We start from the raw sequence: 72,089 nt of genomic DNA, 5'->3' as shown, positions 1-72,089 counted from the left end.
GTTCATTCTTTGGATTTATACATCTGAGTCTGCTTTTTTGTTTATTCGTGTTTTTAGATCCCCCATATGAGTCATATGTATTTGCCTTTCCTAGTCTGACTTATTTCATTAGCCTAATACCCTCTAGGTCCATCTGCGGGGCGCCTGGGAGGCTCAGTCGGTCAAGCGTCTGACTTCAGCTGCGGTCAGGATCTCACGGTTCATGAGTTCGAGCCCTGCTGTCAGCACAGACTCTGCCTCGGATCCACTGTTCCCCTCTCTCTTTACTCCTCCGCCGCCTGAACATCTCTCTCTTTCAAAAATAAACATTTTAAATAAACCCCCTCTAGGTCCATCTATATTGTCATAAATGGCCCAATCCCATCCTTTTTAATGGTGCTTAATATTCCACTGTGTGTGTGTGCGTGCGTGCGTGTGTGTGTGTGTGTGTGTGTGTGTGTCATGTATCACATCTTCCTTATCCATCCTCGTATCCGTGGACACTTAGGTTGCTTCTGTATCCTGGCTACTGTCAATAACGCTGCAGTGAACATAGCAGTGCATTTTTATCTTTTCAAATCAGTGTTTTCATTTTCTTTGGGTAAATATGCAAGACACCATCCACCAAATACAAAGGCAGCCTACTGAGTGGGACAAGATATCTGCGAATGACATATCCAATAAGGGGTTAATATCCAAAATACATAAAGAATTTTCATAACTCAACGTGCCCCAAACAAATCGCCCAACTAAAAAATAGACAGAGGACCTGAATAGACGTTGGTTCAGAAAAGACACACAGATGGCCAATAGACGAATGGCCAATAGACAAATGCAAACATGCTCAATATGACTATCAGAAAATTCAAATCGAAACCACAATGAGGGATCACCTCACGTTGGTCAGAATGTCTACAATCAAAAAGATAAGAAATAATAAGTGTCGGAGAAGATGTGCAGAAAAAGAAACATTCCTACACTGATGGGAATGGTAAATTGGTACAGTCATCCTGGGAAAAGAGTATGGAGGTTCCTCAAAAAATTAAAAATAGTAATATCATATGATCCGTATTTAAAATTTATTTGGTCCCTGGGGCTCCTCGGTGGCTCTGTTGGTTGAGCATCCAGATCTGGTCGTGATCTCACAGTCATGGGATCGAGCCCATGCTGAAGTGTGGAGCCTGCTTGGGATTCTCTCTCTCCCTCCCTCTGCCCCTCCACCACTTGTGCTCTCTCTTAAAATAAATGAACATTAGAAATAATATTTGGTCCCTTAAAAAATGCTTTGAACATCTTACACAGAACTGTCTTATCAACAAATTCTGTGCTATTTACAAAATGTCATCCAAGAAGAAACCGTGTTTTCTGTAGCTCAAATGAACTACCTCAAAAAAGAATATGCACACACATATTTTTTTAAAAACCACTTGAATAATTGTTTCAAAGACTACATCTAAAAAAAAAAAAAAAAGAAGAACCAGGAAAGACTCTGTCTAAATGAGGCCCAGAAGGACGGCGGGCGGGTTTCTCAAATTGGAAAGCAGCATTTTAAAAAGTCGTTACTGGGACACCTGGGTGGCTCAGTTGGTTGAGCGTCCGACTCTTGATTTCGGCTTAGGTCATGATCCCAGGGGTGTGGGATTGAGCCCTGCATCAGGCTCCGTGCTGAGTGTGGAGCCTATTTGGGATTCTCTCCCCCCACCCCTTCTCTCTCTCTGCCTATCTCCCCCACACGTGAGCGCTTTCTCTCTTTCTCAAATAAGATTTTAAAAAATTAAGTAACTGATTTACTGATACTAAACCAACCTGATATTCCCACTTGGTCATACTGGGTCGCCTTTTTTATATGTTACTGAATTTGGTTTCCTAATTTGTTTAAAGACTATTCCTGCATATACATGAGGGACACTGATCTACAGTTTTCTCGTGATGCCTTAGTCTGGCTTTCACAGAGTAATACAGGCCTCGCAGAACAAGTTGGAAAGTTTTCCTCCTCCTCTGTTTTCTGAAAGAGTTTGTAAAAGGTTGGCATTACTCCACTTGAAAGGTCTGCTACGATTTCCCAGTAGAGTCAACAGGGAACAAGCTTTTTGTTGTGTGAAGACATTTAATCATTATACGCCTATTCCGACTGTCTATCTGTCGCTGAGTCAGTTTTGGTGATCGGCATCTTTCCAGGAACTGTTTCATTTGAGTTGTCGAATTCTGGCATAAGCGGTGAGGGGCGCCTGGGGGGCTCTGTCGGTCAAGTGTCCACCTTCGGCTCAGGCCAAGATCTCACAGTTTACGGGTTTGAGCCCCAGGTTGGGCTCTGTGCTAACGGTACAGGGCCTGCTCGGGACTCTCTTTCCCTCTCTCTCTCTCTCTCTCTCTCTGCCCCTCCCCGATTCGCACTTTCTCTCTCTCTCTCAAGATAAACAACTTTTATACATAAATAAACTAATTAATTAATTCTGGCATAAGGTTGTTCACCCCCCCATCCACAGCAGATGGGTCTGTCCTCCAGAAGGGAAGGAGCATACCTAACACTTATGTCATTTTCAGGTGTCATTTTCAGGTCTGCTCGAGTTCTAGGTTGCGCCCGGGTGTTTCCTGAGGGTTGACCAGCAGAAGCTGTGAAGATTTCTCCACCCTAGGGACAGGTTTGCCTCAATCTTGATTGAGATCTCAGGCTGGTGCATCCAGCTACTGACCCAGCCTTCCCCACTCCCCAACCCCCGAAACGCCAAAGGGTTGGGGGGAAGGGAGTTGCCCGCCACGCCAAACTGAGTAAACCCTTTAACTCAGCGCCTCTGCACCGACCAGGCACGGGCCAGGGGTAGTGCGAGCAGCCCCAGGCCATAACATGAAAAGCGCCCACACGTTCTTGCCTGAAGGTCACGGTTTTCAAGTCATAAATGCTTCCCGCATTGTCATATGCCTTTCACGGATGTCCAGAGACCAAAATGGCTGTTTTTGTCCAGCTGTGCATTTATAATTGTTTCGGGGAAAAGCACTGGCCACGTTCTTCACTCAGCCACAGCTACAAGTCTAACTTTGCATTCAAACTCATCATTTTTACTACGGAGCAGCAATCATCAGTGTGGTTCCAAGACTTCCGGGCTCCCAGAGCCTGTTCAGAGGCTCCCGGGTAAAAACGATTTTCACAACAATACTAAAATGTCACGTGCTGGGGCGCCTGGGTGGCTCGGTCCGTTGAGCGTCTGACTTTGGCTCAGGTCATGGTCCCGTGGTTTGTGAGTTCAAGCCCCACGTCGGGTTCACTGCTGTCAGTACAGAGCCTGCTTTGGATCCTCTGTCCCTGCCTCTCTCTGCCCCTTCCCCACTCGTTCTCTCTCTCTCTCAAAAATAAACAAACATAAAAAAAAAACCCCTTTAAAATGTCATTTGCCTATCTCTCCTTTTCTAAGCAGCATACATTGTATTTTCAGGAGCTACAGGACACTCTCATAATTCGTGGACTGCATCTTTAGTTTTCTAACATTTTCTAAGTTGTTCTCAGGTCGCAGGTTTAGGACGGAAACGTGTTTTCGGAGGTTGACTCATGTTCTCAAGACTCGCACGTGCTATTCTCTGGTGTCTTCGGTTACAGGCATGATAGTCTTTGTAACTTCCATTGACATCCAACAAATAGTTCTCTTGAAATCGCAGGTGGTCTTTGCACCCCATGGACACGTAGGAGGCATTACACTGAGAGGCAGACACTTCCAGTTAGAAAATAAACAAGTCACGGGGATGAAAAGCACAGTGCGGGGAACACGGTCAACACCAGTGTCATAACTTTGTAGGGCGGGAGATGGCGGCCACACTTGTCACGGTGAGCATCGCATGGGGCACAGACGCGTCCAATCTCAGTCGGGACACCGGTAACTAATGCAGCACCGTGTATCAACTCCACCTCGAGTAAAAAGTATCCACCAGCTACAACTACTATCATTTACCATTGAAGGTTTTCATTATTTTGTCCTCAAGTAAAATAGATTTATAGTGTATTTTCTTACGTTTAACGAACGATCATGGGCTTGAAAGAGGGAATCTCAGGAAACTCATTTTCTCCACCCACAGCCACGCTAGTTGTGTTTTGCGACACTTAACAAAGATGAAACCGACCTCTCAGAAGACTCTCTGACCCATGGAAGGGAGGGATCTACACCAAAGACACGGGGTGATACTGTAAATCCGAAACAAAAAATATGATAAAATATCACTCTCTTGGCTTCAATAATTCGCCTCATCCTGTCTTCTGCCACAGAACATTTGCAAACGGTATTGGGCTACCAGTTAAGTTGCAAGGTTCTTCTGAGGCCAATCATTCGGTGTACAGAAAGAAAAAGGAACTGAATATATTAAACACAGACAAGACTCGCTTTTACAAGCCCCCGAGTGGTCTGTTACAGCTTTTCAAACTAGAAATGCCCAAACCACCGGCTTCGGGGCGAGTTTACTATTCGGCACTGACTGGAGAAACGCACAGAGCCGCTGAGAAAGTAATCAAGGCCGTGGGGTGGGCACGGCCAAATGCCTGCCGCAAGAGAGGTCAGTACGCAATTCACAATCCTGTCACTTTTCCACGGATACAGTAGCTCATTGGAGACCTAACTGCACACACACAGAATTAACAACTACAAATCTGAAGGAATCTATCGACGTGTCTGCAGTCTATTTGTCTGAAGTCAGCTCGTAATAATCATCAAGAGCTTTTATGTGATTCTTGGACAACAAACACGAGAGGTGCTGAAATATCAAAGCGCTGGACAACTTTTTCAAGGATCCTAGTTCACCCCGGAGCAACGGGGCTGACACCTGTTTTGGTAAAACTGCCGGAGGCTGGCACAAATCAAGGTAACGATGTCAAACTGCACCAGCGGTCATTGTATTTTTCGACGCCACACACCTGCGCAAAAACTGTAAATGTTTTATGTAGGTTATTACGCAGCAAGCACGGGAGGTAATGACCTATTCTAAGTGGCGAGTAACTTTTTGATCTCTCACACGCCCATAGGAACAGCAACGCCAGTTTCGCTTGAGGACGACCTTGATGTAGGAGGCCAGTACCGCTCCCCTTGCCCACTGACCATCAACGGAAGGCAAGAGTCACCAACAGGATCCGAGTGGGTCACGTTGGGAGCAGCCTCTCCTCCCCGCCCCTTTGGGTGGCACAGACCGTCCAGTCCCTGACACACCTGTTATCACAGGTGCGTGGAGTCATCTGGCACCAGAAGCAGATTCACCTGCACTGCAGCCTGGAAGTGTTGCAGACAGACTGCTTGCTCTGGGCCCCCGTCACAGCCCAGCCTTTTGTGTTATCCAGTGTAGAGGCCAGAAAAGGTTCTCAGGTGTGGAATATGCTTCCAGAACCTAATTAGGCTACCAGCAGTAGGCTAACTGCTTCGTACTAACAGGTTTCAGATGCAGTTATTCACTGTGCGGGCAATGGCCCGGGACCACGGAACACCTACAAATTTTGCTGACTTGAGGAGGACTTCTTAATCATGGTAGGGTTCACCTCCGGTGGCAGGTTGGTAACCATTTCACAAATGACTCCCTGGAGAAACTATGCTCTGATTGGTAGCATTTCCCAATCTCTGGAGTGTAAATACCCTAATGATGTACTAAAACCGGCCTGCATAGGCTTATAAGGGCCAACTATAAAACTTTTAGGAATCTTGCAAGCTGGTTAATATAGCCATTATTTAAAGTTTAATTGTATTATTATATCTTATAAGACGAGTAAATACAATCCAATGGAAGGAAATATATGACAAGATTGCCTAAGGGGAGAAAGAGGATTCTGGGAAGACAGTAGAGTAGGAAGCACCAGGAATCGGTCTCCTCCTCCAGACGACAATGTCACTGGCAGAAACTGTTCCATACGACTATTTTAGACTCGAGTGTATTAAAGGCTTGACATTTTCAGGGACTACTAGGAGGTAAATTACAGTTCAGCTTGGTCAACTTCAGCTCTTAGCACAGGAGCAGCTACCCATCGCCACCCCCATGGCAGGGAGCTGGGCACAGTATTCCTGGAGTTGCTTCTACACAGCCTACGGCAGTCGGCGTGAACAAAAAGGGCCCTGTCCTCCAAATATCCAGGATCTCTGCTCTGATCACTGATCTCGCAAGTGCTACTTCAGATCTCGGAAGTACAAACAAAGAGGCGAGCAGTCATTATCACTGCACTGCCCCGATTATTGCAAAGGTCTCTCCTCTGGCTAAAGAGACTTTCTGGGAACTTAAGGAACTGGTCTTCTTTTTATCCACCCTTCATTTTCTCATTTCCTCCTCTGGGAGCCAGGAATTAAAGACATTAAAGGCATTCAAAAGCAACTGCATAGACCATGCATACCTAGGGAAAGAAGCAGGCGAGAAAAGACCTGAGAACCCTGTAAGCTCACATCGTCGGCTGATCCTCAGGACAGAAATAGCCTATAAGAGGCAAAAGCAAAACAAATTAAAAAAAACCCTGGAGAAGAGGTGAACTGATTTCCAGAGCCATCTATTACGTTCAAGTATCTAATTTTAAATGACAACAATAACAACATCATAAGGCACGCAAAGAAATAATAGAGGATAGTTTATTCAAAAAAATCAATCAATCAACACAGTCCCAACAGAGACCTAACGGCAGATCTATAAACAAAGACTTTAAGAGACTGTCGTCACCATGCTCAAGCTGAACAGAACTTAAGGGACCTGTAGGACACTATCAACTGGATCAAGGTACACGTTGTGGGAGTTTCGGAAGAGGAGAATATTTAAAGAAACAATACCCGAAAACTACCCAAACTTGATGAAAGACATGAATGTAAACATCCAAGAAACTTAACAAATTCCAAGTGAGGTGTGCTCAGGGACCCACACAATGTGTGCCATAATCAAATGTTCAAAAGACAAAGAGAGAATCTTGAAAGCAGAACACAAGTGATTCATCACATACAAGGGATCCTCAGTAAGATAGTGAGCAGATTTCTCCTCAGGAAAATTAGAGGCTTGAAGGCAGTGGGCCAACAAATTGGAAGTGCAGAAAGGAAACAAAAATTGTCCACTGGCATCATTTTACCAACAGTTTGCAACTCCAGTGTTTGTTTTTTACATCGTTTAAGAGACGAATGTATTTTTTTTTAATTATTACTCTACTGGTGTTACTGTAACTTTGGTTTGTAACTCCACATTTTGTTTCCCATATAACTTAAGAAATGAATGCATTTAAAATAATTATTAGTTTGGGGAGTGTGGGTGGCTCAGTCGGTTGGGTGTCTGACTTAGGCTCAGGTCACGATCTCGCGGTTCGTGAGTTCGAGCCCTGCGTCGGGCTCTGTGCTGATGGCTCGGAGCCTGGAGCCTGCTTCGGATTCTGTGTCTCCCTCTTTCCCTGGCCCTTCCCCTCTTGAGCTCTGTCTCTCTCTCTCTCTCTCTCTCTCTCTCAAAAATAAATAAACATTAAAAAAATTTTTTTAATAATAAAATAATTATTAGTTTATGTTTTGAAGCACATGATGTATAAAGATCTAATTCTGTGACATAAATAACTGAGAGGGCTTGGAATAGACCTTAAAGGAGCAGAGTTTTTGTATGTTACTGAAGTTAAGGTGGTATAAATTCAAGTGTTATCACTCTAGGATATTAAATGTAATCAGCGTGGTAACAACCACAAAGAAATAGCTATAGAACACACACACACACACACACACACACACACACACACACACACACTAAGGAATTTAAATGTGTCACAACAATCAAATTTAGCTAAACACAAAATAGGACAAAGATGAGGGACAGAAAAAAAAAACAGTATAAGACTTGTGAAAAAGAAATAGGAAAACACAAGTAAGTTCCTCTTTATCAGGAGTCATTTTAAATGTAAACAGTTTAAACTCTCTAATCACAATACAGAGATTGGCAGAATAGATTAAAAACATTATACAACTATATGCCATCTAAAAGAGCCTCACTTTAGATCCAAAGACACAGATAGGTTGAAAGTGAAAGGTCAGAAAAAGATATTCCATACACATAATAGCCAAGAAAGAGCAAAGATGGGTATGACTATCAGACAAAATAGAATTTTAAATCAAAAATGCTGACAAGAGACAAATTACACATTAATTTTAATAGAGCAACAAGATATCATAATTACAAACTTTTAAGCACCTAATAAAAGATCATCAAAATACAGGAAGCAGAAATTAACAGAACTGAAAAGAGACATAGGCAGTTCTACAGTAATAGTTGGAAACCTCAATACCCTACTCTCCAGGATGGATAAGCCAATCAGACAGAAGAGAAGCTAAAAAAAAAAAAAAAAAAAAATAGAGGAATTGAACAACATAATAACCCAACTATGTCTGAACGACATATACAGAATACTACCCAACAACAACAGAATACACATTCTTTTCAAGGGCACATGGGACATTTCACAGGACCACATTAGACCGCAAATAAAGTCTCAAGATACTTTAAAAGACAGATTCAAAGCATCTTCTCCAACTACAATTGAGATGAAGTTCTGTCAGTAACAAAAGGAATACTGGACAATTCACAAATTTGTAGCAAGTAAACAAGACACTCTTAAAAAAAAACAACGTGAAGAAGAAAACACAATGGAAATTAGAAAATACTAAAAAATGAATGAAAACAACACAACATACCAAGACTTCTGGGACACAGAGAAACCACTGTTTACATTAATATTTATATTATTATAACTGTCAATGCTTGTGCTAAAAACATTAATAAGAAAGCTCTCAAAGCAACTACTTAACTTTACAACTATAGTAACTAGAAAAAGAAGAACTAAGTCCAGAATCAGCCGGAGGAAAAATATTATAAAGGTTATAGCAGAGGTAAATGAAAAAGAACAGAAAAACCATACAGAAAAATCCGCAAAATCAAAAATTGTTTCTTTGAAAGGATCAATAAAATTGACAAGTCCTAGATAGAGGGACTAAAGAAAAAAGAAAGAAGATTCCAGTTACTAAAATCACGTGGGGACACGACTAACAATTCTACAGAAATAAAAAGGATGGAAAGAGAAGTACCAGAAACAATTATATACCAAGACATTGGATAACCTCGATGAAGTGCATAAATTCTTAGAAACACAAACCTACCAAGAATAAACCATGAAGAAAAAGAAAATGTGAGGAGACTGGTGACTAATAGGAGACTGAATCAATAATCAAAAACCTGGGACGCCTGGGTGGCGCAGTCGGTTAAGCGTCTGACTCTTGATTTTAGCTCAGGTCATGATCTCGTGCTTCGTAAGTTCAAGCCCCACCTCGGGCTCTGCACGGCCACTGTGGAGCCTGCTTGGGATTCTCTCTCTCTCCCTCTATCTGTGCCTCTCCCCTGTGCATGCTCTCTGTCTCTCCCTCTCTCCAAGTAAATAAATGAACTTAAAAAAATAATCAAAAATCTCCCAACCAAGGAAAGCCCTGAACAGGATAGCTTCATTGGTGAATGCTATCCAACATGTAAGGAAGGGCTAATGCTAATCTTTTATAAACTTCTCAACAAATAAAAAATAAAAACAAAAAACAAAACAACAAAGAGGAAAGAACACTTCCTAACTCACTGCTTGAGGCCAGCATTACCTTGATAGCTCAACATACAAATTCTGGTCAATACCACAGGCCACACTGACAGAAAGAAGGAAAACAAAACTACACGATCTCTGAATTGATTCAGAAACTGCGTTTGACAAAATTTAACACCTTTTTATGACAAAAACACTCGACAAAGTAGGAACAGAAAGAAACCACTCCAACAAAATAAAAGCCCAAGTATAAAAAGCTCCTAGCAAATATGTCCAGTGGTGACAGAGGAAAACGTTTCTCTCCAATCAAAAACAAAACACGGATGCCCACTTTCGACACTTCTGTTCAACACAGAACAGGCACTGAAGTTCTACCAGAGTAATTAGAAAGGAAAAAATATAAATAAATAAAAGGCATCTATACCGGAAAGTAGTAAAATTATCTGTGTTCACAGAGGATATGTTTTCATATGGTAAAAAAACAACCTAAAAATTCCACACAACAAAACTGTGTTGGATTTAATAAATGAATGCAGCAAAGTAGCAGGATACGAAGTCGACACACAGAAAGCACTTGGATTTCTGTACACTAACAGTGAACGATCCAAAAAGGAAACCAAGAAAACAATGTCATTTACAAGACCATTAAAAAGAATCAAATATTTAGGAATCAACTTAAACAAGGCGGTGAAAGACTTGCACGATGAAAGCTACACAACATTGATGAAATAAAGTAAAGAAGACTTGAATAAGTGCAAACACAACCCACATTCGTAGAGGGCAAGATGTAGATTATTACGACGTCAGTACTACCCGAAGTGATCAACAGACTCTGTGCAATCCACATCAAAATCCCAAATACGACTTTTGGAAAAATAGAAAAACCTTTCCTGGAATTCATATGGAATCTCAAGGGACCCCCAGAAGCAAAACAATCTTCAAAAGGAAGAACAAAGCTGGAGGACTCACACTTTCTGATTTTAAAACTTACTGGAAAACTATACTATGGTAATCAAAATCACTGAGGGACTGGCACCAAGGCAGACATACAGATCAACAGAATAAAAAGCCCAGACATAAACTTGCTCATATACTAGTCAAATGATTTTGACAAGAGTGTTGAAACCACTCAATTGTGAAACAGTCTTTTCGACCAACGGGCGTTGGGAAAACTGGATACTCACATGCAAAGAGAGCGAAGAGCCTTACGTAACACCACATTGAAAGATTAGCTCAGAATAGATCAAATACCTAAACACAAGAGTTAAAACTACAAAACGCTTAAAAGAAAACAAAATGCAGAAGCTTCATGACATTAGATTTGGCCCTGATCTCTTGGCTACAATGGTACAGATAACCAAAGAAAAAATAGCAGATCTGAACTTCATGAAAACTTGAACAAACTGTTGGGGCGCCTGGGTGGCGCAGTCGGTTAAGCGGCCGACTTCAGCCAGGTCACGATCTCGCGGTCCGTGAGTTCGAGCCCCGCATCAGGCTCTGGGCGGATGGCTCAGAGCCTGGAGCCTGTTTCCGATTCTGTGTCTCCCTCTCTCTCTGCCCCTCCCCCGTTCATGCTCTGTCTCTCTCTGTCCCCCCCAAAAAAATAAATAAACGTTAAAAAAAATTTTTTTTAAAAACTTGAACAAACTGTGTATCAAAAGACACTATCGACAGAGTAGAAAGGCAGCCCACGGAACTGGAGAAAATATTTGTGAGTCACGTATCCCATAAGGGATGGCGATCCAGAATATACAGATAACTCCTAAAACTCAACAACAACAAAAACAACCTGATTAAAAAATGGGCAAAGGACTTGAGTGAACATTTCCCCAAAGAAGACAAGTAAGCCAATAAGTGCATGGAAAGATGCCCGGTGTCACGAATCATTAGGAAAACTGAGATCAAAACTTGAAGATACCACGTCACACCCATTATGCTGGCTACTGTCGAAACAATAGAAAACAGCAAGTGTTGGCAAGGGTGTGGAGAAAACTTCCAGCACTTTCAGCAGGCGGCGGGAGACGGCCCTCGGTGCCACTGCCGTGAAGGCGGTAGGGCGGCTCCACAATCAAACACAGAGTGACTGTGGTGCCCTACGCTCAGCTGGCTTTTGGGGAACAAAAACTCCCGAGCTATGAGTAAGACAAGCACATCGTATTTTACATGCCCAGCTGTATCAGAAAATATGACGTTAGTGCATCATCGAATTAAAGACATTAAATGAATGTATATATTATGAACAAGTCACTGCATACAGCACTTACAGGGAGCAGGCAGAATTCTCTCTTTAGACCATAACTTCTTAAAAGATTTTAGTCTTTCATTGAAAGTCAGCAATAGGAGAGCTGGGAGATTGACACTGAAATAGGTCTCCAATTTTTTTTAAATTTTTTTTTTAGTGTTTATTTATTTTTGAGAGACAGGGAGAGACAGCGTGAGCAGGGGAGGGGCAGAGAGAGAGGGAGACACAGAATAAAGCAGGCTCCAGGCTCCCAGCTGTCAGCACAGAGCCCGATGCGGGGCTCGAACTCATGGACCATGAGATCATGACCTGAGCCTAAGTCGGAGGCTCAACTGACTGAGCCACCCAGGCGCCCCAATAGGTCTCCAATTTTTAAAACTCATACTCCCTTATACTTTGAAAAATTGAGAACCTCAGAAAGCCTTTATTTACGTGTAAGTATTGATATCTGCTATAACCAAAACAAAAACCTTGGGGCGCTTGGGTGGCTCAGTCGGTTAAGCGTCCGACTTCAGCTCAGGTCATGATCTCACGGTCTGTGGGTTCGAGCCCCGTGTCAGGCTCTGTGGTGACAGCTCAGCCTGGAGCCTGCTTCTGATAATGTGTCTCCCTCTCACTCTTTCTCTCTCTCAAAAATAAACAAACATTAAAACATTTTTAAAAAAGAAAAACCATTAAAAATGTCTATTTTTCCATTTTAAAATAATATTAATAATCCCACGGAAAACACACATACACAATTTATGAAAAAATAACTATTTTCCAAAACAAAAAAAAATGTACTGGGAAGAGGTCCGTTGTTTTATATTTTATAAATCTTCTTAAAGTCTTAACTGAGAAGGCTGGCTTCTCTAATCTGCCTCTGCATTTAATATTTTGTGACCTGTTATTCTGGTGGAACCGAATGAAGAAAATCCCACCTCACAAACATACGTAGTTGGAGAAAGGAGGAGTATTTTTAAAGGCTTTTCAGCCTGTACGTATACAGCTGTACGTATTCTTTGAAATGAAACCAAGCTTTGGCAAGGAGTGGTTTCCTGCAGGTTGCCTGCAAGGTGGATTTGGACCGTTTTGACCTTTTTACTTGGTTGGTACAGCGGATGCTGTGAATTTTCACCCAGAGGCCCCGGAGCAACGAGGAACTAACTCATCCCCGCTCCGAACGGTGCCGGCGCAGGACCCGGTTCCTCTAGGAGGACTGCCTCCAGTGGGGACAGCCAGCTCACTCAAAGTCACGCCCATCCGGGGCCAGACTCTCCGGAGCTTTAGCCAACTGTGGGGGTGGACCCAGGCCCAGTCCTGAGCCCACTCAGGCCACCCAACTTTAGGATTACACGGAGGGTTGGCTCAACTCTGTGGAGAACTTACCCGGACACCCTGGTCAACTCCTCCCTCTGCCAGACCCTTCCTTTTTTTTTCTTTTCTTTTTTTAACGTTTATTTATTTTTGAGAGAGAGAGAGAGAGACAGAGAGAGAGAGAGAGAGAGAGAGAGAGAGAGAGAGAGAGCATGAGCAGGGGAGGGGCAGAGAGAGAGGGAGACACAGAATCCGAAGCAGGTTCCAGGCTCCGAGCTGTCGGCACAGAGCCCGACGAGGGGCTCGAACCCACAAACTAGAGGCTTAAATGACGGCCCCGGTCCTTCCTTGCTTTTCCATTTCCATCTCATTCCCCATCCTCTCCTCTGCAGGTGTTGATCCCCTGAAAATTCTGACAAACCTCCTCCACGCTAAACCCCATTTCAGAGTCGGTTTCCCAGGAAACCCACCTTGTGACAAGAAGTCTAGAAATGTCTCAGGGGTTGAGGTGACAGCGGAGCGCTCCATGGGTGCAGACCGGCCAGTTTTTCAAAATTGTTTCAGTACTCAGTATGAGCAGAGTTGTGTTCGTGAGGGGAGTCACAGACCTACCTACACAGTCCACAGATCCAGTCACCTCCTTACTGGTCCTTTCTGTCCAAATCGCCTCCCCTCCTAATCTAACCATCTTAAATTCCAGATCATAACCCTTCCCTCACCTACACTCCGTCTTCTACGTTTGTGTGGCAAAACCACAACCCCAATTACATTCCACTTTTTGTCGACCTGGCGGCCGGACACACGCAACTGAACTTGGTTGGGAGAAAGCCCCAAATCACGCTGACTGCTAATCAATTTCAGTTGATGAAATCCAGTCCTCAAGGGGGGAGGGGCGCGTCCGTGCTGCCAAACCATCATCACACAGATATGGCGCATTCGTGGCCCTGCCTGGCCACTCCCCACCTTCCGCTCTGTTCTCAAACGTCCCATGCCTCCTGCCCCCATCTCACCATTTTAAGTTGAACACTTGGAAGGTGTCTAGGAAAACCGCCATCTTCCACCACCGTCCACGTGTCTCCCCATCACAGCGGCATCAATACCTTTGGCCTTTCCTCCTATTGCGATGAACGCACGGACTGTCCTTGCCCATCTAGGAAGTCATGGCTCCAGCGATCCCCCCTCTCTCGGGCATCAACAATTTTTCCGCCCTCTCGGAACATTCTCCAGCACCGTACCATCCCCTTGTTTCGCCCGGGTTAAAAACAAAACAAACAAAAACAAAACAAACTAAACGAAAGCATCCCACTCCAGTTACCATTCCCTTTCTCCCCTCCTTTACGATAAACCTTGAGACCCGCGCATATGCCTCACCTCCACGTCCTCTCTTCCACTCTCTCCTAAACCCAGCCCAACCCACGCCGCCACGTCACCAAAACTAGACTTAGCAAAATCCCTGCTACCCCCACAGAGCTGGAGTGCTCGGTTCTTCATCCTCCGCTCATCGGGTTCACAAGCAGCATCTGACGCAAGTGTTCGGTCTATGCTACAGGTTTTCTGCCCTTGGCACCCAGGACACCGCGCTCCCTCGGTTATCTTAGCTCACGGGCCACTCCCTTTCCGTTCCCGCTGTTAGTTCCTTTTCCCCAAAATATTATGTTCAAATGCTACCAGGCCGAGTGCTTACAGACCATCTATACTCAACTCCCTTGGTGATCTCACCCAGTCTCGTGGCTCTAAATGCCATTTATACGCTCGTGATTCCCCAATTTATATCTTCAGTTCTAACCACACTTGGAACGTCAGACGTCAGGCCTACCTGACTCCAGGTATGTCTAATAAACACCTCACGCTCACTATGTCCAGAACTGAACTCCTGATGCCTAGCTTCCCCTCCGCCCCAATGTGCTCTTTTCATATACCTCCCATCTTCAAACTTCTATTTCTGAAATACAGACTAAAGAGATGCTTTCAAGTTAAAAATTGGTGTTAAAATAGGTTCAACACATCTGTTGTTATGAAGTAATTACGTGTCTAGTAAGGCATGAATTACTTTTATGTGGACATTCAAACAGAGAAATGGGAATCTTCAACACTGTAAGTCATCCTTATAAATTACTGTCCTGCTTTAATGTTTTCAATTATCTCACAGAAGAAAGTGCATCGCTCTTGGACAAAGCTAACTTAACCTATATTAAATGAATGGATCTATCCCAGGACTCAAATCTCATTTGACAGTTTAGCATCACACAATCTCAACTGGATCAGTCAAATCGGGAGGAGAATATAAAATTTCCACACTGGCTTTATAGGTTAATAGGTTGAAATTAAAAAAAAAAAAAAAAAGCATGTGCTTTCTCTATACAAATCAGCATTTCCAAAATTAGTAAATACACATTTCCAAAATTTGGTTGTATTAGAACATCTACAAAAATTAGAATGTGAAGAATCTGACCGCAGAGTTGTATTTATTAAGAAAGTAGGAAAGAATAAAAATGTTTTTAAATGACAATAAATGCAAAAGATAACATACTTCAACTTTTCACGTAACATTATTGGGGCATCAGAACCCCAGCCTGACCATATAGCATTTAATTAAAACTGATTGACCAGCATGTAGTAAACCCATGAGAGAATGAATGGAGGAGTAGATAAGAAACACACTGAGTGTAGGGGCGCCTGGGTGGCTCAGTCGGTTAAATGTCCGACTTCGGCTCAGGTCATGATCTCCCAGTTCGTGAGTTCGAGCCCCGCGTCGGGCTCTGTGCTGACAGCTCAGGGACTAGAGCCTGCTTCGGATTCTGTGTCTCCCTCTCTCTCTGCCCCTCCCCTGCTCATGCTCTATCTCTCTCTGTCTCAAAAAGAAATAAAAACATTAAAAAAAATTTTTTTTTTAAAATACACTGAGTGTATAAACTGAGAGTCAACCAATCAATTAAGCTACACACTCTGAAGACAGTGTGACCAGTTTTAATTAAAGCCCACTTTAATAACAGCCTAGCCTCTGTGTGTCTGGAAACTGAGTCTAGCTATGCATTATTATCAAGAAATAAGAGTATAATCACACTGTGATTATGATAATATTGAAATTAAGCATAATTCTTGCAACTCTAGACATTTTCCAGAAATAATTTTTAGAGTTAATAATATCCCTCCTAATTTTAAAAAAAAAAACGTACTTCCATTAACACCACAGACACATAAGTGCGATCAAATTAACAATTTCCAACTAAGTTTACTATCCCAAAAAGCATGAAAGCACAGTGGAATTCAAGGTGAATATGTGATCATTCTAATGTTCTAACAGTCCAGAAAAGCAGCAAAATGGCAGCAAATTGCCTCAATACTGTAATTTTAATTATATTTACTGACTACGATTACCTATAACCATACTTTCTTAGTCTAAACCCCGGTGTCAAAAGTATAACGTAAAACTCCTGAACAGATTCACATTAATGACTGCTTAAGTTTGAGTTACATTATTCCCAAAGATCGGCCCACATCAAAAAGCTCTTTCTCTCCCATCTTTATTGATCAAAGAACCTTCTCCTGCCATCATAGAAAACAGCCGCACTTGATGGCACTAGTTTTGATGACAATGTAAAATCACTTAGCAGTCTGACACCACTTCACATTTGAAAAAACGCAAGGACAAATTATAAGGAACTTTTACATTTCCAGCGTAATTTCCCATCAGTGGAAAAGAATGAGGCTCATACGAGAGCTTCTTGGGCTTTGAAATAAGTCACAGGCTGCTTTGCTATCATTTATCAAAATAAAATCATTAAGGAAAAACTCTAAACATTGAAAAAGGCATTTAAAATAATAAATACGTTTCACTTTGAATTACATACAGAAGCATTCCCTTTACCATGCTGGACAGCAACAAAGCCATAGTAGGATAAAGGAACAATCTTTAGGCAATGGACCATGGGTACAAATGACTCATTTTCTGTGTTAAACAATATATGAATTACTCTAAAGTCTCCAGTTTCCAATTAATATTTTTTTAAAAACTATAGTTTTCACATGATGAGCTAACAAGCTTCTGTCACAATTTTACCGTTAATCACAATTGATCTCATTATAGACATTAGAGTACTTTTGAACTATTCATTCACTCAATCTTTCATTCATTCAATAAGTATTTAATACACCCCCATTATAGCCAACACTGCATAAGATATTATAAGCTTGGCCAATACTTGGAGAGTTCTGCCACCAAATGCTTCCCCTGTATAATTTAGAGACTAGTAAAGAAAGTACATTTTTATGAAAGGTAAGCTAGGTAGGAGAAGTATGAAATGGATTGCCTTCTCCAGATATTTAAACACATACTGTGACAAGTCTTAAATGGACTCAGATCCCTATCCCTACCCTCAGACCAAAACAGAAGACAAGACTGGTCAACACAGAAAAATATTCCAGTAAAAACAATTATGACCAAGAACTTTCCGTGAAATCTCTTATTCTAAGGAATTATTTAAAATAGCACTGGGGCGCCTGGGTGGCTCAGTCGGTTAAGCGTCCGACTTCGGCTCAGGTCATGATCTCACGGTCCGTGAGTTCGAGCCCCGCGTCGGGCTCTGTGCTGACAGCCTGGAGCCTGGAGCTTGCTTCCGTTTCTATGTCTCCCCCTCTCTCTGCCCCTCCCCCGCCCATGCTCTGTCTTTCTGTCTCAAAAATAAATAAAAACATTAAAAAAAAAAAGCATTAAAAGTATTCACAATCCCCCCCCCCCAAACTGGAAATAACTAAATGGGCTTTAGCAGACGGATGGACGAGCAAACTGGGGTACGTCCACAACACAGAACACTGCCTAGGGCTTTGTGAGTAATTAGTATGCGTCAGGTGCTGATCCCTACATTTGCCCTGTGAAGGAAGTTTTACCCCATTTTATCTTTTATTTTTATTGAGATATAATTGACAAACATTATATTAGCTTCAGATGTACAAATATACAAGTGATGATTCACTCTTTGTATATGTTGCAAAATCACCACAGTAAGTCTAGTTAATATCCGTCAACATACGTAGTTAGAATTTCTTTAACCTCATTTTAGAAATGAGGCAACAGGGGGCGCCTGGGTGGCGCAGTCGGTTGAGCGTCCGACTTCGGCCAGGTCACGATCTCGCGGTCCGTGAGTTCGAGCCCCGCGTCGGGCTCTGGGCTGATGGCTCAGAGCCTGGAGCCTGTTTCCGATTCTGTGTCTCCCTCTCTCTCTGCCCCTCCCCCGTTCATGCTCTGTCTCTCTCTGTCCCAAAAATAAATAAACGTTGAAAAAAAAAATTAAAAAAAAAAGAAATGAGGCAACAGTAGTTTTAGTACAGAAATTAAATGAGGTCATTCAGCTAAATATTAAGTGACAGACCCCAGACTTAAACTCAGAGCTGTCTGATCCCAATGCCGTTTGCTGAAACGCCATTTGCTGAATGCTATGACGTGGCTGGAAAATACTGTCTTCTAAAAAAAATCACAGCTTGATTCCAATCCACAAATTACGAGAGGAGAGCAAATTAATGAGAATAAATACAGGACACAAACTAAAACGACAAAAATGAATAGCTAGGCTCCAATGAAGAAAACTCTTTTCTCATTGGGAAAAAAAAAAAAAAATTAGAGACAGTATTTAACAAATGTCTGCGATTGATCAGGAAGCCATCATTTCACCGGGTGCTGCGGAAATCTACAGAACTTTTTTACGTTGATATCAGTGTCATTTACGAACTAGAAGAGGCAGCAAGTATTTCTTCCTTTGAAGGATGGAACAATCCAGCCTCTGCTTCAACGAAGGCATTCAAGAACGAAACGATGAAAACCAGACCTTCAGATACAGTGCGGGAGCCCACGACGAAAACCAGACTGATGGGCTTACGGTTTGGGACAAATGAGCTCTCTAGCGTTTGTTACGGCCTCTGTTGCAAAGTTATTACCACCTGCAGTCTGGCCCAAGGAGTTGTAACGACAGAAGTGAATCAAATCTGTATACTCACACTAAGTAAAATGATACAAAAATTTTCTAAAATAAAACAGTACTTTCATACGTGCTTACTCTATTGAAGGCTGTAGTAAAACTCAAGAGGGTATGGGCAAAATTATTTTAGGTGACGAAAACAAAATTTAGACATCATTAAAGCCAAGACGTAAAATGAGTTCAAGCAATCTGAAACTGGGAAGGAACTACGGGAATTAAAACTCGTGGCACTGAAGACCTCACCCTGTTTAAGCAGACAGATGGGAGAACCTCTGCTCCGGGAAGGCTAATCCCTGAGAACCTCCAGAGGAGTCTGGGGGCGGGGGTGGGACTTCATGGCCAAGGAGAGGGCCCAGCCCAGGGCGGGCGGGTCAGGCCCCTGCCCTGCCTCGTCAGGCCTCCGTCCAGCCTCCCCTCTGCTTCCCGCTGCTCATGTGAACGGCTCTCCACCTGCTTCACAAAAACTGCCTTTGGTTTCAAGTTAAAGGTATTCCTGGATGTGAGAGTCAAATGGAAAACAGGGAAAGAAGAACTCTGCCCTCAGCTTTCTTTTAACCTGTGAAACCGATGGGTTTCTAAGAATTCCTGGGGTTCCTTTGCTGCAGCTGTGACGGTTGTTAAAAATATTTCTTTCCTTCAAGTTGGGGGTAGAAATTCTGTGACACGACTTTTTCCTTTTGTTTTTTTTTCTTTTTAATACTCTCACCACCGGCTGGTTAGGTGAGGGAAAAAGTCTCTAAGTACTATCTTACAGAAACCTTTTTCTAAACGCTCCTTTGCGTTCTTTCATTTGGGGCTCTCGAGTACTGCAAGGTGCTGGAAAAAGGACAGGTCTGGGGAGCCTATCTCACAAAATCAAAACGTGGACAGGAGTTCAGAGGTCTTCACGCTGCCTCTGCTCCCCTCAAGTCTTATCGACTAAGCCACATGAGCACCGTGCTGCCTTTTCAGTTACGAAAGTCTATTCAGAACGGAAATCCTGAGGTGCCCCCGAACCCGTATCAGGGCTGAATGAGGACCTCTGCCCACTTCGTTCTGCAAAGTAACTAAATTACCTCCTCCTTCAAATATACCTTTTTTTTTTTTGTTTCTCATAGGAGGTGAACAATAGTTTGAAGCATATTCTATCAAAAAATCTCAATAGACTACTCATTGTCTGAATTTTTTTTTTCTTGAGAGAGAGAGAGAGAGAGAGAGAGAGAGAGAGAGAGAGAGACAGAATCCGAAGCAGGCTCCAGGCTCTGAGCTGTCAGCAGAGAGCCCGACGCAGGGCTCGATCCCACGAACCATGAGATCATGACCTGAGCCGAAGTCGGACGCTTAACTGACTGAGCCACCCAGGCGCCCCGCGCAAGAGAGAATCGTAAGCAGGTTCCACGCTCAGCACAGAGCCTGGCGTGGGACACGATCCCACAACGTGGGAACAGGATCTGAGCTGAAATCAAGAATCAGACACTCAACTGAATGAGCCACCCAGGTACCCCTGATCTGAAAATTTTTTATAACTTTCAAGATGTAAGTCACGCAATCACCTTAAATACCCCCTTTACTTTTGAAAAGACTCCCAATTCTATCACCTAGAATCCTAGGTGGTTATTTCATAGAGCACAGACGTAGTGGAACGCACATGAAATCAGCAGCGGGAGGTGACTCCGCTCGCATGACTTCACGCACAATGCTGGAACCAAGTTCTAAGGTGCCTGTCGATCAGACAGAGCACCTAGGAAAGCGAAGCCCACAGATTTCTGAGCTCAAGCACTAAAAGCCCCTGATTCTCTGGGCCCAGACCCGGTCAGCAGCTTACAGTAGAACAAGACACGTGTATTGTGTAATTTTACCCTTAGGTAAGCAGTCAGTCAGTCACTGGACTCGTTCACTCAATGACGCTTACTGAGTGGCTGACGGATGAAGAAGAACGTCATGAGGACACATCCTGAGCCCAGGAGCCTGCTGATCACAGTGCACGGGGACAAGAGCTCAGCAAAGTCATCACCCGAGGGCGGGTCCAAGCCCTCTCAGGCTCTAAGATGCGCCCCAGTATTGGGTTTGTGTGGTTGCTTATAAAATTTACAAAAGTCAGGCATTTTTGACTCTGACCTGCTTCTGTCACATGTGGGGCATGTTGAGAGGGACCGGGCAGGTGGAGCGTTTTCAGGACCCAGCCAAAGGGAAATTGATCTGGGGGCGTATTTAATTTGGATTTAGTGAGATGTGTTTGAGTGGCTTAGTCGCTTCCATGACGGTTAAACTATTACTTACCCTCCCAGGAATACCCCTAACATGTCCTGTGACACCAGACTAGGGCAGGGACACTGGATATCAGTGACAAACTGGTTAACATGTGTTGTCAATCCGAGGAAAACAAGAAAAACTGGAAAACCCCTAAAATATTATAGCTTACAGATGAAAAAAGTTTGAGGCAGATTTCCCCAAATTTGGTAACAATCCTAAAATATTTACACGGCTTTATCAATAATGAGTTGTAAAGTTAAAAGAAAATTTTCCAAATTAGCAAAACAAATTTTATCTTATTTTTCTCAATCATGCTAGCAGATTATTTTTCCATCCTCTCTATGTGAAACGAATATACAAAAGTGTCATTGGGAGAGTCCAAGAGTGTGCAGCAAAAAAAAAGTAGTATAAGGATATGTGAGGGAATAAATTAATATAGCTTTGTATTAATTTTATGGATTTGTGTGATGTTTATGATATGTTCCAACTTTAAAAAATTCTTAATTTATGGTATTTCTTTTCTCAATCCAAAGAAATATTCACATTATGCCAAATTTTCTTATATATATATTTATATATGTATATACATGTATATACATATAAAATATATATATTTTATATATACGTATAAAATTTTAATTTAATTTAAATAAATAAATAAAAATAAATAAATAAAATAAAAATAAATAAAATATATACATATATATTTTTTATATGTATATACATGTATATATATATATATTTTACATACATATATTTACTTATTTTGAGACAGAAAGAGGAAGAGGTGGGGGGCAGAGGGGTAGAGAAAGAGGGACAGAGAGAGAATCCTAAGCAGGCTCCTCACTGTCAGCATAGAACCTGATGTGGGGCTTAAGACTCATGAACCATGAGATCATGATCTGAGCCAAAATCCAGAGTCGGACACATAACTCACTGAGCTTCCCAGGTAACGCAAAAAAGACCTTCCTAAAGAAAATTTGGTATATGGGGCACCTGGGTGGCTCAGTCAGTTAAACGTCCAACTCTTGATTTTGGCTCGGGTCATGATCTCACAGTTCATGAAATTGAGCCCCACGCTGGACTCTGTGCTGACAGCACGGAGCCTGCTTAGGATTCTCTCTCTCTCTCTCTCTCTCTCTCTCTCTCTCTCTCTCTCTCTGTCTCTCTGCCCTTCCCTGTTCATGCTCTCTCCCCTTCAAAATAAATAAATATTAAAAAAAAAAAGAAGGTCTCTCCCTCTCTCTAGCCTCGTAAAACACGAATCTACTCCCTATGTACAGAATCACCCAAGCTACGAAAGCCAGCCAGTGGTGACGTAGGCAGCAGGTGGGCACATCTAAGTCAATCTGGGAATACCCCCTAAAGACTCCCAAGAAGATGGGATACTTGAATTAAAGTTTAATGAAAAATATTTTCATTGTGTAAAATATGCATAAAATTACCAATTGATCCATTGTATAGTCCAGCGGTAATGTTTCACAGTATTGTGCAATCTCTGAGCTTTTTCGTCTCGTAAAGATGAAAGTCTGTGCCCATTAACCACTAACTCGCCATCCCCTCCCCTCCCAGCCCCTGGCACCCACCATTCTACTTCTGTCTCCAAGAATCTGACTAGTCAAGACACCTCATGTAAGTGGAACACACAATATTTGTCCTTTTGCAACTGGTCTATTTCATTTAGCATAATTTCCTCAAGGTTCGTCTGTGTGGAAGCATGCGTCAGAATTTCCTTCCTGTTTAAGGCTGAATAATGTTCCGCCATGTGCGTATATCACACGTGGCATCCATCCACGCCTCAGTGGACACCCGGGTTGCTTACACCATTTGACCATTGCCAAATAGTATGACTCTGCTCACAGATTTATAACTATCTCTTCCGGCCCCCGCTTTCGCTTCTTTTGCACATGTACCCGGAAGGGGGACTGCTAGATCCTATGGCGAGCTTAGTTTTAATTTTCTGAGAAACCATCCCAGTTACTCACAGCAATTGCTTCATTTGACATTCCTACCAGCGGCGCATGAGGGTTTCAATCGCTCCACGGTCTCGCCAACACCTGTTACTTTCTGGGTCATGCTCAATGTTACTATGGCCATCCTAATGGGTGTGAGGTGGTATCTCACTGTGGTTTTGATTTGCATTTCCCTGATGATGAGTGATGTTGAACACCTTTTCATGTACTAACCTGGCCATCTGTGTATCTTCTTAAAGAAATATCTATTCAAGTCCTTTGTTCTTTTTTAAATCTGGGGTTTTCTTGTTAAGTTGTATGAGTTCTTTAGATGGCCTTACCAGATGCATGCTTTAATAGATATTTTCTCTTATTTCATGGGTTGCCTTTTCACTCTGCTGACTGTCTCCTGAGATGCATACACTGAATGTGAAGGACAAGTGTGGATAATCAAAACAAGGGAGGGGCGCCTGGGTGGCTCAACTGGTTAAGCGTCTGACTTCAGGTCAGGTTATGATCTCACGGTTCGTGAGTTCGAGCCCCGCGTCGGGCTCTGGGCTGATGGCTCAGAGCCTGGAGCCTGTTTCCGATTCTGTATCTCCCTCTCTCTCTGCCCCTCCCCCATTCATGCTCTGTCTCTCTCTGTCCCAAAAATAAATAAATGTTGAAAAAAAAAATTTTAAAATGGGGATGATGATAATATCCTTCTCGTAACACTTTGTTAAGGGTTACCTGAGTTAACAGAAGTAATGCATTTAGAATCGTGGTTGACAAACAGGTGCAATGTATTTGCTATTATATTTTGAAAATTTAATCTTTACACAAATTTACAACTCTACTAAGATCTTTGGTTTCTTTTTTTTAAATATTTGAGTAAGTTAATACACTTTTTTAATCCATAGGCACATCTCCTCTACCTGCTCCTTCCTGTTTTTTGGTTGTTTTCTTAATAGCATAAAAATACAAGTTTAAACTTTTCTTTTTATAAAAAGTATGGGGAGTTTCTACAATCTCATGGGCTTTGCTACACTGACTCATTATCTTTTCTATAAATGTTTACTAGTCAGGAATTAAATCCATTTCATAATGCTGTAAGTTTATTTTTTTATTTTATTTTTTTTTAATTTTTTTTTCAACATTTTTTATTTTTTATTTTTGGGACAGAGAGAGACAGAGCATGAACGGGGGAGGGGCAGAGAGAGAGGGAGACACAGAATCGGAAACAGGCTCCAGGCTCTGAGCCATCAGCCCAGAGCCCGACGCGGGGCTCGAACTCACGGACCGCGAGATCGTGACCTGGCTGAAGTCGGACGCTTAACCGACTGCGCCACCCAGGCGCCCCAATGCTGTAAGTTTATTAGTAATCCCCAGTTTTACTGAAACTCTGCATGTCCATATATAACTTACGTGTATCCCTTCATTCAATAAATATTTAGAGCAAGAATCCTACATAACAGAATACTGTTCTAGGCAATGGACTTGCAGTTCTTAAATTCAGCCAAAATGATTTAAATATATGCTGCATGTAACACTTTTAAATGTGTATGGGCAAAGTATAATAAGCCTTTTTAATGTGAAAACAATATTATAAGAAAAAAATAGGGCCGCTTAGGTGGCTCAGTCAGTTGAGTCTCCATCTGACTTCGGCTCAGGTCATGATCTCGCGGTCCCGGGTTTGAGCCCCGTGTCGGGCTCTGTGCTGACAGCTCAGAGCCTGGAGCCCATCTCAAGATTCTGTGTCTTCCTCTCCCTTTCTGCCCCTCCCCCACTCTCACTCTGTCTCTATCTCTCTCTCTCTCTCTCTCTCTCTCCAAAATAAACAAAAAAATTAAAAAAAAAAAAATATTTTGCATCCAAAGCCACTTCTCTAACTTCCTCTTTAGAGCATCACACACAAAAAAGAACTGAAGTTACAAATCTTAGAAATTACCAGTGTTTAACACATTCCACCTTAAATTTTAGAATTTCATATAAAAATTTTATAAAGACAGCTCTAATAGGACCTATTCTAGAACTTAATTTTCTGAGCCCCACCGTAAAATGATGTACAAAACACTGAATAGGCACTACAGTATGAGGATAATCATGAACCAAACTGAAATCTAAGTGCCTCCACTGACATTTAAAAGAATATTTTAATTTTTTTCACGTTTATTTATCTCTGAGAGGGAGAAAGAGACACAGCACAAGCAGGGGAGGGGCAGAAAGAGAGGCAGACACAGAATACGAAGCAGGCTCCAGGCTCTGAGCTGTCAGCACAGAGCCCCACGCGGGGCTCGAACCCAGGAACCATGAGATCATGACCTGAGCTGAAGTCAGAAGCTTAACCCACTGAGCCACTCAGGCGCCCCTAAAAGAATATTTTAAGGCTGTGAGTGAGAAGTAGTATTAAGTCCATCTCAAATAATTCTCATGCATATGTAATTATGAAAATATGGTTGTTTACAAGTGTTTTAAATCTTTAAGTGAAAAACATCACATAAATTCCAAAATAAGTAGTTTTGACTATGATTGACCTAAGGAGATTCAAATTTTAAAACCCTTAGCCTGAGATCAACTCCTCAAACAGCCCTAGAATTAATGGCTTCTTATTGATTGCAAGCGTTTGGTGTTTACAATTAGTCAAAGACAAAGCATTCCTTTCATCATTTTTATCACTTCCTGTTCCACTGTTTTGGAAGTGTGAGAACTGTCCTTATTTTGTTGTGTCTCTGCACAGTGTTCTGGGCTTTATGAGTCATTCTTAATAACGTTTCATGATTTACACAGACTGGAGGGATGAGGGCTTTCCCTTCTCCCGAATCTGGTCCACGCCATGTGCTCTTTCCTCCAAATACATTCGGCATTTTTCCATTTAGGTTTTAACTTGTGCCAAAACCAAAGGGAGCGTCCGTTTACTCCGCTTGAAAATGTCAAAGTTGTACGGGTTCAATAAAAAGTTTGCGGCAGAACTTTACTCCTTGATGTTTCACAAACACAGGCATGCACAGTTTTTGCTTCCGTTTCAAAAGATTGAGCAACTGCATGACCAGATCTGTAAGTTACTGATACTGACGTGACCAGCGCGTGGGTGGGAACAACTGGCCGAGATTGAAACTTCGCTGCACTGACTTTTTTCACACTGAACAAGGCACTATAGAGGGTAAAAAATCCGTTCAAAATCTACCTTATCAAATCTCCTTCAATCCTGTACATAACCTCATGTTGCCCTTCAGATAAACTCCAAAGCCTTTAAACACAACCTCAAAGGTCCTGCACAACTGGTCTCTGCTCACGTCTGTGTCCAGCTCCTTCCTGATGCTGCACAGGGCTCTCCCCCCGGCCCCGGGCAGTGCTCCCCACTCATGCTCCCTCTCTTCCAACCAGCAAACTCATCCTGCAGACCTCGCACTCTACTGTCCCACAGAACCCTGTCCTAGCTGCAACACAGTAAGAGCTCGTTGCATTAACTCATTATATGCCAACCTTCCTTTTTAGCACTTTCTCCCTAAACTTTGTCCAGTTTTATGGCAAATGATCGACATACCACACATTGTAGAAGTTAGGGTGTAGAGTCATTATCTGACTTCATAGATCAGGAAATGACGATTACAGTAAGTTCAGTTAACATCTATCATCCATATAGACACAAAAAGTGTCCTTTTCCTTGTGAGGAGAACTTTTAGGACCCACTCTCATAACAACTTTCTTCTGCATCATACCTCGGTGTTAGCTACAGTCATCACGTTGTGCACCTTACGTCCCTGGCACGTATTTATAACTGGACGTTTGTGCTTTGGACCACGTTCCTCCAGTCCCCCCTCAAACCACCCCAAACTCCGGTAAACACAAATCTGATCCCTTTTAGTGTTTTTTATGCCACATAAAAGCAAGACCATACAGTATTTAGCTCTGTCTGACTGACTTTACGCAGCACAATGTCCTCAGAGTTGATCCATGCAGCTCCAAGTGGTAGGATTTCTTCCCTTGTCACAGCCGAGTGATATTCCATTGTGCACAGAGACCACCACTGTTTTATCCTTTCATCCGCTGGTGGACACTTCAATTGTACCCATGTCTTGGCTACTGTAAATAAGGCTGCAGTGAACATAAGGACGAAGGTAGTTCTTCTACACTGGTGTGTTCGCTTCCTTCAGACATATTCTCAGCAGTGGAACTGCTGGTTCGTAGGGTAGTTCTATTTTTAATCTTTTAGGACCCTCCAGACTGTTTTCCACAGAGGCGGTACCCACTGACATTCCACCAACGACGCGTGAGGGCCCCCTTTCCTCTCCATCCTCACCAGCCTTGTTATGTCATCGTTGTAAATTTCATTAAGTCTTTAGCACAGCGAACATGCGGTATTGTATTCGTTTCAGGTGTACAATGTAGTGAGTCGACAATTGTGTGCGTTACTCCCGGCTCGTCCTAAGTGTGCTCTTTAATCCCCATCGCCTAGTTCACCCATCCCTCCACCCACCTCCCTTCCGGTAAGCATCAGCTCGTTCTCCAGAGTTGGTTTCTCTTTTCTTCCCTGTGTTTCTCACAGGCCACATAGGGGTGAGACATATGGCATTCGTCTTCTACTAAATGACTTACTTCACTTAGGATTACACTCTGTAAGTGCATCCTTATCACTGTAAATGGCAAGATTTCATCCTTCTTTACGGCTGAATAAAATCCCATTGTATACACACACTCCTTTATCCATTCACCTATCAATGGACATTTGGTTCACTTCCATAGTGGACTCTTTTTTTTTTTTTTTTTGGATTCTTTGGGTAAATACCCAGCAGTGTGATTACTGGATTGTACAGTTGCTCTATTTTTAATTTTTTGAGTGACCTCCAAACTGTTTCCCACAAGAGCTGTACCAGTTTGCATTCCCAAAGCTAGTGCAGGAGGGTTCCTTTTTCTTCACATCCTTGCCAACGTTTGCTGTTTCTCGTGTCGTCGATTTTAGCCATTCTGATAGGTGTGAGGTGACATCTTATTGGTTTTTTTTTTAATTTATATTTCCCTGATCACGAGGGATGGAGCATCTTTTCATGTATCTGTTGGCCATCTGGATGTCTTCTTTAGAAAAACATCTATTCATATCTTCTGCCTTTAATTGATTATTTGTTTTGAGGGTGTTGAGCTGTGCATGTTATATATTTTGGATGTAAACACCTTATTGGATATGTCATTTGCAGTAGCTTCTCCCATTCAAATAGGTTGCCTTTTAGTTTTGCTGACTGTTCCCTTTGCTATGCAGAAATTTTATTTTGACGTAATGCCAGTAGTTCAACTTGGCTTTCATTTCCCCTGACTCAGGGGACATACCTAGAAAACCGTTGCCACAGCCTATGTCAGACCTTACTGCCCGTGGTCCCGTTTCTTTCTTTTGCATGTAGCCGTCCAGTTGTCCCAACACCCTTTGTTGAAGAGACTGTCTGTTTCTCACTGGATATTCTTTCCTACCTTATCAAAGATTAACTGACCATATAGTTGTGGGTTCATTTCGGGGCTCTATTCTGTTCTATGGATCTGTATGTCTATTTTTGTGCGACTACCATACTGTTTAGATCACTACAGCTTTGTAATACAACCTGATGTCTGGATCAGTGATGCCTCCAGCTCTGCTTTCCTTTTTCAAGATTGATTTGGCAATTTGGGTTTGTTTGTGTGTGTGTGTGTGGTTCCATATGAATTTTAGGATGTTTTTTGTTGTTCTAGTTTTGTGAAAAACGCTGTTAGTATTTTGACAGGGATGATTAGATCTGTAGATGGCTTTGGGTGGGACAGACATCTTAACAATATTTGTTCTTCTGATCCATGAGCATGGGATGTCTTTCCATTTCTTTGTGTCTTCATCAATTTCTTTCATCAGTGTTTTATCAGAGGATAGGTCTCTCACCTCCTTGGTTAGGTTTATTCCTAGGTGTCTAGGATTCTTCAAACAATTGTAGATTGTTAATCCTACAATTGTAGGATTCTTAAAACAATTGTAAATAGGATTTCTTTCCTGATTCCTTTTCCTGCGGCTTCAATATTTGTGTGTCGAAACGGAACAGATTTCTGCACACTGATTCTGTATCCTGCAACTTAACTGAACTCCTTGATCAGCTCGAGTAGATCTTCTGTGGAGTCTTTCATGGTATCTGTAAACGGGAAAAGTTTTACTTCTTCCTTGCTAATTTGGATGCCTTGTATTCCTTTTTCTTCTCTGACTGCCGTGGCTAGGACTTCAAGTATGAGGCTGGATAAAATGGTGAGAGTCCACCTTTGTCTTGGTCCTGACCTTAGGGGAAACAGTTTTTCACCCCAGAGTAGAAGGGTAGCTGTGAGTTTCTCATATATGACCTTTATCATGTTGAGGTGTGTTCCCTCTAAACCTACTTTCTTGAGAGCTTTTATCATGAATGGATGTTGTACTTTGTCAAATGCTTTTTCTGCATCTACTGAAATGTCCCCAAGGGTTTTTTTTGTCCGTTCTCTTACCGATGTGATGCAGGACAATGACTGATTCTATTGCATCCCGCTTGATTGTGGCAAATGATTTTTTTAAATGTATTGTTGGATTGGGTTTGCTAATATTTTGTTGAGGATTTTTGATTTTTGCATTTATGCTCATCAGAGATTTTGGCCTTTAGTTCTCTTCTGTCATGTCTCTATCTGCCTTTGGTATCAGGGTAATTAACGTAGGCCTCGTCGAATGAATTTGGGAATTTTCCGTCCTCTTCCATTTTTTGGAATAGTTTTAGAAGAACAGGTATTAACTCTTCTTTAAATGTCTGGAAGAATTCACCATCTGGTCCTGAACTTTTCTTCCTTGGGAGTTTTTTTTTTTTTATTAGAGATTACATTTTATTGCTGGAAATTGGTCTGTTTGAAATTTTTATTTAAATATTTTATTGAGAAAGAGAGAGCGAGAGCGAGCACAGGGGAGGGGCAGAGAGTGAGGGAAAGAGAGAATCCCAAACAGAGGTTCAAACTCATGAACCATGAGATCATGACCTGAGCTGGTATCAAGAGTCGGATGTTAACTGACTGGGCCACCCAGTCGCCCCCATTCTGCTCATATTTTCTATTTCTTCCTAGTTCAAGTTTGGAAGGTTGTATGTTTCTAGAAATTTATCCATTTTTTTCTATGTTTTCCAATTTGCTGGCATATAATTTTTTAAAATATTCTCTTATAACCCTTTGTATTTCTGTGGGGTCAGTTATTTTTCCTCTTCCATTTCTGATTTTGCTTTTTGAGCCCTCTCTCTCTCTTTTCTTTGATGAGTCTGGCTAAAGGTTTATCAATCTTGTTGATCTTTTCAAAGAACCAGCTCCTGATTTCACTGATCTGTTCTACTGTGGGTTTTTTTGTTCTGTTTTGTTTTGTTTTTTAGTTTTGATTTTGTATGTTTCTGCTCTAATCTCTATTATTTCCTTCCTTCTACTGGTTTGGGGGTTTGTTAGTTCCCTTTCTAGCTCCTTTAGGTGTGAGGGTAGATTGATTATCTGATATTTTTCTTGCTTCTTGAGGTAGGCCTGTACTGCTATAAACTTCCCTCTTAGAACCACTTTTGTTGCATCCCAAAGATTTTGGACCTGTCTCTTCTCTTTTTTGATGCTAGCCATTCTAGCAAGAGCTGATACCTTACTGTTGTTCTGATTTTCATTTCCCTAGTTGGTGATGTTGAACATCTTTTCATGTACCTGTTGGCCATTCCTATATATTCTTTGGAAAAATGTCTACTTGGGTCCCTCGCCCAGTTTTAATTGGATTATTTGTTTCATGTTTTTTGTTTTTGTTTTTTCTTTGCTGTTGACTTACATGAGTTACTTATATATTTTGGATATTAACCTCTTATCACACAGATGGTTTTACCATTCATAGGTTGTCTTTTCACTGGTGAGTTTTCCTTTTGACGTGCAAAGGCTTTTTAGTTTGATGTAGTCCCACTTATTTATGTTTGCTTTTGTTGCTATGCTTTAGGTGTCCTATCCAAATATTATTGCCAAGACCCATGTCAAGGAGCTCTTTTCCTATGTTTTCTTCTAGAAGTTTTATGGTTTCAGGTCTTACATTTAAAAAAAATTTTTTTTCAACGTTTATTTATTTTTGGGACAGAGAGAGACAGAGCATGAACGGGCGAGGGGCAGAGAGAGAGGGAGACACAGAATCGGAAACAGGCTCCAGGCTCTGAGCCATCAGCCCAGAGCCCGACGCGGGGCTCGAACTCACGGACCGCGAGATCGTGACTTGGCTGAAGTCGGACGCTTAACCGACTGCGCCACCCAGGCGCCCCTCAGGTCTTACATGTAAATCTCTGACCTATTTTGAGTTGTCATGAATGGTGTAAGATAGAGGTCAAGTTTCATTTCTTCCCATGTGAATGTCCGATTTTCCCAGCACCATTTAACGAACAGCCTGTCCTTTCTCCACTGAGTATAACTGACTCTACTGTGAAATATTAGTTGACCTCATATACTTATTTATTTCTGAGCTTTATTCTGTTCCACTGGCCTATTTTTTTTTTTTTTTATGCCAGTATCATACTGTTTTGCTCAATATATCCTGAAATCAGAAAGTGTAATTCCTCCTGCTTCATTCTTCCTTCTCAGGAATGCTTTGGCTATTCAGTCTTTCGTAGTTTCATATCAATTTTAGGTTTGTTTCTTCTACTTCTGTGAAGACATGCCATTGGAATCTTGAGAGGAATTGCACTGAATCTACAGATGGCTTTTGGTAGTATTGACATTTTAACAGTATTAATTCTTCCAACTTATACATACAGGATAATCTCCATTTACTTGTGCCTTCTCCAATTGCTTTCATCAGTTGTCTTGTAATTTTCAGACCAGAGCTTTTGCCTCCTGGAGCAAATGTATTCCTAAGTGTTTTATTATTTTTGATATTACTATAAGTGGCATCACTTTCTTTTTTAGATAATTTGTTGTTTGTGTATAGAAACAGTACTGATTTTTCTATATTAATTTTGTGTCCTGCAACTTTATTGAATTCATTGATAAGACCTAATAATTTTTTGGTGGAGGGCTTCAGGACCTTCTGTATATAAAATCATGCCATCTGCAAATAGAGACATTTTACGTCTTCCTGTCCAATTGGATACATTTTACTTCTTTTTCTTGCCTAACTCCTCAGGCTAGGACTTCTGGTACCATATTGAATAGACGTGTCAAGAGTGGACAGCTTTGTCTTGTTCCTGATCTTAGAGAAAAAGCTTTCAACCTTAGCATGTTATATAATTTACTTAGGATGGAGGGACTGGGTGAAACCGGTCAAAAGTTACAAACTTCAAATTATAAGGATGTAATGTACAACGTGATGACTATAGTTTACATTGCTGTATGGTATATTTGAAAGTCACTAAGAGAATAAACTGTAAACTTTTCATTTTGTGCCCCCTGTAGAAACACTAAGTTCCATTACAACTGAATTCATGTCCAGTGCTTAGCAAATGCAAAACACACAGTAGATAGTTGGTAACTTTTAGTAAAATGAATGAATTTCAAACCAAAAATGATGACCCTGGGACAGAAATTGAGCTGTGTGTTTTTCTAGACCCCATTTCAGCCACCAACTTCCTATGTAACAGTCTTAATGACCAATGATAACATATTAGTGAGGGAGAAGCAAAATGCAGGGAAAAGCCAATAAAGGACTGGGAAATATACATTGTTTATTATACCTTGCAATGGAAAAGTAATCAAACAAGCAGAGGATAATTGGTGTAAACTGAATTAGAATGACTGAAACCTGGGGAAAAACCTTCCATACGAGAAACTCTAGAAGTTCCTTCTGATGTTTACTCTATTTCTTTTTTATTAAAAAAGCAACATCTACAAGAATATAAACTTACAAATCCCCCAAATCCAGAAACACCCACAATAACATATTTAACTAGCTCTTCGTCTACACAATTATATGTATGATTATTACCTTGTAAAAGATGGCACTATATCCTGTTCTGCAACTCACCATGCTTCAGTGAAGCTACCAATTAAAACACCTATTTTAGGGTTTTTTTTTCCACTTTTCCTATTACAGTCAATGCGGAACATGAATAAACCAGTTAAAATGAGACCAGAAAGGCAAAACATTTTAACACTCCCTTCTCCCCACTCTTAAAATACGAAAAATATTCAATCCTCCCTCCCAGGCTATCCCAGAAGCAAACCACAGCAAGCCCCACAGCCCTGCCTTGGATCCTACCAGCCAACACCAGCACCGCGTTCGCCCTTGCACAGGCCCTCCGTGCCCAGGACGGGGGCTCTCAAATGTTAAACTTGCACTAGGATTACCTGAGGGGGCTGATCAAAACACAGATTTTAGGTCCCACTGCAGGAGTTTCTGACTCCGGGGGTTTTGAGTGAGATGAGGCCTATGGCATTTCTAACTAGTTCCCGAAGGATGTCCACGGTGATGTGGGAATCCCACCAGAGAATCGGTGGCCTCGATCAAGAACCAATGCCCACAAAGAGCCTTCTCAATCTGCACACCTCTTAGTGGCCTCGGTTCTCCCAGCATGGTCCTGAAAACCCACACTGCACCACTCAACACTGGATTACACAGCCTCGGTTGCTGTACTCTCACAGTACCTTCTTTCCACACCAGAAGATTACGCGTCCCTCAAGGACAGTACACACAAGGAACACGGCTCCTGTGACTCACCAGGACCCCGGGACACAGCAAATAGATGCATCTGCTTAATCCACAGGCCCCACCTGACTGGCTGAAAGCAAACGATGTGCATCTTAAAATCTCGAGCAAATTTATTTCTAGTAAAAATTTCTGTTTGCTAGACATTGGGCTACATGTTTTCCAACATCCACACCAACAAATCCTGAAACGATCTTACTCTCTGATTATGTGTTTATTATCTGTGTTCTCCTATCAGAAAGTGACCTTCGAGGGAGCAAGTTTTTAGCCCTTGTTCTCTAATTACGTTCCCATAGTAGGTACTCAGGATTTCATTCATTCATTCATTCATTCATTCATTCATTCGAGAGAAAGAGAACACAAGCATGAGAGAGGGGCAGAGGGAAAGGAAGAGACAGAATCCCAAGCAGGCTCTAACCAAGATCATGACCTGAGACGAAATCAAAAGGCGGACTCTTAACCGACTGAGCCACTCAAGAGCCCCTCACGAAATACTTGCTAATCGGCATACTGAATCATTGGTTAGGGAAATGAGTAGTATCTGCTCACATTCCAGCTACAACTTGGCCACTCAACTAGAAATTATTATTCAATCTTTAATCAAATAATCTAGATCACTGTGAAACGTTCGGGCAGCTTTTAAAAAATAGATTCAAAAAATGAGAAATGGTTATACCACTCATCTCTCACAAGTTTTCATTGGAGTTTTAAAAACCTGTGTTAAGTAAAACATCAACTTAAATGTTGAAATACATTCTATTAAGTAGATGCAATGATTTTAATTCAACATCCTTTTCTATTACATGGACAATCAGAAAATACGATTTTTACTCAAAGAAACACCGATGAAAATAAAGTACTTTCAAAAATCCACTAGCTCATAACATTTTCGTTCATTAGAATCACTTATAAACAAAATTTCTGCCGAGGAAATGCAGTAATGATGTCGAATGTACAAATAATGGCTACGGGTGGTAGGAACTTTACAGATACTGCAAAAACTGCTTCCGAAATCAATCTAGCTTCTAACAAAGCTACTAAAATTATTTGAACTAGTTTCATAATCACTAACAATGTGTGATGACCTGAATTAATCTTTAAAATTATCAAAATCCCAATCAACTTGATTAGATTGCTACAGAGCCCAAACACTCTCAAAAAGAATATATTAAAGATACACCTTTGCACTCAGATGAACAATTAACAGAATTCATGGAATACATCAAGTAACTCTTTGCAAATGAACTTTACCCCCCTTCTAGTAACCAGATTGTGAACTTATGATTATTTATAATGCAAATCAAGGCATTCAACACATTTTGTTTCCATTCCAAAAAAGAAAATAAAAAGACCAAGATATGAAATTTCTATGTGAAGACGTAACTTCCATAATCGACACAAAGCAATTTCAAGGAGAAGAAAGTGCACGAAATGAAGTTCCAAGTAAACCATTTCAATGATGTGGGTTTTTCCTTATTCATGATATGGACTAATAGTTAACACGTAATTTATTAGTGTCCTACTTACTAAAACCTTCTAACATTGCATGCCTTGGCAAACTAATTCATGCCCCATTAATTTAATATCCCGCAACATTATAAACACTAGCACAGAAACCATCTGTTACACGCTAAGCAGTACTAATGCTCCTGAATCTGCATTTCAGGCTGCATATAGTGGGTTTAGGGGACAGGATGGAAATCTCACTAATTCTAGGTAAGAAGTATTTAGTAGTTTTATTTGAATGAAAATTGTTCCATCTCTAGAATCATGGAGAGGTGAAAAATATGGAGTAACTCCATCCTCTGAGGGAAAAAAAAAAAGGAAGCCATTCATGTATTTGTTGAAAATATTTAAGGCAGGTGACAGCACCAATGTTTTCATTATTAATTATTGGACATGTATGGACACACTGACGGTGAGATGGTTTGCTATTTAATATTTCAGACATATAAACACAGTAGTAACAAATTCTTGGACATAAAAGACACTGCTACTCATGATTCTTAAATGACTTGGGTTCAATCAATCGCCCTCTTGAATACCAAAAAGCTTCCCTTTAGAATATGAATATCACAGTTACGTTTTGGGGGTTTTAAACAAAGCCCATGTATTTTAAATATTATTCTAATACCAGGAGATGACAAATACAGTCATACTGGCTGTACGTACATTTTTACTAACGTAGAACTAAGTTTTTTACATTAGAAGCCAAAAGGGGACATCGCTGAGAGTCCAAGTAATTCAGGATTCTTCCCGAGCATAACTGAAATACTGAAATGGCATTAGGGACGTCAAACTGTGTTCCGTCTTGGAACCTTCCCACCGGAAATGCAAAGGGTAGGATCTTCATCGTATCCTAACGTTGATTTATCACTTTGATAGTTCTGCCTTGACACTTGTGGAGACGTTAAATAGTTTAGTAATCTGAGTCTGGATGAGTACCAGCTGGTCCTGTCAAATGTACCTTGCGTAAAAATTAACATAAAGTACAAACTTCAGTAAAACAATTCAATTCATGACCTAGGTAAACTTTGTTTTCTTCCTGAAAGTTTTCCCAAATCAAAGTATGGCTATGAGTTACGGGTACAGTCCCCGACACTTTCAGGGAATATTTATACACTCTCTAAATGAGAACCTAAAGTTTTAAAAGAAAGAACCCCTACCTCCAATTCCCGGCATCGCTTGAAAACCAACTGTTTGGGATTTTGGATCCGAGGTCCACCTCCAAAAGGCAATTTGCCTCGCAAGTACAGATAGAACTCTGCGCATTTAAAATGCAAATGTTATGAAAGCAGGAAAATCAAACTGAGAACAGTAACAGTACAGAGTCTGAAAATGTCAATCTCTGAAGACACGGGGGGGGGGGGGGGGTCGGCTTTCCCCAACCCCCTTCTCTGCCAACACAAAGCAGAGCGATTGGCTGTGGGGCGGACCCCTCTGCAGACCATCTGGCTCAGAGCCCCCGGGCCTGGACTACGTCCAGCCTCGGTCAGACTAACCGGAAGGAGGCAGAAACTTACGAGTCTCTTCGACTGGTCTCAGCACCAACTCCCCGGAAACCTAACCATCTAGAATCTCAACAGCGCTTTACAGAGTTTGCTACCTACACGAAAAGACAACGCACCGGGTGGGATTTACAAACCACAGTATAGAATCCCTTCCCTCTGGAAGCCTGCCAGTGAGCAGGGGGAGACAGGAAGAGCATGAAAGTAGTTCTGGTTCCACGCACAATACTGACAACCGGTGGCCACTTGGAGGTTGAGAATCCAACCCTCCTTTGTTCGTTCATTCAAAACGTTCAGAGCGCCCCTCCCCGCGGCATCGGGGGTGCTGCCGGCGAGGGATACACAAGTAACTGCGACTCCGGCGGCCAGTGCCCCCCAGGGGCTCACCGGTACCGTCCGGGGATCACCCTCGACCCAGCAAGGAAAGGCGGCCACGTAAGCCTCGCTCGCTGCCGGCAGATGTGAACGGGCAACACCCGCAAAACCCCCGGACGCTACAGCCGCCCTGGTCACGCAGCCCCGGTGCACGGGGAGTACCGCCGCGGGGCAATCGGCCCCCCACTCCGTCTTCAGCTTCTCTGAGCACCGAACGAGCAGGCGCTCGATAGAACAGCACGTGCACGAAGGAACGCCAGCGGTTTGGACAGCGTGACGTCATCGTGACGCCATCGCGACAAAACCGCTTGCAAGCAGCGTGCCAGCCGGACGTGTGAGAAGCAGACGTCATCTGTTATTCACTCATTCGCTTAAATCTGAAATTTCGCAGATGGCCTTTCTCGGAACGGGAACGTACCGCACCCCTTCACGCGACCTCCCCGTAGTGTAGACCACTTCCACACGAGGCCGGCTTATCCGTGGTTGAAAAATAAGCTACGTGAGCGTTTGCCGAGTCCTTGTGCATAAAGCACGGTTTCCCTCCGTCCGCTTTCTCTCACTAAACTGACACAAAGGGAAACAATCCGGACAGGCCCGACTTTCAATAATATTCTCCCAGAACTTCTGTCTCTCACGCTTTCTGTTCCCGGGTCTGGCGTGGAAACAGAAATACCCCCCCCCCCGCCCCTTCCCCAAAAGCCCTCTCCACAAAAATGTCCTTCCTCCGAGCATTTCCCACGAAGCCCCTTGGAAGGAGAAGGAGGCCTTGTTGAGGAGAAAACAAAATTGTCAAAACAGTAAGGGCGCGATGGAGAAGAGACACGAGGCTTCAGCCTTAATCCAGAATCACACACAAGACACGAGGACCTGCAACTGGCTTTTAGTAGTTCCGCAAAAGTGGGCGGGGCTGTCCTCAAGCCACGCCCACAGGGTTAGCCCTAAACCTGGGTTGCCAGGGGCTGCAGGGGCTGCGTCCTGAGTCCCGAGAGGGTTCTCCCTGTTGGAAGGGGCGCAGGGGCCCAGCCGCGCGAGGCAGGCGTACCATGAAAGGTTCCCTTGTAGTGTTTCCACCCTAAGCTGCGCGCAGCCTGTCTGCAGGGGCCCCACCGCTACAGGGAAGCCCCAGGTCACCCGCATTCAGCTTCTCTTGGTTCCTGATCCCAGCAGTGGGCCTGAGCCCTCGGGGGGGGGGGGCCACCAAGCGAGATGGCCTCTGTGTAAGGACAATTTTGTCTTCAGGTAAAAGGGAGCACTGCTTCTGCTATTCTCAATAATCATTTACCTCTTGAGTGGATGTACTCAACAGTTTAAAGTACTATTGGATTAACCAATACAGAACAGATTTGAAAGACACAGAATGGCACATCCAAATCGTTATAAAAATCTAAGAGTCGTTTAACAACATCACTGTAACACTAAGACGCAACGCAAAATCTGTCATCTTCTGAGCCCTATACTCAATTTCCCATCTCGTAAATATCCCTTATTCTTGCACTATATTATTATCCATCGTTATATAGCAAGTTGATGAAATCTGCATCTTTATATGAGGTGCTTTAAGCACAACTGAGTCACACGTTCAAAGCGTCAAACATCTCCGACTGCTTCCAAATGTCTGAGGTATGTTATAGCTGAATATGCCACATCAAGCTTTGTTCTCACTATTAAAAGCTGTGATTGTTTAAAAAAAAAAATGCTACGTTTGTTTCTGCAATTTATTTCCATTTCTCTCTCCCTCTCAATCTACACACACATACACAGACTCACGCACATGTACTTTAAAATCTAATTTGTGTTTCAATGTCAAAAGCTCTCTTTCGTAAAGGTTTCTTTATTATAAAAACTCTGCAAGAAAAGTATAGACACTTTGAAAATTAGAGGAAACTCAGCCCAAGGAACGTACGAGGGCCACAGATCTAACAGCATAACATCTTAATAGTGATCATTTATAAGCTTTACTTATGGCATTCTGTTACACTAAATAAATTTCCAGAAAAATAGCATATATTTGTTTCTAGCATAAAAGTTCTTCATAGAGTCGAAATCATATGTAATATAAATTTCTACTCTAAGAAGAACATTCTGGGAAACAAGAAGTCTTATTTGGCCAAATATAAATTCATTTAAAACTATGCCACAATATTCAAATACAATATATTAACACATGTTCAACTTGGGAGGAAATTTATTTCACTTCCCATCCCTTTTGAATCCACATTTCTTTTGTCATAAATATAACAGCATCTTAAGTTCATGAGTGTGAACAAAATGTCTAATGCAAAGTCAAGAGTTCTCTTCCTACTGTGTCCACATGAAAATTATTTAATGATTTCTCTTTGCAAAATGCAGTAAATACGTTTTTGAAATATAAAGAATATTTGTATAATCATTAATAGTAATTGCTGAACAAAATCAAGGCTAATATTACCTTCTGCATTTTCAACATGTCATATCCAAGTAAATTTTCACAAGTCCTTTGCCAAGTTTTTGTAGCCAAGGATCTTACTTCAGTGGATTTATTTCCTCTCATTCTAACTTCTTTTATCTTTTGAAACACAGTAAAACTTTTACAGAATTAAAAATGCTAATTCTGTCTACTTTATACTTTCTAGCATGCACTAAACACTCGGTTTTGTTCGTTTGTTTTTGTCGCCGTAAACTAGAAAACAATCCCCGCTCGATCCGAATGAGATCTTACCTTCTGGTTTGTTGTTTTTCCTCTTCAGCCATTTTTCTACGGTCTCGGCACTAACGCTCTCAGATACAAACTCATCTAACACCTGGGGATGAAGGGAAAGATACGCCTTCACTTTTTCATCTGTCAGACCTGGGAAAGAATTAAAAAGAGTAACATTAACCTGGATGGCACCTCTGTGAGCATCAAACATATAGAAAAATGGCCCGTCATGCTAAGATTGATCGGAAATATAAAAAGAACATAAAGATGTGTACACATACATGGAATATTATTCATCCACAAAGAGGATTTAAGTCCTGACACATGTTACAACACAGGGGAAACCCCGAAAACAGTAGGGTAAATAAAAAAACCCAAACACCAAGGATAGATATCCTCTGATTCCACTTCTATGAACTACCTAGAACAGGCAAATTCGCAGAGACAAAGTAGATTAGGAGTTACCAGGGACTGAGGGAGGGGAGGATGGGGAATTTACTACTTAATCGGTTTCCAGGGAAGGCAAAGTTGTAGAAGGAGACAGAGGTCATGGTCACAGTACACACGGGGAGTATAATTAATGCCAATGAATTATACACTTGCAATGTTCAAAATGGCAAGTTTTAGGTTATGTATATTTTGCCAGTATAAAAATAAAAAACAGTAAAAATGGCAAAAGTTAAAACTTTAGCAACTTGAAACTACAGACATGGGGCGCCTGGGCGGCTCAGTCGGGTAAGCGTCTGACTTCAGCTCAGGTCATGATCTCACAGTTCATGAGTTCGAGCCCCGCACTGGGCTCTGTGCTGACAGCTCGGAGCCTGGAGCCTGCTTCGGGTTCTGTGTCTCCCTCTCTCTGCCCCACCCTTGCTTGTGCTCTGTCTCTCTCTCTCTCTCTCAAAAATAAATAAACATTAAAAAAAAATTTTTTTAAGCTACAGACGTTACATCACGTTACACAGCTGCTTTCCAACAGCACCTTTCAGTGTGTACTTGGGCCGGCACTGTGCTCCCGTGCTGTGCAGGGAAGCCTTACCAAGCACTCAGATCTTTCTGGAAACAGTAACCACTGCTTCCAATCCTCAAGGTGAGTGAGACTCTAGGAGGGGAAGTGAACAGGAGAATATAATACTGGTACGGTTGAGGTGCTAAAAAGGTGTTCACGGCACAAATTCACATCTTTCGTTGTTGGCAGCACAAAGTATCCTTTCTCTCAGGGGCACGAAATCCAATGGTATTAACAACAATCAGCTCAGGGTGATCAACAACTGTTCCCTGCTATTCCATGTTATGTGGTCAGTGTCGGTGAAATCAATTTTCGGTCTGATAACAACTGTTGAATATACACACGGGATTTTCAGGCAAAGTGCTTTTGCATATTTTCATGTTGAACATACAAAATCCCGTGTTGTGAGACTGGTGCTTCGTGCTGGTACGCCATTCATCAACCAACTCCAAATCACAGACAGGCAGGCTATCAATAATTGTAAATCTGTGACGGCAATTATTTATCACTACTGTGTCCCCTCTGTGAATTACTCAATAAATTACCATCCTTAGGGACAGTCAGATAAAAAAGGAAATAGAAAATTGTACTTTCAGTGACCAAAAGAAGAAAAGGAAGCATATCCTTATGACTCCAGGGAATAAGTTGCCTGTTCCCAACATCAGACCAGCCACAGAATTAACATGTGTTAATTAATTCTGCTGGGGACTAAAGTCACAACCCCTACGATGTTTCGATGCTTCGATGCTTCGAGAGAATGGTATAGTCGAGAAGGCAAATAATTTCTTCAATGAATTCACTACTAAAACAGTCAATTTACGCTACAGACAGACGGATAGCTACGGATGTATAATTACACAGTTGTATTAGACAAAAGAAAACTCTGACCCTGTCTGGCCAGGGGGCAAAAGAGCCCCCGTGATGTAAAATTCAGTTTGAGAAGTTCTACCAGGTGCTGAAGATAAGACTCAATAAAGTGAGAGGGGGCTCTCCTGACAGAATAAATCACAGTCCCCAGGTACAAAAGGCACAGGACGTTGAAGTAAACTGACAGTTGACTAGACCTCCAAGAAGACAGACAATGCAAATTTCACACTCTCTTCAACGGTGTCCTTCGGTCCTTCACAGCGGTTCATGTCTGACACTTGATTCCTTCCTAAAACTTCATCACTTTTGTGACAGTTCTTGTCCCAACTTCCTATCTGCTCCTTACTTCCGCTTTCTCCTCGCTCATCTAGGACGATGACAGCAAAATGTGAAGCAGGAACCCTAATGTATTTTTGATCTCCGGTCCCTGGACATTCTTCCATCTGGACTCAAAACTAAGCGAGTCACCTCCATCCCCTTCTTCCCAAAGGGGTTTCAACTCTCAGCTCTCCTCTTTTCTGCTACCAGTGCTCCCCAGCGTCCCAGAGACCCAGGCCGGAAATGGAAAGTCGGCACTGACTCATTCTCCTTGTGGTCTCCGTTCATCTTACTGCACTACGATACCCATCCTGTTTGCCATCTTGTGTATCACATTAAAGGGCTTGTGTCTAAAACATACAAAGAACACTTACAACTCGACAAGAAGAAAACAGGCAACCCAATTAAAACGGAGTCGAGGATCTGAACAGACACTTCATCGGAAAAGATACAGATACGATAAATAAGCACATGAAAAGATGCCCATCTGTCCTTCGTGAAGTGAGGTTAAAAGTGAGATCCCACTATATACACCTGTGAGAGTGGCTAACGTTGGAAAACAGACCATCATTTTTGGCAAGGATACGGGGCACTAACATTCCTCATTTGCTGCCGGTGAGAATGCAAAATGGGAATGACTTTGGAAGACTGGCAGCTTCTTTTTTTTTTTTTTCAACGTTTATTTATTTTTTTGGGACAGAGAGAGACACAGCATGAACGGGGGAGGGCCAGAGAGAGAGGGAGACACAGAATCGGAAACAGGCTCCAGGCTCCGAGCCATCAGCCCAGAGCCTGACGCGGAGCTCGAACTCCCGGACCGCAAGATCGTGACCTGAGCTGAAGTCGAACGCTTAACCGACTGCGCCACCCAGGCGCCCCGAAGACTGGCAGCTTCTTATAAAGCCAGATACGATCTTAGCATGTGACCTGGCACCCACACTACTAGGTGTTTAGCCGGCTGACCTGACACTTACGTCCCCACAAAACCTGCATGTGAACGCGGACAGCAGCTTTATTCACCGCCATCCCAAACGGAAGGTGCCGAAACGGTCTTGCAGCAGGGCAGTGGACACACAAGCTGTGGTGCCTCCGCACAATGAGATATTATTCAGCAAAAGAGAAAATGTGCCAACGAGCCACGAAAAAATATGGATTAGGCTTCGACGCATATTGCTAAGTGCAAAGGACTAGTGCGCAAAGGCCGCGTGTTGTGTAATTCTAATTATACGACGCTGTGGAAAAGGCCAGACTACAGCCGGAGAGAACAGAGAGACCCATGGCTGCCAGGGCTGTAGGGAAGGGAGAAAGACGCACAGGGCAACTCTGCAGGTGAGAAAACTACCCCACATGACACTCTGATGGTGAGGAAGGGCGTATTCGTCAGAACTCACAGGTGTAGTAAAATTTTAAGAAAACATTTGGAAAAGTCAGGCTGTCTAATGGGAGGCCGCATACGGCCAAAGAATCTAAATGCATTACAAATGTATGAAACAACCTCAGCAAAGGAGGAGGGGGGATAAGGTGCTGAGCTAAGTAACTTCGCAATGAGCGGAGTCTGTAAGACTAAAAGCAAAAGAAATTCCACGGAGTCCGGGTACTCGAGTTGATCGAGTTATCCCACGTGGGTAGAATTTAACAATTCTCACACCACGAGTCATTTATCCCGGAACTGAACAATTAAATAAGTGCATGGTGGGAATGAGGCTTCTCAGCGGTAGAGTAAGCAAGAGGAGGAGTCTAGAATGATCTATGGGATAACGGATTAGAGTTCGACACATCAGTATGGACTCCTATTTAAATTAACGCAAACAGAGATGCTTACACATTCAAATACTGGTAGGTATGCTCTATATACACTCAGGTCAGTAGACATACATCCATTTGCTCGTTAGGTTAGCTGAGAGGGCCTAGAAGCAACAATAAGCCAGTACCCACAAGTTCACGTAGCACCCAGATCTTTGCTTCTAATACCACTCCCCAATAAAAGGAACCACAGCTCCTTGGAGAAATGGCCGAGTCTAGGAGCAGTACACAAAGTACGTAAGACGAGCCGTAAAGTAAGGGAGTTATACGCAAAACGATGGGGTATGTCAAGGATACAAAAGCTGATTGAAAGAGTTCCCAATTATTAAAACACGGAGCCATTTGAGTAGCAAAATAAAGCCCTGGATTATAATCCAAAGAGTGAAATAATAACCCTTCCTAGAGTCTGAATCTTTGTGTGCCATCCTCCAAACTCCTGTGTTAAAACCCTAATTGCCAAGGTGATGGCGTTAGTGGGTGGGGCCTCCGCGAAATGCCTCAGCCATGAGGGTGGGATCTCATGAACGGGATTCTCACTTTGTAAGAGGCTCCAGAGACCCCTGGACTCTTTCCACCGCGTGCAGATACACGAAGTCCGTGACCTGAAAGCAGGCCCTCACCCAACCAAGCAGGTGCCATGACCTGAGACTTCCAGCCTCAGAACTGTAGGCAATAAATTTCTGTTGTCTAGACGCCACCCAGTCTGTGGTATCATAGCAGCCTGAATGGACTAAGACGGCCCCAGAGTCCATGCTGATATAAATAAATGACTGAATAAATAAACAGAGAAGAACAAATAGCCCACTCAGAAGAATTCCAAACAATCTACGTAGACACTGCTCTTCAGGAGGCAGAGGATAACTCCCCACTCCTTGACTCTTCTTTTGTATAAATTACTCAAAACTAAATTTTTAAAGATCAGTTGAGTCATAAATGAGTTACGACATCTAAGTAAACATCTAGGCTAAAAAAGTTCATCAAATCCTGTATTCAATTACGGAGAAGGAATGACAGGTCACACACACCATTTTGGCTGGAAATGCCATTTAGAATTCCAAAGAGTATCACCTGGCTTTACCTCTCAAAGGTCTCAAAAAATCTGAGTATAATTTTCTTCCCAAATTACAATCACATCTCATGAAAATAACTACCTCCTTCAGCAAGAGAGGCATCATGGTAGCGGGAGGCATTATGGCCTGGCGATCAAAAGTACGGGCACAAGTTAGCTTCCTTTTCTCACCGGCTGACCCAGGCAAAGTGCCTCACCTCTCAGCCTGGCTTCCTATTTGCACGGGAATGAGATTCAAATGGAAATGGGAATAATAACAGAATCTACCTCATGGGTCATTACAACAACTCAATAACATAATCAATTCATAGACACCATTTTTGCCCGGTCCATTCAAGAACGGTACCAAAAATGCTGTTTTTTTACCTGTATGAAGCCAATGTTTACATTTGTCTAGAGGCTCTAATCACAGGTTTGTAACGTTTCATTTCTCTACCATTAAAACTCCAGATTTTCTAAAACTTCCATTTTTTACAATATTTTACTTTTAGGTAATCTCTACACCCACCGTGGGGCTCAAACCCACACCCTGAGATCAAGAGTTGCACGCTCCAACTGAGCCAGCCAGGCACCCCTAAACTTCCATTTTTATCGTAGCATTTAATGTATACTCAAGGCCCTTAGCCATCAAAAGCAACCTCCCTCACATTTTTTCTAACATTTTATCCACCTTTACTTGCTATCAACATCCAACTTTGCAAACAACCTTCGGGCCAACACAGGACCAACCCAGAATAAGACACTGAAATAACAACTCTCCACTCTTGGTAAGTGGAACATGTATGGATGTTTTTGTTTGGTTTCTGACTTTGGTTTAATGTTTCCATAGCTTCCCATGCCCTGTACGTTCCGCTTATGTCAAAAAAAAAAAGTTATTGTTTTTTATTTGTTTGCTTTTGTTTTTTGCGAATAAACCCAGTGAAAGCCAGAAGGTTAGACCAGGGCGGTTGTTAGCACACAGTAGCATCCAACGATTACAAATTTGCCACCAAAACTCCACACGAGGAATCACACAGATTACAAGTAACACACAATGTTAAAACAATGTACATAAAAAATACTTCACGGAGAGCCTGGGTGGCTCAGTGGGTTAAGCAAGCAAAGCTTGATTTCAGCCCGGGTCACGACCACGTTTGTAAGACGGGGCCCCAAGTCCGGCCCTGCGCTGACAGTGTGGAGCCTGCTTGGGATTCTCCGGCAGGGGTGCTGAGGGGCAGAGGTTGCGGCAGGGGTGCAGACAGAAGGGGAAGCACAAAGACCCTGACACACTGAACGTGCACACGGAGTTAGAGACCGCTGGATGAATTTCATTATTTCCATACCGCCCACCGAAGACGCCATGAAGGACTGCAACCTAAACGAAACCAACGCGAAAACAGCAGAGTGGTGCATGGAACGGTGAGCTGGAGCACTGAACCTGAAGGCATGTAACAAAGAGCAAAATAAAGACTGATAAGGAGATTTGTAAAGACAATCGATTCTGTGGCCGGTGGTAACTGAGCCAACAACCTGAGGAACAGATAAGGAACAGCTTCCTTTCGGTGCCCAGTAACTCTTCTCAAGAAACAGACACACAGGTAGAAGCCACAGGGATTCCTCCTACTTCGGTATTTTATTAGGAGACCACAGGGTGATAACGAAAAGGATTAGCTTCGCTGTGTTTCCGTCAGTGGTAATGCAGAGTATCAGGGACGAAATGCTAAGATCAGCCCCATTCATTCTTCATCTTTTTTTAAACCCAGTACAAACACTACTTCCTTCATCTCAGCAGAAATCTCACGAGCCTCTCATCGTACCACCCTTTTGGTTACTGCTGTCTGCAACCTACAAGTTCAGTTTTTTCCAATGGAGACTCTGTATCTGTGTGTGTGCGCACGTGTCCGCCCGTGCACACATGCACACACACACACACACACAACCACATGAAAACACATAATGGGCTCTCATGTCCTCAACACCCAGCTTCAACAATAATCAACTCGTAGCCAATATTTTCCATCTGTGCCCCCCACCCACTCTCTTCTCATATAATTTTGAAACAATCTCATGCATCATTTCAATACGTTTATAGATGTCAACGTCGATCTCTGAAAAACAACAACTATTCTAACCACGAATGTTATTATCACACGCACGGAGATATTAGCCATTATTTTTAATACCACTGACATCCAGATGTTGAAGTTCCTATTTTTCATTGTTGGTTTTAAGTAGCTTAAATGAACCCATACCCAGGTAAGGTCTATATGCTACAGTTGGAGTTCTGTGGTATTTTTCCGAGGTCTCTCTTATCCCATACATTCCCCTCCATCTATTTTGTTGACCCCGTTATAATTTATTATTGTAGAAAACACATCTTTTGTTCTATGCTTTTCTACAGTCTGTGTTTATCTCACTGTGCCCCTATGGTGGTGTTTACGATGTTTATCTGCTCTTTGCGTTTCCTGAAAACTGAAGTTAGATCTAGAGACAAACTGAGGTTCAACTTGGGGGGGGGGGGGGGGGCGGGGGGGGGGGCAAGTTTCAAAGTGGTGTTGTGCTCTTCTGTCAAAAGGCTTATATCGTCTGGCTGTCTCTCTCTGTCTGAGACATTAGCAGCATCTATGATCCAAGAGTTACTAATTGGTTAGGGCTTGGAAACGGTGATTTCCTAATTCTGTAATGCGTTCTTCATTTATTAACTTAAATATCACAAAGAGAAACGGCACCTTGTTAACTATTTAGTTCTTATAAACAAGACTGGGTAAATGCTTAATTTGTTCCCCTTTATTTACAATTTTCACGGGGAATTGGTTCAGTAGCAATCTCTTGTGGGTGAGCAACTAACAAAAACAGTATTAGTACGAAATCACAGATTTGAAAACATCTGATCTGTTTCTTCAGCTGTAGTTACAGGCCTAAGTTGGAGAGACCGAGGTTTGGTTCCAGACCGCCACAACAAAGCAAATATCTCAACCTCGACGGCTGCTGACCGATCAGTGGTGGACACTGGCCGATCAGAGTGGTGCACGCTGAAGGCTAGGGCGCTGGTGTCCATTTCAAATGTAAAACAAGATAACAATGAACTTGAACTCCTCCTTTCACAGATGATTTTTCTGCAGCACACGATTCTGTTTAACAGCATTCTACCCACAGAACTTCTTTCAAAATTTGAGTCAATCCTGGGGCGCCTGGGTGGCTCAGTGGGTTAAGCGTCCGACTCCGGCTCAGGTCACGATCTCGGGGTTCGTGAGTTCGAGCCCCGCGTCAGGCTCTGTGCTGACAGCTCGGAGCCTGGAGCCTGCTTCGGATTCTGTGTCTCCCTCTCTCTCTGCCCCTCCCCTGCTCACGCTGTCTCTCCCGGTCTCTCAAAAATAAATAAATAAATAAATAAATAAATGTAAAAAACAGCAACAACAAAAAAAACATTTGAGTCAATCCTCTCAAACCTGCCGCTGCTTTACCAACTAAGTTTATACCATATTCGAAATCCTCTGTTGTTGTTTCAACAGCCTTCCCAGCATCTTCAGCAGGCGTAGGGTCCATCTCAAGAAACCACTTTCTTTGTTCGTCCATAAGAAGGAACTCCTCATCCGTTCAAGTTTCATCCTGACACTCCAGCCACTTAGTCCCATCTTTAGGCTCTGCTTCTAATCCTAGTTTTCTTGCTATTTCCACCATATCTGCAGTTACTGCCTCCACTGAAGTCTTGAACCCCTCAAAGTCCTCTATGAGGGTTGGATCAACTTCTTCCAAACGCCATTAAATACCAGTATCAGACTGGTATTCTGATCCCTTCTCATGAACTATGAATACTCTTCATGGCATCTAGAATGGTGAATCCTTTCCACAGGGTTTTTAGTTTACTTTGCCCACATCCATCAGAGGAATCACTATCTACGGCAGCTATAGCCTTAGGAAGTGTCTTTCTTTCTTTCTTTCTTTCTTTCTTTCTTTCTTTCTTTCTTTCTTTCTCTCTCTCTCTCTCTCTCTCTCTCTCTCTTTCTTTCTTTTTTTAACGTTCATTTGTTTTTGAGAGACAGAGAAACAGGGCACGAGCAGGGAAGGGGCAGAGAGAGAGGGAGACACAGAATCTGAAGCAGGCTCCAGGCTCTGAGCTGTCAGCACAGAGCCCAACACTGGGCTCGAACTCACAAACCGGGAGATCATGACCTGAGCCGAAGTCAGACGCTTAACCAACTGAGCCACCCAGGCACCCCGGAAATATATTTCTTAAACAGTAAGACTCGAGGGTCAAAACTACTCCTTGATCCATGGGCTGCAGGATGGATGCTGGATTAGCAGGCACGAAAACAACATTCCTCTGGCTGTCCACCTCCATCAGAGCTCTTGGGTGACCAGGCACATTATCAACGAGCAGTCCTATTTTTTAAAAAATCTTTCTCTGAGCAGCAGGCTTAAAGTATTCAGTAAACCATGTTGTAAACACACATGCTGTCATCCAGGTTTCGTGGCTCCATTTGTAGAACGTAAGGCAAAGCAGATCAGTACATTTTGAAGGGCCCTACTGATGAAGCAGAGAAGCAGGAAAATGTTCACCGTCAGTCCAGAAGGCTGACCTATGGCCTGCACAGGTCCCGGAAGGATCAGATACACCCTGGCGGCTACATTCTTAAAGCATCTCATGACTGTCTGTCCAACAGCCTCACCAATAGTTCACATCAAACTGACAAGCACCTGGGAAATCTTGCAAAAGCGGTTTTACAAGTAGAAGTTCAAAAACCCATTTACGATCTAATACCTCCCTTGCGTCCTCTCCCACTCGAGCATGTAACCACCAGCTACACGCGGCCAGGGCAGCTCTTTCTCCCTGTAGGTCCTGTCTTCATGCTACTTAAATTAACTTCCTAAACTGCACCCTACAACGTTTGTTTATTTTTGGGACAGAGGGAGATAGAGCATGAGCAGGGGAGGGGCAGAGACAGAGGGAGACACGGAATCTGAGCTGTCAGCACAGAGCCCGATGCGCGGCTCGAACTCACAGACCGCGAGATCATGACCTGAGCCGAAGTCGGATGCTCAACCGACAGAGCCACCCAGGCGCCCCCCTAAACTGCACCCTGAAATGTCGTAAGGATTCTTTCCTGAGACACCTGGGTGGCTCCATCGGTTAAGCACCCGACTCTTGATTTCAGCTCAGGTCAGGAGCTCACACTTGCCCGAGTTTGAGGCCCCGGTCGGGCTCTGCACAGAGCCCATGTGACAGCCTCCCTGTCTCTGCCCCTCCCACCCCTTGCACTCTGTCTCTTTCACAAGAAATAAATAAACTTAAAAAAAACCCACAAAACTCTTTCCTGACCTTCTTGAGCATCAGGCTCAATGGAAATGCAACACTATGATTTCTGGAACAGTAAACGGGCATCGACCTGAAGCCGAGCACTGACTTCTTTCAGCTACAACAGTCCACGATGGCATCTGCCTCCAACAGAAGGCACTTTTGTCTACACTGAAAATCTAGACTTAGCGTAGCCACCTTCATCAATCATCTCCGCTCCATCTTCGGGATGATTTGCTGCCCCACCTGGACCTCTGACGTCACGGAGGCGGCTTGTCTGCCGATGCCTCATGGACCGATCCTTCCAGCGTCAGACTCTCCTCCTGCAGCTTCCTCACCTCTCTCGGCCTTCAGCAAAGTCCAGAGAATTAAGGCCTTGCTCTGGGCCGGTCTCGGCTTAGGGGAAACAGGGCTCACTTCATCTATCCAGGCTACGAGAACTTTCTCCATTTCAGCAATAAGGCTGCTTCGCTTGCGTATCATTTGCGCGTTCACTGGAGCAGCCCTCTTAGTTTCATCCAAGAACCTTTCTTTTGATTTCACAACGTGGCTCCCTGGTGGATGCAAAAGGCCCAGCTGTTGGCCTTCCTCAGGAAGCGATGTGAAGGACGTGGGACTCCACCGTAGGGTGTGGGGTAACTGGCCTCATTTCGATCCTGCCGTGTTTCAGGGGCTCGGGAGGCCCCCAGAGAGGGGCACACAGGGAACGGCTGGTCCGTGAAAGAGTCGGAAAGCACAGTTATCGAGTAAGTGTGCCATCGCACCCGGGCGCCCTCCATGGTGCCCCCGAAACAGTTACAACAGTAACATCCTGATCACCGTAACAAACATGATAATAACGAGAAAAGGTGAAGTATGCCAAGAATTGCCAAAACGTGCCGCAGAGACACAAAGCGAGCAAGCGCCGTCGGAAAAACGGTAAACTTGGCGGATGCGGCGTCGCCACAAACCTTCAACTCGTACAACAAACAAACAAACGCATTCTTTGTGAGGTACGGTAAAACGAGGTGTGCCTGTACATGGGTCGTCACCCTCGCACTATAAAAAGGGAAAATGAACACAGACAAGTAGTTGGATCCGTTTTCTACTGGCCACGGGGCCAATAATGGAGGTGGGAACAAAGATAACAAGCCTAAAAACGCACTTTTTCTTTTTTAATGTGTATTTATTTTTGAGGGGAATGAGCGAGTGAGCAGGGGAGGGGAGAGAGAGAGAGGGAGACAGGATGACAAGCGGGCTCCACACCATCAGCACAGTGCCGGACGCGGGGCCTGAACTCAGGAACCATGAGATCACGACCTGAGCCGGTCAGACCCGAAAGTGGCTGAGCCCCACCCCGGGGCGTCCTGAAAACTCACCTCTTAAAGCACAATTGCCCTGTGTCTTCCGTTCTCTCCTGTCTGATCTTAATATATTTTAACAGGATCACCACCGACTAGTGTTACCCCCCAATGTGTAATTATGTCACACGTTTTAACTCAATTTATAAATTGAAACACCTGACCACGCAATCTGAGGCTTTGATATGAGGGTGGGAAGAAATTCCGGAAGCAGAAACAGCCCGAGTCATGGGCTAGCCTTGAAAATTGGTCTAATCTGAGCCTCTGCTGTCGCCCACGCTCCCTTCTTTCCTTACAAGTGCGGCCCCTTCCCTGCCGTGCTCTCTGCCTGGCTAGGAGCACCCAGCCAGTCTAAAGGCACCTTCCCGGAGACCTCTCACTAGGCACCCCGTCTGCGCCCACTGCCCTGCTCCATGAGCCCTCCCTCTAGTCGCTCTGACACTCCAAGGCCTCGGCCCACGCTGGAATCTTCCTTTCAGTTAGCGTGATCTTATAAGCTGCAGCCTCTCCAAGGAGACAACCAGCTCCACAAGGGCAGGGATTGATGTTCCGACATCAGCTACGCAGCACGGCCCCCGGACCCTGACCGTCCACCGCTGTCCACGCAGCACGGTCCCGGGCTCTGTGCGGAAAAGACAACACGGGGGCCTGAGACCGCTCCCGTCCTAGAGGCTGCCGGCGGGCCCCGAGAACGCGGCTCTGGAGCAGCACCGAGGGCCCCCGTGCCCGGGATGCCGGTGTGGACAGCACAGTTGATGCCCAACACCCGTTCTCCTTCCAGGAGTCCGCAGGTGTGGACAGTGCCAGGGGGAGGGTGCCTATGCGACCAGCCCCGGGAAAAACACGGAGTCCCAAGTCTCTGTTGAGTCCTCCTGGTAGACGGCACTTTACACGTGTTGTCACAATTGTTGCTGAGGCATCCGAACTCCCCGTGACGTCCCTGAGAGAGGACTGCTGGCCGCACAGGCCAGGTCTCCCGGGTCGTGGCCTCATGTACCTTCCCCTTGCCAATGTTGCATCGTCTGCCCTTTTGCCGTAAGAAATCTTAACCGTGAGTATGACCGCACGCTGCGTCCCGGAGTCACCCTCGCAAGTTACGAAAGTTACAAAAACGGTCTCGGGAGCGCCCGGCACAGGACCATGGTCGTTAAATGAATTAACCAACGAGTCATTCTTTGTCTTGATGTGACCTCCCAGAAGTGCAGATGTGTGTGCTCAAAGCCGTGCCGAGTCCTGCAAGATCACAGGTGCGTCCAGGCCTGTGTCCAAGGGTCCAAGGAAAAGACCCCTCCTCCTGTCAGCCCACTGCTCCTACTCAAGTTCCCAATCTTCCTTGAGACCAGATGAGAGTCTCTCTTTCTCTAGCACTACCCTTCAGGTTTCTTTTTCCATCCAAACAGTTTACGGTCTACAGCGTTTTCTGAAAAATTAGAACGTCTTTATGTTTTGAATATGCTTTCCTAATTGTGACATCCTCCAGCCCACCTAGCCTGTAACACCAGTTCAGGAAATATATCCTTGTGAATAGTGCAACATGGAACCCTTTGCATCCATGTGTTTCACCACAAAGTGCTACTACACATGAGCTTATGAATATAAGGCTTTATAGAGCAGTTTCTTCCACCCATTTATCAAAAAAGGGAAGGGATAATGTGCTCTAAAGGTAATTTCTTCTTTGGGCTTCTTTAATGAAAAAGGCAAAATCCTTTCCATGCCATAAATAAAGGTTATCATGTGCCAGATGTCAATGGTTTTCAGTATCACTGACATGACTCCAAAGCTATAACAAAACACATAGATTAGATGCTTCTCTGGATTTTGTCAAGCCCCACAGCCAATGATGTCACTGTTTTCAACCAAAGAGGAAAAACAGGTAGGAAAGTAAGAACAGAGGCCTTATTATTTTCCCCAGAAAAAGGAAAACAATCCTAAAAATCACGTTGACCCACAAAACACCGCGCCGAGCCTCACGGAATGCTGAGAGAATACAACAATGACGATTTCAAACTTAACTGCAAATTTATAGTAATCAAAACTGTATGGTCCTGGCAGCGAGAGCCCAGAAATAGACCTTCACATACACACTCAACTCGTAACTGACAAGGGAGCCTCCAAGACTGAAGGGGACAAGACAGCCTCTTCAACGAGCAGTGCTGGGAAAACTGAAGAACCACCCACAGAAGAATAAAATCGGATCCTTATTTTACACCACGAACAAAAATGAACTCAAAATGTAATAAAGACTTAAAAGAAGACCTGAAGCTGGGGTGCCTGGGTAGCTCACTTGGTTAAGCATCCGACTCTTTTTCAGCTCTGGTCAGGATCCCAAGGTCATGGGCTTGAGCCCTGCATCAGGCTCCGTGCTGAGTGTGGAGCCTGCTTGGGATTCTCTCTCTCTCTCTCTCGCTCTCGCTCTCGCTCTCTCTCTCTCTCTTTCTCCCTTCCATGGTCCCTTTCCCCAGCTTGTTCTCTCTCTCAAATAAAATAAAATATGACCTGAAACCATAAAACTCCTAGAAGAAAACATGGAAAAAGCTCCTTGACATTGGTCTTGACAATGATTTTATGGAAATGACACCCAAAGCACAAGCAATAGAAGCAAAAGTAAGCAGGACGGCCTCAAACTCAAACTCAAAACCTCCTGCATGGCAAAAAACAAGAACAAAAACAAAAACAAAAACAAAAAACAAAAAACCAAAAAACCATCAGCAAAATAAAAAGGCAGCCTATGCGTAAGAGAAAATATTTGCAAACTAGTTGATAAGGGATTACTATTTTTTTTTCAACGTTTATTTATTTTTGGGACAGAGAGAGACAGAGCATGAACGGGGGAGGGGCAGAGAGAGAGGGAGACACAGAATTGGAAACAGGCTCCAGGCTCTGAGCCATCAGCCCAGAGCCTGACGCGGGGCTTGAACTCACGGACCGCGAGACCGTGACCTGGCTGAAGTCGGACGCTTAACCGACTGCGCCACCCAGGCGCCCCAAGGGATTACTATTCAAAACATATGAGGAATTCATATAGTTCAAAAACAAAACAAAAAAAAAAACCAATCTGATTAAAAAATGAGCAAAGGACCTGAATAGACATTTTTCCAAAGAGCACATAAAAATGGTCGCTAGATACACGAAAAGACGCTCAGAGAAAAACAAATAGCACGTGATCTCTCACATGCAGAATTTAAGTAACAAATCAAATGAGCAAAAAAAGGAAAAAGAGGCCAAAAAACAGACTGGTAAATACAGGCAACAAACTGGTGGTCGCCAGAGGGGAGGGGGGTCGGGGATGGGGACAGATAAATCGGGTGAGGAGGACACCTGTGGTGACGAGCACTGAGAAACGTACGGAATCGGTGAATCGTCACACGGTACACCTGAAACTAACACAACACTGTATGTTAATTACACTAGAATTAAAAAAAAAAAAAGATGCTCAACATCACTCATCATCGGGGAAACACCAATCGAAACCACAATGAGGTATCACCGCACATGTGAGAAGGACCATCATCAAAACAAGAAATAACAAGTGTCAGCATTTTCGTGGGAAAAGGGGAACCCTTCTGCACTGCTGGTGGGACTGTAACTGGGTGCAGCCACTGTGGGAAACAGTATGAAGGCTCTTCAAACGACAGCAACCCCACGTCCGGGTATACACCTGAGGGAAATCCAATCCCTGTCTTGACGAGATGTTGGCATCCCTATGTTCACTGCAGCATCATTCCCAACAACCAGGGCCATGGACACAACCTAACCGTCCAACAGCAGATGAATGAATCAAGAAGGCGGGGTGTTAACACACACGCACACACACACACACACACACACACACACACACACACACACAGGAATATTACTCAGCCATAAAAGAAGAAGGAAACTGACTTTTGTGACAAGACAGATGGACCTTGAGGATGTTGTATTAACTTAAATAAGGCAGACAGAGGAAGACAAATACTGTACGATGTCATTTATAGGTAGAACCTAAAGAAGCCAAACTCAAAGAAATACAGACTGGAATGGTGGTCGCCAGAAGCTAGAGGGGGAGGGGGTCAGCGTACAAACATATCGCTATAAGTTCTGGTGATCTAATGTGCAGCCTGGGGACTATAATTAACAAAGCCGTACTATACATCTGACAGTTGTTAAGAGAGTAGGTCCTAAAAGTTATTGCCCCACACAAAAAACGCGGGGGGGTGGTGATGTTAACTGACCTTCTCGTGGTAATCATTTCTCAGTATATACATGTACGGAATCATCAACTTGTGCACCTCACAACTATACAGAAGACCATCATATCTGAATAAAGTTGAAAAAATCTAATGCCTTATAATAATTATCCCTGCCTTCCATCCACCTCACCTAAATAATCTCTTCCTACCCAAGTACATTCCTACAGAAAGACGAGTCGCCTAGGACCTAAAGCAGTCATTGAATGAACCTTGATTGAATATACTGCCAGGATTCTGACCTACATAAATGACTATTTATTCCAAGTGAATTAACAGCTGCAGGGTGCTTTGGTTGCAGAGGAGACACTGCTTCTAACGATCCTAATTTGCGAGGGCAAATCCCACACTGCAGTATTTCTAAGCCAAAATAAAATTAAGTATGTGCTTCCCCTTGGCTGAGAACATCAATGAAAGTTTCTTTAACTGAGAAAGGCACATAAAAACCTAAGCTGCTCAAAGTGATAAGGATGAAAACAACAATTTTTCAACTAAAATTAAAAGAATTAGCTTAAGTACACCAAAATTCACCCTCTTCATGACTCATAAAACTACATTTCCAAAGGAAAGTCTAAAAACAGAGGCAGATATTCAGGCACAGGTTATGCAGTACAAAGGGTTTAAGACTCACCTCTTTACCTCAAGCTCAGTTATAAATCCAAAGTAACCTGGCAGGAGGCAGCACACCCTTGCTCCCCAGGTTCTGAGCTACCAGACCCAAGCTCAAATATGGGCTATGTGCACGAAGAAAGTCACTTAACCCTCTAAGACTCCTCATCCCCACAAACAAAAGATGGGCCCAATCATGGGACCTACTCCCTAGGGAGTAGGGATATAGGGATATCTATAGGAATACAGGCAAAGATGTGCACACATCCGAAGTGGTTAGTGAATTATATTTAATGACATCCATCCAAACCAGTAAGAAATCCTAGAATTTAAGTTTTTGACCGAAATCCAAATGTAATTTGACCTCACGAAACCCATATTTACCTATATTTGGCGCATATTTCATCTAGGTGTTTTTCAGAAATAGTAATGCTTTAGATATACCCGTGACTGTTTAAACTGACAATTATGAAACCCAGGGACTGCCCAGCTAACCCGTATACCTGACCGCTCACCGCACAGGAACCCAGGCAGGTCTAAATTCAAGAGCTCCCAGGCAGGACCACACAAGCATAGGTGCCAAAGACTGGATTAAGTCAATTAACTGCTGGAAAGAGCCAGAGGATCATGGAGTTCAAGGGCATGGATATAATGACACTGCACAGAGTGCAGAGGGTCAGGTTAGCTGAGGGCAAATCCATAAGTAAACCTGAGGGCTGTCTTGAAGGCGGTAATCGGTGAATCAGAAGATGGGTAACAACAGGAAAGGAGCAAACAGGCTAGAGATAAAGACAGAAGCAATCCAAGAAAGTTCAAGGTTTGGGCCCTGAAGACAGCTGGGATGGACAAAACTCCCTTTTTTGGATGGTGGTGACACCGGGGAAACGGTTCGAGAGTTGGGATGGTTGATCTGGATGAAAGGCACAAGGACCGAGCAGCCATCGACTCTGAAAAGCAGCAGGTCGAGTCAATGTTATTAACATGATCCGTATGGTAACATTAACCAATGGACGGATATCAAACTCTGTCCCCAAAAGCGAAAGTGGTTTCTCCGATGTTGGACAACAGCCACTGCACACAGAAAAGCCGAATGCTGAATAAATACACTCGGCACCTCGGCCACAAAACACGCAACGAATCCGTGGACCATCGTCTCAGCTACCGACCAACACACTTAAACTTATAACAAGAAAAATTTTAAACCTACTACGATCTTTGGTGAAGCGTTTGCTAAAATGTTACAATAAAAATTAATGATAAGTACTGCCATGGAAATAAACCTTACAGTATACAGTGTTTGAAGAAAGCTTTTTAAAAGTACTTTATAAAGGAAAGAAAATCGGTTTCATGTGATGCAATTTAATGTGCTGAAATAGGACAGAAAAGTGGAGAAAAGAGAAACATACAAAAAAAAAAAAAAAAAGATGCTGCAAGACATACACAGACAGACTTTGAATCAATAAGCACAGTGTTCGCTGTTTTACAACCAGGACTTAGAGAAGACAGTCAGAATAACAACAGTCATTTCTCAGGCCCATTTAATGCCCCGGTGATTATGTTCTTTTAGTATTCACATCAGCATCTTTCTTTATCTAAGTTTAAAAGAAGTATACCCTAAAAGTGAAAGTACACAAATTCCATATGTTAGGGATTTCTATAAACAATTCCTAATTTTACTTGCCAAAAGGAATTCTAAAAGTCATGTATTCATATACAAATTTGAAACGAAGAAAATGAAAGAATACCGACGTCTCGTCAAAAGGACTGAAAGTCATTTTTCTTTACTAGAAAACATACCTTCTTAAGATTTTGTATTACAAACTGATCCAGAAATTGTATTTTTCTGAACTTCCTCTGTGACAGTCTGTTATTACTTTTTACACTTCTGCAACGTAATTGATTTAAAAATATTATTGAAGTCTTACGTGTCAGGTATTATACTGTGTTTTAGGATGAAATCAGGGAATGTAAGAAAAAGTCGGAAGAGTGGTCAGATAACCACGCTGCAAGGCTGATAAAGTACATCAACTGAATACAAAATGTGTCCGACACCAGTCCTTCTAAACACTGAGATTCAGCAAACGTTTACTGAATGCGTACTAAGAACGAGACGTACCTATGTGGTTCAGGTACAATAAGCAAACAATATCCTTAAGCTTACGGAGTCTCAAAATTCTCTTTACCACTGGGTAAGGCTAGCCAACGAGGACTAGCAACAAATTTAAAAAGACAATGAAGGGGTAGGAAACGCCAAAGGTGACTCCACCATTTCCAGCTTAGGTAACTGACGGTGACTTGAAACACAGGAGGTAACAGACGATTCACGGAAAAGAAAGCGGTTTTGGTTTGAGATGTGCCAAACTGCAGTGGCCCACAAGATTATCTATATGGTGATGGCTAGCAAGCAGTAGGAGATCTACTTCTGCAGCTCAGAAGAAAGAGGGGCTACGCGGCATATACTAGAAGTCATCCACATTGATACCAGATGTACAAATGAATCAGATTTCCCAGGAATACTGCATTACAACCTACAGAGCCAAAGAAAATGTTAATCTGCATCTCTGACCTATTTTTTAAAATCAGGGAAGAAAAGAGGGGCACCTGGGTGACTCAGTCGGTTGAGCACCCCACTTTGGCTCAGGTCATGATCTTGCGGTTCATGAGTTCGAGCCCCACGTCGGGCTCTGTGCTGACAGCTCAGAGCCTGGAGCCTGCTTCCGATTCTGTGTCTCCCTCTCTCTCTGCCCCTAACCCACTCACATTCTGTCTCTCTCTCAAAAATAAATAAACATTTAAGAAAAACATTTTTTTTAATTTTTTTAAACCATAATGAGATATCACTTCACACCTGTTAGAAAGGCTAAAATCAAGACCACAGGGAACAATGAGCGATGGCAAATATGGAGAGTAAAAGGAATCCTCACGTACTGTTGTCAGTGGGAATGCAAACTGGTGCAGCCACTTAGAAAACAGTATGGAGGAGGTTCCTCACAAAAAGTTAGAATTACCGTATAATCCAGTAATTCCACTACTGGGTATTTACTCAAAGAATATGAAAAGACTCATTTGAAAAGATATATGCACCCCTCTAGTTACTGTAGCATTATTTGCAATAGCCAAATTATGGAAGTACCCCAAGTGTCCATCAACAGCTGAATGGATAAAGAAGATGTGGTTTATACACACACACACACACACACATATACAATGGAATATTACTCAGCCAAAAAAAAAAAAAAACCAACAATGAAATCTTACCATTCACAACACCATGAATGGAGCTAGAGAGTATAATGCTAACTGAAATAAGTCAGAGAAAGGCAAATACCATACAACTTCACTCAAGTGTAATTTAAGAAACAAAACGAATGCACAAAGACAAAGAAGAGAGAAAGAGAGAGAGAGAGAGACAAGCCAAGAAACAGACTCTGCACCACAGAGAATGAGCTGACAGCTACGAGTGGGGAGGTCGCCGGGGGGAGGGTGAACTAGGTGATGGGGATTAACGAGCACACTTATGACGAGCCCTGAGTAATGTGCAGAACCGCTGAAATGAATATGACACTGTATATCAACTATGCTGGAACTAAAATGTTCAAATAATTATAAAACTTATGCCATTGTAAACATTCAAGGCATGTATACACTCTTTTTCAGGTGGACTCTAGAGTCAGACTTTGGATCCATCCCCTCTTTATTCAAATCATCCAGATTCAAGACCGTCACCTACAGAAAGGCCTGCGGTGACCAGCAGTACCCTAAGATTCGGGGCCCACGCCCCGTGTAATACGCACGGCTGTGAATCTGACGGGTTCTACTCTCATCATCAGGGTGTGTTACACCGGAGCCTGGCATTAAAATAAGGAGATGACCCAGCTGGGTCTGACCTGAGCCCACGAGCCCTTTTAGGAGCCAAGATTTCCTCCCGCCGGTGCTGGTGGCAGAAGAGGAAAGGCGGGCCGGAAGCACAAGGAGGGCCCAAGGCGCCTCGGCTGCCTCGAAGATGAGAAGCCACGTGTCGAGGACGGCAGACAGGCTCTGGGTGCCGGGGGAGGCCCCACACGGCCGGCCGGCGAGGGGATGGGGACCTCGGTCCCACAATCACAAGGAACTGAATTCGGTCAATGGCGAGAATGAGTTTGGGAGCAGAGCTTTCCCGAGAGCCTCGAGGTGAGAATTCAGTACGGCGGACACCTTAATGTTAGCCTTGCGATAATGTGAGCCAACGAAACAACACAAAACAGGCCGTACGGCTCCAGACTGCTAGTCCACAGAACTGCGAGCTAATAAACAGGCACTGTTTTCAGCCACTGAGTTTGCAGTGATTTGTTTTGCAAAAAATAGATCACCAATATGCTTCTGAAAGTTGGATTATTTTTATGACTATTCCAGTTTAAGAGGAATTTTTTTAGAGTTTATTGATTTTTTTGAGGGAGACAGAGAGACAGAGTGTGAGCAGGGGAGGAGCACAGAGACAGGGAGACACGGAATCCAAATCAGGGTGCAGGCTCCGAGCTGTCAGTACAGAGCCTGACGCAGGGCTTGAACCCATGCACCGCGAGATCATGACCTGAGCCGAAGTCAGACACTTAACCGACTGAGCCATCCAGGCACCCCAGTAAAGAGGAATTTTTAATGCAGTTCCCAAACTACGTTACCTATAACCAATTTAACAAAAAGTGTAACTACCAACAGTTGTGAAAGATGTAGACATTTTTTTTCTTTTTTTTAATGTTTATTTATTTTTGAGACAGAGACAGAGTGTGAGCGGGGGAGGGGCGGGGGGGGGAGGGAGACACAGAATGTAAAGTAGGCTCTAGGCTCTGAGCTGTCAGCACAGAGCCTGTGTGGGGTTCGAACCCACAAACTGTGACATCACAACCTGAGCTGAAGTCAGACGCTCAACAAACAGCCACCCAGGCGCCCTGACATTGTTTTCGTTAACAAACATACAAACTCGGAAGAGAACCTCTCCATCTTCCCTATCTCATATGAGCGGTAAAAGGGCAGAAAGAGATAAGCACAGAAGTTCTGAAGGAGCATGTGTGTGATTATGATGGGAGGCACCAACTGGTAGTGAAATATTCCTGAAAGGCTACACTTTGTGAAAGCAAGTATTCGTTAAACTCGCTATAACACTCCCAGCACACCAAAGCAAGCATCCAATCCATATTCCCTGAAGGGCATGGGCAGAAGACTGTACGTTCCAAAGGGAATCGCATAAAGCAGATTGTATTAGTCAGCTTGGAATGTTATGGTGGAGAGAGCGCTTGTCCTCTGGGGCCTCTTCTTAGGAAGAACACTAATCCTACGGGATTACGGGCTCACTCTTATGACATCATTCAGTCTTCATTATTTCCTTACTCCAAATACAGTCACATTGGAGGTTAAGGCTTCCACATATGAATTTGAGGGGAACACAGTTCAGTCCACAGCAGCGGGGATTCTCATCTAAATATCTTAAATTATTTCACTTGGTGACATATTCTCAAAAAAAGGTGTTTTAAATTTGCTTAAATTTTAAAACATCAATAAATGCAAAACATGGGCAGATATCGTAAGTTTCAGTTTAAAAGGGTATTAAACACCTATTTGAGTGGGAATATGTGGTTACAAGATACTAATATCAAAGGCTCCGTTAGCAGGCAAACAGGTGAACAACCCAAGGAGGGGATAAACCCATAAAAGGTTAGACAGTCAGCAATATACTGAGAATCGGCTTTTTAAAAAAAGCATATGGTTTGGGGACGCCTGGGTGGCTCAGCCGGTTAAGCATCTGGCTCTTGGTTTCAGCTCAGGTCACGATCTCAAAGTTTCATGGGTTTGAGCCCCGCATCAGGCTCCGCACTGATGGTGCAAAGCCAAGCTTGGGATTCCCTGTCTCCCTCTCAAAATAAATAAACTTTAAAAAAAGGCTTATTGAATAACTGTGCCTATCTTACTTAAAAAAAAAAAAAAAAGCATATGGTTTCACTAGTTAATTATCTCAAATATTTAAGAAAATAATAGCAATCCCACACAAAGTCGAGAAGGAAGATGACCCAAACTCATGAGGCATCTTGCCCTGATATCAACGACCAATATACCTCATGAACACAGAAAAATCCTTAACAAAATATTAGAAAATTAAATCTAACAGCACAGAATAAGGAATATGCACCACCATCGAGAAGGTTTTCTCCCAGAAATTTGAGTTTTGTTTAACATCCAAAAATCAATTAACACGACACGTCAAGTTAATAGAATAAAGGACAAAAACCATATCATCATGTAAATGGATACAGAGTTCTATGACAAAATCAATTATATTCGTGATATAGACTCCCAGCAAAGTAAAAACAGAAAGGAGTTTTCTTGACCAGATAAAAGGCATGCATGAAAATGTACAGCAAACATCATAGTTCATGGTCAAAAGCTTTCTTCAGACAAGGAACAAGGCAAAGCAGTCAGCTTGTCAGCTCTCGCCATTTCCATTCAACACTGTACTAATGGTTCCATCTAGGGTAATAAAGCCAGAAAAAAAGCGAAAGGAAGTAAAAGCATATAGATTAACAAAGAAGTAAAGTGGCACATACCTACAAGCAACATACATAAAAATCTTAAAGAGTCCACAAAAAATTACGAAAATAAGCATACTGAGGTCACAGGATAGAATTCACACTGAAAAATCAATTAGTTTGCTAAACATTAGGAATAACCAAAAATGAACATAATCAATAGCATCAGAAAGAATAAAATACATAGAAATAACTCACAAAATAGGTTTGAGATCCACCCTCTGAAAACTAAGAACACTGCAACCACAAAGTATATACCATGTACATGGACTAGAGAACTCAGTATCATCAGGATGTCTGTCCCCTCCAGACTGATCTATAGCTTTTTGTAAGAAACTGATAAGCTGATCCAAAAACATGTCTGGATTCAGAAGACCTAAAATAACCACAACAATTGTGAAAAAGAGAAGAAGACTTCCGTATCTGAGATTGACACCCACTATAAAAGCTGGGGCAGTATATCGATAATACACTCTTACGGTATGCCACTCTACCTAAAATGGTCGAATCCATGCATTTCCAAAATAAAACTTCTGCAAAACCTTCTCCTTAACAGTCTCTGTCATCTCTGTAAGTAACAACTCCAGTCTCCCAGTTGCTCAGGGCAAAACCTCTCGGTCATCCTTGACCCTGTCTCTCGCTCACTAGGTCCAGCTGGCACCCAATCCAGAATCCAACCACTCAACACCTTTACTCCTGCTCGCCAGGCTCTAGCCGCCTCCTCGCTCACCTGCACCTTTCGGTAGTTTGCTGAATCCTAAATGGTTCCCTGGCCCTCCATCACTGTATTCTCTACACTGCAACGGAGGGATCCTGTGAAAATTTAAGTCAGACCATATCACCCCACAGCTCAAGTGGCTTCCACATCATCAGAGTCATGGCCAGTCCCCCAAACAACCTCCACGGCCCTCCCATCTCTATTTTCCCCTTTGCTCACCTCAGTCCGGTCACCTTAGCCGTGCCAGGAGTGCTGCCTCAGGGCATTTGCACATGGGTGTCCTTGCCTGGGAAGCTCTTGGCCCAGTTGTCCAAATGACCCACTCCCCCAACTCCTTCACATCTCAACCCACTCCACTGTCATTTTCTCACGGATGGCTCCCTGGCTGCCCTTTGTAAAACTGCCAATTATTCCACCCCCCCCCCCAAAAAAAACACAAACAAATGCACAGAAAGTCTCCTCTCTGTTTTATCTTTCTTTTAGTATCTACAACCAACACACCAGTTTTATTTTCTTCACTACTTCATTCCCAGCCTACAATCGTGCCTGGCACATAATAAATACCTAACACGTTATCTGCCGAACGAACGAACGAACGTGTGTCTTTTGACGATTCCTATTTTGAAAATTCAGCAAACTAACTTTTTTATATAAATAAGCATACGGTTCAAAACAAGACTTGGTTAAATCACGTAAGACTTTAGAACCTGGAGAGAAGAATCGGAAAGCTTCGGAAGACAGAAATGATGACAAAAGCAGAAGTTTATTACTGTAAAAGGAGTATGGCTTTTTTTCTGGCATAGCAGGTTAAAGCGTTTCAGGTGTTTTAGAAATCAATCTTCGAGCGGTGCGCCTGGCTGGTTCAGTCACAAGAGCACGGGACTCCTGATCTCAGGGTTGTGAGTTCCAGCCCCATGTGGGGTATAGCGATTATAAAAGAAAATATATGAACTTAAAAGCAAAAAAAAAAAAAAAAAAGAGGGGCGCCCGGGGGGCTCAGTCAGTTAGGCATCTGACGTCGGCTCAGGTCATGATCTCATGGTTCGTGGGTTCGAGCCCTGCGCTGAGCTCTGTGCTGACAGCTTGGAGCCCGGAGTCAGCTTCAGATTCTGTGTCTGCCCTTTCCCCACTCATATTCTGTGTGCGTCCTCTCTCTCCGAATATAAATAAATAAACATGAAAAGAAAGAAAGAAAACTTGGGGAGGAATTATGACACCTGCCCTTTAACTGTAAACTGAAATCACTAAAATTATTGCAGATTGTCAAAACTCACAGAACTCGGGTATTTCGCTCACCAGAAAACTACCTCTGCCTGCAAAATCTAAGAAGCTACAGTCATAGAATTTGGCACCGTCTTCTAGTAGTTGCCAAATTATAACCATTATTTACCAAATTCTGCTGTAGAGGTAAGAGATGCATTTTTTAAGTCAGTGAGTTTCTATTTCAGAAATACCCAGTATTTCTGTGGCTAAAATGAAATCTAATAAAAGCTGACAAGTTTGTCTTCGACAATTGAAACAGAAATATGCATTTGGGGGAAAAATACTAAAAATACACCTTCCACTGCTACACAATATGGTCTTCATAATGTCTCTTAAAATAGAGAAATAGACTCGTATCCCCCACCAAGGGAGAAATTGTGAGCAACTGTTCTTGCAGAAAATTAAAAGAAAAAAAAAAACTCCTATAACAAATAAAAGCTCTCGGTTTTCGTCTTCCAAAAGGATCATTTTTAAAGATCCAAGAGGGGGCTCTGTTGGTTAAGCGGCCGACTTCGGCTCAGGTCATGATCTCGCGGTCTGTGAGTTCGAGCCCCGCGTCGGGCTCTGTGCTGACAGCTCGGAGCCTGAAGCCTGCTTCGGACTCTGTGTCTCCCCCTCTCTCTGTGCCCCTCCTCTGCTCGTGCTCTCTTGCTCTCAAAAATAAATAAAACAGGGGCGCCTGGGTGGCGCAGTCGGTTGGGCGACCGACTTCAGCCAGGTCACGATCTCGTAGTCCGTGAGTTCGAGCCCCACGTCGGGCTCTGGGCTGATGGCTCGGAGCCTGGAGCCTGTTTCCGATTCTGTGTCTCCCTCTCTCTCTCTGCCCCTCCCCCGTTCATGCTCTGTCTCTCTCTGTCCCAAAAATAAACAAACGTTGGAAAAAAAAATTTAAAAATAAATAAATAAATAAATAAATAAAACATAAAACAGTTAAAAAAATAAATAAAGACCCAAGAGGCATCACACATCAAGGAGTTTCCCCCAAGACTACAACTCTGACAAGATTATTTCTTTCTCCTCACTCTCCAAATCTTGACCTTGCTGTTCAACAAGTCTTGATCCCATCAACAAAAGGCCCAGCCTTTTGAGTCTGCAGGCTCAGGCCATGCTGAGGCCCTCCGCTCCACAGGACACTTGCACGTTTCAGTCCCTGTGGCTCCACGCTGTGAGGGCCACACATCCAGGAGAAGCTCAAAACGCACATCGGTAGGTCCTCTCGCGGTAAGTGCGGTCAAGCCGCCTCTGACTTCAATAGCTTTTAATCCTTACGAATAACAAGGTCTTAACTCCCCTCAAACACTGTTGACAACTGATCACTGAAATTAGACCAATAGTCACCAAGATGAAGTCATCAGAGACCAACCACATGAACATCAATTCTGTATTTAAACCCAGGAAATCCCTCTCCTTAGCACACAAAATTTTATGAACTAATTTTCGTAACATTAGTTTCCCCGGGTCACATAGGAAGTTTTTTTCATCACTTTTCAGCGGCACTGTGTATTGTTTCAAAATTCTGTAAGAAGCTTAAATGATTTAAATGTTATAATGGAATTCAATTCTATCAGATAAAAAGACTCCCAGAAAGACAACACATTTTCTAACGTAATTACACTAAAAAATAAAGTGACACTGATATGATCTGAGGCTGATGTCAGAAAAAGCATCTATGCTCTCCCCAAGCTGTTCCTCAGCAAAAGAACTAAATAACTAGACCAGCACGGCAATCATTAGTTTACTAGACACACAAGCTGTTTATTTTAATAATAAAAACAATTATCGTGTTTAAAAGATTTCAGAAGATGGAAAGCAAATGTTTATTCACGTTCAAACGGAGGGCGCAGCACCATGGAGAAACAGAAGATAGCGTGTTATTAAATCTCATCCACGAAGAAAAGTAATGGATTTGTCCCTTTTCAATCAATACGTGAAACCTCGGCATTCTCCAACTGATTTACATTAAAACACAGAGCCTACCATTAGCTCTTCTTCAATATAACCTGCCGATAAGTATCTTTACAACAATTTAAACCAAAGGTGAAAAAAAAATCTGGAGAGTATCAAAAGAACATTCCTTGTGAATCCCACCCATCAAGAATGACAACCCACATTTCTTCAAGACGTGTGGGCAAAAGCAGCTGATTTACTCAGCCTCTGGACTCCCTTGCCGCTCCATTCCGTCCTCACCCCACCACACCGTTCCCGGCACCCCGGCATGACCCGTGTTGTGCGACCAGCGTCAGTAACCTGAATCACCCGAGAACAAGAGTTTGTCACACTCAGATCCTTGGACTCCCGGCTCCCTGGCCTGGCACACGGCAAGTCCAAAATCACTACTCTCAGCCAGGGGTGATCTCGTCCCCAGGAAGACATGTGGCGAGCGGTATCTGGAGATATTCTGTGCTGTCAAGGCAGGCCGGGGGGGGGGCAGGGGCACGGGCACTGGCGTCTCGCGGGTACCAGCCAGGGATGCTGCTCAACATCCTACATGCACGGGCTGGACCCACACAAAGCGCCAGCGGTGCTGATGTTGAGAAATCCTGTTTGAGTGACTTTTGCTGAAAGAACGGATTCTACAGCCCGCCCACACGTAGAGGTCTCAGAAGAACATAAAGAAGTAAGGGGGGGGGGGAGGGGAGGGAGGAGAAAAGAAAGAAAAGGACTGTTGGATGTTACAAGAGCAGCCTAGTGACTCCTGTGGGGATGTGCTACAAGAAATGCAGCTGAAGACGTGGACAGAATGCTGCTTTCGCTGTCTTGGCATTTGGAACTGAGGACTCCAGGTCACCTCTCAACCAGAAGGCCTACGAAATTACGGCAATTCCAAACCACGCAGGGGCTGTTGCAGGTTGAACTGTATCCCCCCCAGATTCCTACATCCAAGCTCTAACCCCCGGGACCTCGGGGCGCGACCTGCTTTGGAAACCGGGTCAGGGGAGACGTACTGGTTGAAACGAGATCCTGCTGGAATTGTGCGGGCCCTACATGCAGCGTGACTGGGGTCCTTACCCAAGTAAGGCCCCGCAAGGGGACAGCATGTGAAAACGGAAGCAGGCGTCAGGGTGGCCGTGCCACAAGCCCGGGGACACCAAGACGGCCAGCGAAGCGTCAGAGGCCGGGAGAGGGGCCTGGAACGGAGATCTTCCCTCTGGTCCTCAGAAGGAGGCCGCCCTGCCAAAGCCTGCTTTCTGATCCCAGCTTCCAGAATAGGGAGAGTCCGCTTCTGCTGTTTACGGCGCACTGTCTGTGGTAGTTGGGGTGGCAGGCGTACGGAACCAAGACGGGCCGTCCTCTGAAGGCCCGGAGGACCTGGGTGGTCTTCCACGGGCGGATGGCCCAGGGGGTCCGACTGGTTTCGCCTCTATCACGGTCACGGCTACCTCGGCAGACAGACATCCTCCGCACGGCGGTGAGCATAAACAGCAGGAGTCCAACCGCGAGGTATCTGTGGCTAAACTAATTTCTTCAGTGCTCTGGGAATAAACTCACGATTGATTATGTGTCCCAACAGAGATAGGAAATATCCTAGTTCAAATTACAATCCGGAATTTATTCGGCTTTCCCGTTTTAAGAAGATAAAGTATAACAAATAATTTTTTTTAAAGGGAAGGAAAAAAACAAAACAAAACAGAAGAAAGGTCACAAGGAAGTGATCTGGACTGAGAAGTGCTCCCAGAGTTTTCCAGAAACCTCGAGTAGTTTCCCAGGCTGGAGTCCACTAACCCCAAGTCAATGAGCTCCAAGGCGCCCCAGGAACTCCCTTACATGTCCGTGAATGGTGCTTTCTTGAACACAAGGGCATCTTCCTGGGAGAACGGTCAACACGCGTACCTCGGAATCTCAAAGACTTCTACGACCCCGTCAACTAAGCTAGAACCCGATCCTTTTCCTTCAGTCACGTCCTAAAGCTCACAGACCACATACGCTTCCTCTGCTGACTGGACATTTTGGATCGACTTTTCTTTTTTAATGTTTATTTATTTTTGAGAGACAGAGAGAGACAGAGCATGAGCGGGGCAGGGGAGGGAGAGAGGGAGACACAGAATCCGAAGTGGGCTCCAGGCTCCGGGCTCCGAGCCATCAGCACAGAGCCCGACGCGGGGCTGGAACCCACGAACCACGGATTGACTTTATTAACCAAGTAAACCATCTCTCTGCAATGCGGTCCCCAAGTTTGATCAAGTAAATTCTATCACATTCTCACAGAAGAGCGATGTATCTTTTTTTTTTTTTTTTTTTGCTTTAACATTTGAAACACCGTATTAACTGAAAGCTCTCTGAAGGGTGTCTATTCCTCTCCCTGTCGGACGATGGTACACCATTCTCCCCTCTCCACATCGGTAAACACACAGTGAGAAAAGAAGTACGTTTGAAATGCACGTTGGGGTCCATTTCTGAAATCCAGGACTTTTTTTTTAATCATCCAAATAATGGTGTTTCTCCTCCTGTGATACGGACTTTAGGCAAGTGTGTAAAATATTACCTTCAGGGTAATTTCAGTACTTACTATCTGGAGATTAAATATCCCCAAGCAAAATACAGTAGGAGGAAAACTTCCTCCTAAGATACATGTGTATCTGGTGACGAGGTCTAGATACGAACTTCCTGCGGCACCGCAGATCTACAAAAGCGGTGCGCTCCCAACTCCCAAATCCAGGAGGAGCGAGGGCACAGAGGTAGCGACGGTCAGCACGTCCAAGGCACGGCGACAACACACGTCCTCCAGCGTCCCGCCGAGCAGCAGGGCCTGTGGGGAGCAGGGGCAGGGCCCACTTCTCCTCAGGGAAGCCCCCGCACCCCCTCGAGGCCGGAACCCAAAAGGAAAACAATCTTCTCGCGGCGCCTGCAGGGCTCAGTCGGTTAAGCATCCGACTCTTGGTTTCGGCTCAGGTCACGATCTCACGGTTCGTGGGTTCGAGCCCCACGTTGGGCTCTGGGCTGACAGCTCGGAGCCCGCTTGGGATTCTCTCCCTCCCCCCCTCCCGTGTCTCCCTCTCTCTCAAAACAAATGAGTAAACGTAAAAGTAAGAAGGGAATCAATCTTCTCAGCAGGCCCTGGTGGGTGCTTCCCTCCAGATGAGAAGGGGTGCCCACCAGCACAGCGGAGAGGCGGGGAGAGCGCGACAGGGAGGAGTCCGGCAACCCTGCTCATTCAGAAAGGACCGCCAGGGAGAGAACTCGGCAGGGAATGACAGCGGAAGTTGTTAGCGGCCCAGGCAGAACAACACTCAGCCAAGCTGCCTGAGCCCCGAGTGCAGTTTCAGTACACGAGGAGGAGAAGCAGGAAACCAAAACGAAGAGGGAGACAGAAGGACCGGGGCAGACGACCTAAGAGAAGCGGGGGAGCAGGAGGGGGGGGAGCATCTAGGCATCAGCTGTCCTGACGCTCCTTCCACGCCCCAACGGGACCCGCACGGAGCTCTGCTCTACAAACAGAACCACCTCCGTGTGTTCCCATTCCACAGACGGGAAAACCGGGGCAAAGAGAGGCCACGTCGCTCGGCAGGTAGGTGGCTGAGCCTGACTCCAGAGTTTGGGTCTGGATCACTGTGCTGTGATTAAGATGGTCTTTGCACGTTCCCTGGGCACCTAAAAATTATACTTTCTATAGGCCAATTTAGATTTTCAGTTCCAAGTGATCACAATGAATTAAAGGTTCCATTCCTACTGTATGCAGACCTCTCACAGGAGGAAAAGGGTTATTAAATAGTGTTTCTGTACCCAACAACCAATAATATATTCATGTACAAATTCTTATCATCCAGGCTATTCTTCAATTGTAATTTTTATTCATGATCATTACATTCACCAAACCTTTCCTCTCTAATCTGAAGCTAAGAAAGTACATAAGGAAGGATTTTTATCCCCTCAAAAAAGTATTTTCGTTCCATCTTTGCTCATTCTAGTATGTTCCCACAAGCTCTGCACACCGGCAAGCCCACCCGCCTGCCTCTCCTCCCTCATCCTCCCCAACCAGTCCTCTCTCCTGCTCTCCGGGGGCCGTGAGAACATTCCCGGCCTGGGTGGTTCCCTCTGACTTTTCTGTTCTCTTTTCCTTCCTTGCTCTCCTCTAGATTTAAGGAGACTCCTTCCCTTCCCATCCCCCACGCCCACAGCCATTCACAGTCCCATAGCTGGCGTTAGCACTACTGGAAACGGTGTGAATTATTTACACGATTATCTGCTCTCTACGCAGCCCGGCTACAACAGAAGCCTCCTGAGAACAGGCACTTTACGGGTTTGACTCCCTTCACTCCACACACGGTACAGTGCCTAAGAGGTGTTCAAATATCTGTTGAATGAGTTTTCCCACGGTTCATTCAGCTAAAAGACTTGACAAACTGATCACGTTTCACTTTCTTTAGGAATAAAGAGCGGAAGCAAGACTCAAGAGTCCAACCCGCCTTTAACAGGTAAACTGGTTTTGTTTCACATTTAGAAACTAGTCTATGGCTAGTTTCTAGTCTATGGCTAGTTTCTAAGTCTATGGCTCCTAAAACGGAACACAAGAACCCAACGGGAGACACAAAAAGGTATTCTGGGTGGATATATTAACATCAAAAACTAAAGACGAGGCGGTCTTAGAATGCCAAATTCTACTTGGGCTTGGGAGTTGGGGAAGTACGTAATTAACCGCACACGCGGGTCCCGAGGACGTACACTTTTACCTTTCCTCTGACGCCAGGGATGCCTGGGCCTCTCACCACAAACGCTCAGGCCTCAGAAAAGGCAGGGTTACCAAAAGCAAGAGACTCGTGTTCCTCTGTGCCCAGGGTAAACTGTGTCATTACAACGCAGTTCGCGTCTCTCGGCTGCACCACTCTTAAACACCAGTTAGGGTGAGGTCTCTCCTGAAGCTGGGCCAGCTTGCCGTCCGTCCAGCCCGGCATCTGGGAGACCGTCTAAACACGCAAGCCATTTTGCAAATGAACACTTTACAGATTCAGCGCAGGTACGTCATCCCAGGAAATGCAACCCTAAATACACAGCTCACTGGCAAGGAGTCAAGCACACGAGTTCAAATATGAAGCGCGGAACATGCCCACTATTTTGGACAAAAAGGAACTGGGTCTTCCTGTGGTGGGTCCGACAGACTCACACACACACACACGTAAACATAAAATA

This window comes from Herpailurus yagouaroundi, unplaced genomic scaffold (assembly GCF_014898765.1).
Source record: "Herpailurus yagouaroundi ecotype Mexico unplaced genomic scaffold, PumYag 198, whole genome shotgun sequence".
In the NCBI taxonomy this organism is placed as follows: Eukaryota; Metazoa; Chordata; class Mammalia; order Carnivora; family Felidae; genus Herpailurus; species Herpailurus yagouaroundi.
This window is presented reverse-complemented; position numbering follows the sequence as displayed.